This window comes from Schistocerca piceifrons, chromosome X (assembly GCF_021461385.2).
Source record: "Schistocerca piceifrons isolate TAMUIC-IGC-003096 chromosome X, iqSchPice1.1, whole genome shotgun sequence".
Classification (NCBI taxonomy): Eukaryota; Metazoa; Arthropoda; class Insecta; order Orthoptera; family Acrididae; genus Schistocerca; species Schistocerca piceifrons.
This window is the reverse complement of record NC_060149.1, coordinates 762,341,156-762,413,244: the sequence shown is the minus strand read 5'-3', so window position 1 is coordinate 762,413,244 and position 72,089 is coordinate 762,341,156.

Sequence of the window (72,089 nt, the reverse complement as noted above, 5' to 3'; positions counted from 1 at the left end):
TGAATAGTTATTGGCGAACAGTTGTCCATTCAGCATGAGCATGAACTGAGTTGTTTCTTTAGTTAAGAAGCTATTATCTTAAGGTTTAGCATTTGGTGGAGACAAAAAGGTGTTTGGTTCTATGAAAAATGGAAATTTCGTGATGTGCCAGGAATAAATTGCGAAGTATGGTTCTATTTGGCTGACCATATAGCAAGGTTTGGTAACCCTGGAAAAGGATTTACTTCATACTTGTCACCAGCGACTTATGAAGATTTAATACGTCTTATGGGGAAGTCAGTAACCCAAAAAATATGTTATGAAGTTATTTCCTCCAAATATTTATCAGTCTTACACCAGATATATCCCATAAAGACTACTTAAGTGTAATAATTAGATACGTAAATGAATGCGGGCTCTCAGTTGAAAGATTCCTGTATTTTATAAAAAATGTAGGTCACATTGGAGAGAAGTTTTAACTCTTCAGAAGTACATGGACCGAAATTTGACAATTGTAGCTCTCAATCATATGAGAACGCAGTCATGTCTGTTGCATATTCAAGCTTGAAAAGCTTGAAGCAAGACTCAGGAACGGAAATTCTTTAATTTTTTTCATTCCATGTTCGGATCACTCGCTGAATCTAGTTGGCTCACGACTACACAGCTGCAATACGGTTTCTTGAGTTAATTCATGGTTTATACAGTTTCTTTGCAGATTCTACAGGCAGATGGAACATTTTGTGATTCTGCAAGTATGACTCTGAAGTCATTGTCAACAAGACGATGGTGTGCGCGTGAGCGTGCTTGTAGGAGTTTGAATGTACATTGGAAACTTGAGTTTTCTGCATTAAGAATAATTTCAGAAAATGAGAGTGGTAAATGTGAAGGTGTAGGTCTTCTTAGAAAATACAGTACTACTGAGGTAACTTTCATGACATCAGTGTGGGATTGTATTCTGCAACAGTTTAAAGAAAAAATGAAAACATTGCAAGCCGAGGATATACATATTTCTACTTCTGTTGAAATGTATGACTCTTTTTCAATGTTTTTAAGTGAGCTTTAGGCAGCTTTTGAAATTCCCGAGAATTCAGCTGAAAAGAAACTTAAGGAGATCAGGTATTCGGAATCAGTTCCATCTCCTCCTGCTGCTGAGAATCAAGAAAGGAAACGTCAAGTTAAATGCAAGAAATTCTTTGATGAATCATCTGACTCACAAGGCGAACACAAATATCCTGAAGAACAAACACGATCAGATTGTTCTGAAATCTGGAGAAGAATGAAAATGTCATGTTCTAAGAGTGTAAAAACTCTTCAGAATGAGTTACAGAAGAAAGCTAATATCGAAAAAGAATATAACTTAAGAGTTTCCATTCTCCAAATATCGCGAACTACAAGCTGTTCAGGTTTATGATGCTGCAGAGGAACTTAGAGCCATCTATAGTTCTGATATAGAGAACAAAATTGGTGAGGAATGTACACATTTTAAAAGCTATCTACTGTCTATGAAGAAAGAAGATGGTCACAAGATGTCATCTCTTCCATTTCTCTGTAGAATGATGGTTTCAAAAAGATAAAGAAATAAATAAAAATTGGTGATATCTGTCCAAATGTGTACCGAGCACTCAAGAATTACAGCTGTACACGAGCAACAAACTGTTCAGCTGAAAGATTCAGCCCTGTTCTAGAACGGTTTAAGAACTTGCTATGGACAAAATAGAACATAAAATAAAGAACGACTCATAAATCTTGGAATACTAGCCATAGAATCAGGCATGACAGTCCAGATTTTCAGAAAGTGATAAATTCGCAATTACAGAAGTGGGAGGGAAGTCATTTAAGTTCGATACATTTTGGAAAAGGACAATTAAATGGTATTGTCTCATGAATTTTGGACTGATTAAATTTCACATTTAAGTGAAATAATTTTGATATGGGGTATTAATCTATAATGGTTTTCTTTGTACTTTTACCATACGTTGTGTCCAAGTTTGATGTTCCGACGGTAATTTTTCAGTAAAATGGGCTATTGAACTGTAGTAGTTATGTTCTTATTTTTAAATTTTTAATTTGTACACATGCTTTGTGTTATATATTACTGAAGACTTCAGCAAATTTAGAACTGAAGTTAAAAATTACACACAGTTGTTGATAGTCTGTAAATGAATAGCAATGCTGAACTTTAGGAAGAGGGGGCAGGGTAAATAAATAAGTGCATAGGTGCGTCATACACCGTAGATACGTCCATACGTACCTTATTCGTATGACTAATATCGTCCTATGTACCATATTCATCTGACTATAACACTGGCTGAGAGAAAGTAGCATGTTTGGAGCTAGTAGAGTTGACTGTGGTGCTCCACAGACAAGCCGCACTCTTTGACTTGGCAGAGGATGTAAGTAGTGAGGCAAAATAATTTCTGGCATAAATAATTTATTCAAAGTGGCACTGTGTTTCCTCCACTCCCTAAAATGTCACACACCTGTCTATCCTGTGGAAATGGTGGGAACTATTCTTGTGGAAGATAGATCAATTGGGCTACCTCCACTAAACTAACTCCTTACGTGTGGTATCAACGTTCGATACCACACTTGTCAGGGGTTGCAGATATCGACCGCGGTCCGTAATAGATATCGCTGGACTCGCGAGTCGCGACCAGCGCCGCTCCGCGGCTTGTGACAAGGATCTAGCGAGCTCTCGTCCACTCGCGCTCGGGACGTCAACTAGGAATGTAGCATAGCCTTCAGCTGATAGGAATCCAGCTCTAACAATGCGCTTAGTGAAGTATGACATAAGTAATGCCTCTCTAGATACATTTGTAATTATATGTATGCAGCATATGAAGAAGCATGTAACACAAGTGAAGTACAATATATACTTTTTTTTACCGACGACTGCTAAGTATTTCAGTGGTTGCAGGTACAGACTATACAGCCAGGGCCGCGCGGGATTAGCCGAGCGGTCTGAGGCGCTGCAGTCATGGACTGTGCGGCTCGTCCCGGCGGAGGTTCGAGTCCTCCCTCGGACATGGGTGTGTGTGTGTGTGTGTGTGTGTGTGTGTGTGTGTGTGTGTGTGTGTGTGTTTGTTCTTAGGATAATTTAGGTTACGTAGTGTGTAAGCTTAGGGACTGATGACCTTAGCAGTTAAGTCCCATAAAATTTCACACACATTTTAACATTTTTGCAACCTTACTGACTTCACTGCCAAACCTGAAATATATGTTTTTGTTTAGCATTGGCCACCTGTCATTGTAACAACCGACGACGAGAATCATAACACTACGCTCCTCCCTCCACTCCTACGACGCCAGCCACCACCCTCCACCCCTCCCACACCTGTAAATTGGCGGTAAAGACCTTAGTCTGATCTGCAACAGAGGAGAGGTGTAAGTTATTTAGTTTGGTAGGAAATGTGTTCTTGGAGTGTTATTCTACTGGTGGATTGTCCTCCACAGTCCTCCATCCCCTCCCCCCCCCCCCCCCCCATCCTTTGCCACCACTTTTTCTGATCATGCGTGTGTATGTTTGCCTTTAAGTTTTAAGATGGACTGCCCTCGTCACCAATATTACCACCAGAGGATGCACAAAACTGTCTTACAACCACCCTCACTTTCCACCACCCACTACCCACCATTCCACATCCCAGAAATTGGCAGTAAACATTCAGTGCATGTTGAGCTGTTGGTGTGTAATGAGATCTGTTGTGATCTAGTTCATGATACAATCACCAGATGGCGCTCGCAAAAGCTCGGTCTCAGTGGAAGTAGTAGTGTGTGTGTGTGTGTGTGTGTGTGTGTGTGTGTGTGTGTGTGTGTGTAATTGTTCAATAGATGGGACGTTGGTGCTGAATAAAAATGAGTTTAATAACTATTTTACCCGTAAGTATGCAGCCGATGACTGTGTCCTTGCTTCCTACATGAGGTTTCGAAAGCACCGATAATGAAGGAGCATAAGAAGAAGAATACTTTTCAGCAAACAATGGTGATGTAGTGGGATAGGTTGGAGTTGCATTTCACAACTCATGCAGATACATGTTAATGCAGGAACTGTCTAGCAGTGTGTTCATTTGATGAGATGCTGGTGCTGAACAGGGAGGTGTTTAATAACTGTATTACCAGTAAACATGCATCTGAGGACTGTGTCCATAGCAAAGAGGTCATCCCCAGTTTGAAGAGAATCAAGATATACCTGTGGAATTAAACAGGACACATATGTTTTGAAATTTACTGTCTCAAATTAAGTCATATAGCAATTAGTAATTATCACTTATTATTATTCATAAGCTTTAAAAATAAATAATGTATGCTGATGTTGAATTAAGTTGATAATTGTACTTAAGAATCATGAAAGAGGGTTGTATTTATGGAAGAAGCCTCGATATACTAGAAGGTAACAGACAGAATATATAATGGTGAGACAGAGATTTAGGAACCACGTTTTAAATTGTAAGACATTTCAAGGGACAGATGTGGACTCTGACCACAATCTATTGGTTATGAAATGTAGATTAAAACTGAAGAAACTGAAAAAGGTGGGAATTTGATGAGATGGGACCTGGATAAACTGACTAAACCAGAGGTTGTACAGAAGTTCAGGGAGAGCACATGGGAACAATTGACAGGAATGGGGGAAAGAAATATAGTAAAAGAAGAATGGGTAGCTTTGAGGGATGAAGTAGTGAAGGCAGCAGAGGATCAAGTAGATAAAAAGACGAGGGCTAGTAGAAATCCTTGGGTAACAGAAGAAATATTGAATTTAATTGATGAAAGGAGAAAATATAAAAATGCAGTAAATGAAGCAGGCCATAAGGAATACAAACGTCTCAAAAATGAGATCGACAGGAAATGCAAAATGGCTGAGCAGGCATGGCTAGAGGACAGATGTAAGGATGTAGAGGCTTATCTCACTGGGGGTAAGACAGATCCTGCCTACAGGAAAATTAAAAAGACCTTTGGAGAAAAGACAACCACTTGTATGAGTATGAAGAGCTCGGATGGAAATGCAGTTCTAAGCAAAGAAGGGAAAGCAGGAAGGTGGAAGGAGCGTATAGAGGGTCTGATCAAGGGCGATGTGCTTCAGGACAATATTATGGAAATGGAAGAGGATGTATGGAGATGAAATAGGAGATATGATACTGCGTGAAGAGTTTGACAGAGCACTGAAGGACCTGAGTTGAAACAAGGCCCCGGGAGTAGGCAACATTCCATTAGAACTACTGACAGCCTTGGGAGATCAATTCCTGACAAAACTCTACCATATGGTGAGCGAGATGTATGAGACAGGCAAAATACCCGCAGACTTCAAGAAGAATATAATAATTCCAATTCCAAAGAAAGCAGGTGTTGACAGATGTGAAAATTACCGAACTATCAGTGTGATAAGTCAATGGTTCAAATGGCTCTGAGCACTATGGTACTTCTGAGGTCATCAGTCCCCTAGAACGTAGAACTACTTAAACCTAACTAACCTAAGGACATCACACACATCCATTCCCGAGGCAGGATTCGAACCTGCGACCGTAGCGGTCGTGCGGTTCCAGACTGTAGCGCCTTTAACCGCTCGGCCACTCCGGCCGGCGATAAGTCACGGCTGCAAAATACTAACGAGAAGTCTCTACAGACGAATGGAAAAACTGGTAAAAGCTGACCTCGGGGAAGATCAGTTTGGATTCCGAAGAAGTATTGGAATACGTGAGGCAATACTAACCCTACGACTAATCTCAGAAGGTAGATTAAGGAAGGCTAACCTACTTTTCTAGCATTTGTAGACTTAGAGAAAGCTTTTGACAATGTTGACTGGAATACTCTCTTTCAAATTCTGAAGGTGGCAAGAGTAAAATACAGGTAGCGAAAGGCTATTTACAATTTGTACAGAAACCAGATGGTAGTTATAAGAGTCGAGGGGCATGAAAGGGAGGCAGTGATTGGGAAGGGAGTGAGACAGGGTTGTAGCCTATCCCCGATGTTATTCAATATGTATATTGAGCAAGAAGTAAAGGAAACGAAAGAAAAATTCGGCATAGGTATTAAAATCCATGGAGAAGAAATAAAAACTTTGAGGTTCGCCGATGACATTGTGATTCTGTCAAAGATAGCAAAGGACTTGGAAGAGCAGTTGAACGGAATGGACAGTGTCTTGAAAGGATGATATAAGATGAACATCAACAAAAGCAAAACAATGATAATGGAATGTAGTTGAGTTAAGTCGGGTGATGCTGAGGGAATTAGATTAGGAAATGAGATACTTACAGTAGTAAAGGAGTTTTACTCTTTTGGGAGCAAAATAACTGATGATGGTCGAAGTAGAGAGGATATAAAATGTAGACTGGCAATGGCAAGAAAAGCGTTTCTGAAGAAGAGAAATTTGTTAACATCGAGTATAGATTTAAGTGTCAAGAAGTCGTTGCTGAAAGTATTTGTATGGAGTGTAGCCATGTATGGAAGTGAAACATGGACGATAAATACTGTGTACAAGAAGAGAATAGAAGCTTTCGAAATGTGGTGCTACAGAAGAATGCTGAAGATTAGATGGGTAGATCATGTAACTAATGAGGTGGCCTTGAATAGATTTGGGGAGGAGTTTGAGGTACAACTTGATTAGAAGAAGGGATCGGTTGGTAGTGCATGTTCTTAGGCAACAAGGGATCACCAATTTAGTATAGTAGGGCAGGGTGGAGGGTAAAAATTGTAGAGAGGGACCAAGAGATGAATACACTAAGTAGATTCAGAAGGATGTAGGTTGCAGTAGGTACTGGGAGATTATGAAGCTTGCACAGGATAGAGTAGCATGGAGAGCAGCATCAAACCAGTCTTAGGACTGAAGACCACAACAACAACATTGTATTCTATCCTTTCAGGTAAGACTAAATTGATTAGCCCGAAAAAGTACAGTACCGCCCGACATTGAAAATAGGGACAACATTCTTCGTTATTCTTGTCAGAACAACATATTTTTTGTAATAATAACTCAATTTCGCTTAACACAGCAGAGCCGGATACCAGTGTAAGAAAGAAAGACAGTTTATTTATTTAATGGATCACATGTGCACTCCCACAAAATAAATCCCTACATCCAATTTCGTGAGATCTGAGAAATGAATGAATGTATGGTCGTCTGCTAGCCACAGACAGTGAATGTGCAATATATGATCATCTTTGAGACGGGCCTTTTGTCACCTTTGGTGGAACCAAAGAGATGAAATTTACCTGAGCTTTGAGCGCCTGATATGTGGCTGACCAATACAGTAGCATGGTGCTCCCCCACCTCGGCGTAGGTGCGAGATGACCTGAAGAACGGCCATGTTTCAGCACTCGGGCGCTGGATCTTGTGTTGGTAAGACCTGTCTTGAGTGTGCCCCGTAAAGACAAAAGAGTGGAGACAATGGTATGCATGTGAAATACTTAAGAGTAGTTTGGAATATTTCTCTATTTCAGGAACTTTTGGGGGGAGAATAAAATGTCAGGCAGGTAATATTAAGGGGATCGTAGTAATCTTCGGAAGTGACCAACGGTCACAATGAAACCACGTGTAGCAATAAGTTGAAATACTTGCGAGTGCTAGTACTAAGTTGAAATACTTCCGAGTGCTAAAGTTAAGCTGAATTACTGGCGTGTGTACTGTGAGTTGGAAATAATTAAGAAATGGCGTGAGCAGGACTTGAAATCAGAGACGAGTACTTCCACGTGGTGAGTACTGTGAGAGTCTCAATCTGTGTATGAGACAAAGGATAAAGAGAAGTACTCGTCCAAGGTATCAGCTGAGGACTCGCGTGTGTGATGAATATGATCTTAATATTACTTTGCGTGTTATGTTTCCGTGTGACGCTAGATTCAAACTCTAATACTCAGAGAGAAGCAAGGTGAGTCAGCCGTCTATCCAGCAACGCCACTTGGCTTGCATTGCAGAGGAAGACGTGCATATATCCTCCAGAGTTCGTAGCAGGAAAGAAAAGTTACGAAGTGGGGCAGTGTCGTGTGGAACTGGGATGAATACTAATTGAAGTGGGAAAGCTAAAAGTGAAGTGATTCTAACGTTGTGACTATTCTTTGTGATTGTATTCTATGTTGCCAGTGTGATGTATTTCACGTAATTTAATTATGTGTGGTTTGCATGAGAGAATAGCAAGACAGGTTCAGAGGCAGTGGGTTATGCATGTTCCTTTTTGTACGGTTCGGTCTGGAGGAAATTTTCGTGAAGATGAGTGCGAGAGTCGAAGTGTGAGATATAGCAAAGGATCCACCATCCTATCCAGAAAGTGCACTGTAGCGTTAGATAATTACGAGACCATAAGATAGAGAATCACCAATGTAACGCCATGCCCACTGGGTGGAGTTTCTCATGTGTAACTGTATAAAATGTGATGGTGTGTTTAGGTTATCTTTGAATCATAATAGAATTTATCGGAATGAAAAAGATAGTGAAAAGAAAAAGATTGGGGGCCTCGTTCTTCGAATGTGTGTAGTCATGATATCAAGAATTTATAATGTGTGCGCCATTCATATTCAGTGCGATGGCCACGTGTTGATCAAAGCCGTTGGGTAAGAAAGAAAATGTGGTATTGCCAGTGTGTAGTGAATAATCAGAGTTGTGTAAATTACTAATAGTCAGATGAGCGTTATCCGTTTCCGTTTCGTGATTTTCAAACAGGAGAATAATTTGTAGCCTAATTGTGAGTACTAGAGCTCATAATCAGTCATTGATAATACTCGATAAATATGAATAAATCCACTCGCTTGGCAGACCACTCATCTTGCAGGCCTGACTGCTTGATACCACAGTATGAGCAAGGCATGTGGGTGCCTCTCAAGCCATGTTGTCCATTCATCGTTAAGTTCCTATTATACAACTGGAGGTGGTAGACAAGTCGCAAAGAGAAAGAAGGAACTGAATATGTCATTACAGGGACGTTGTTTATTATTTGCTGTTACCTTTTTTACTTTCGATTATTTTAAGTTGTAATTCATCTGTAGAATTACACGTTTGGTATGGATGTCATCGATACTTTGCACAATGTTTCTTATATTTAGTCCTAAAACATTATTCAGAATCACCAGTCGCCAGGCTGACTACTGATTTATCACTTTATTCAAGGCGTGCCATGTTTTTTAAAGTGCTTCCTTTCCTGATCAGCTGTGCTGAGGAGGACATTAGTGTCTAAAGTTCTGTCAACAAAGAGGTCATTAGAGATGGAGCAGAAGCTTGGATAAGGGAAGGACGGAGAAGGAAATCGGCGATGCAATTTCGGTGGAACCAAACGTTTGCCTTGAGCGATTTAGAGAAAACCTAATTCTGGATGGCTAGACAAGGGTTTGAACCGTTGTCCTGCTGAATGCAAGTCCAGTGTCCTGTGCTGAAGAAGAAAGCATTTGAAATGAACTTGTTATGGCGTAAAGTCAAGCGTCGGAGCGACAGTCTGAAACGACAAAGCAGGGAAAGCTGTGAGATGCGATTAGGCAATCGTATGCTGACCGACCTCCTTTCCAGGAGGACAACGCGACAGCAGCGGCCCTATGTGAAGAGGACATAAGCGCCACGATCGACTGGTAACGGCCCACTTCGTTAGCGACTTGGATAGCAGCGTCAACGTTACGCACTTCAATATCAACTTCAAGATTAGGGACTTGGATAGCAGAATCAACGTTGGGCACTTCAATAGCAGTTCAGGAATGACTTGTCAGAGATCAGCAGGCACTGCAAAAACTGATTATTTCGTATGCCGCCCTTTGCTTGCGACACATCTGTGTAATTGCCAAAGTTAAGTATCTCTAATTGTCTTTTTGTAATAAGACTCATTAATACGACTTGTTTGATAGTTTGTCTAGCGAACCCAGTTGGCGGTATTCCTAGACACAACAGGAATGTTGCACAAGATGCGACAGTCCGGCTTCACGTCAACATCTAACAAGCTTCAGAATTTTTCTACTGCAATGTTTTCATCTACATTCATTTGTAGCTGTGACCGTTCAATTACGTCACGTCATCGAGCCGTATTGAACGCCCACCGAACTGCTCTGGTGCGTCCTGTGCCCGCCGCTCTGTCGAGCGATCAACGAGGAAACACCGTCCATCATCACACCAGCGGCCTTAGGGTTCCGTATGCTGTGTGGCTTGTTACATTTCAATTCTGACAGCAGGAAACCTTGCATTTTCGTGGGGGGTCAGTTTTCTGTTATGTAAAGTAGAAGTTAAGTAAATATCTACCTCAAAATCCCAGCTTTCATAAACAACTGCTACCGAGTTTTTTAAAGGTTCAGAGTTACTATAATTTAATAAAACTACGTAATTGTGAGACTCGCAGCTCAAAAACTATTCACAGTAAAATTCTCAAATTTAAAAAGTCAGGTAATATGGAATTCAAATTTATGCCTGAAATTCATCTTAACTGTAATAGTTATAAATGTAGTACCGAAAATACTTTCGGTATTAAATCTACACCTACGACCGAACCTGAATTTCAGAACTAAATGTCAATATTTAGAACTGTAGATCCTCATCAAATGTAAATATACAGGGTCATTCACTAACTATTGGGTATCGGTCTGATCGGTGTGAGGTGTAGTTTTTCAATGAGAAATTTAATTTTTGAAAGTAATCAGGGTAACTAAGAGAAACGAAATTAGTGATATGGGGAAAATTATACGATGTATTTGTATTAGAGCTTCTTTAGACACACAAGCAGTGAGAAATGGAGAAATAACCAGAATGAGGTTTAGTTTTGCAATAAATAAATAAACAATTAAAAAGAAAAGTAAAAACTTGTTCCTCAACTTTAAGATTATCTGAGACTAATTTCGCTATAGCTTATGACTACGAACTTTAAAACGCATTAACTCTTAACTAGCTATTATCTCCCACAACGCATACTACAAGGCACGAAAATTGGCTTGTCATATAGCAAGATAGGTCTCCCTAGAACGTAATAGAAATTTGTTTCACGACCTATGGAGAAACAGTGACATGTGATTTCTTGTACATTGTAAGTTTGATATTTTCTTAATTTCATGTGTGATGAGTAGCAAAGGTAAGTTAGTGGATAACCCCATACAGACATAGGGGTCACGTATGAAGATCGCTAATTGGTCGTATTAGGAAACGGCTGTGGAATTTTACATTAAAACTTCGAGAAACATAAAAAAAATTTACAAAAGAAGCTATAGCTTTTACTGTGAGAATTAATTTATTACAGAAAATAAATCATGAATGAAATACGAAAGTTCAGTTCTGTGAACTGCTAAGTGATCTTGAAGACTTCAGTCCAGTGTTAAGGAAAAAATGAAACATCGTTTTCATACTGAAAGTGATCACATGCACTAATTCCCACGTTAATTCTCAGTGAACATACATCGGAAATGGCCTGTGTCACATTCCTAGAAGATACTATAACTTCCCGGCCACAAAACACCAGCCGGCTATTGTGGCCGTTCGGTTCTAAGAGCTGCAGTCCGTAACCGCGCTGCTGCTGTCGCAGGTTCGAATCGTGCCTAGGGCGTGGATGTGTGTGATGTCCTTAGGTTACTTAGGTTTAAATAGTTCTAAGTCTAGGGGACTGATGCCGTCGGATTTTAAGTCCCATAGTGCTTAAAGCCATTTGAAGCTTTTGAATTTCTGAAAAAAAAAAACCGCTAGAATAAGAGACACTAAAAATGGCTGACATCGAAATAAGTGTCCAAGGAGTAGAAAAGCAGCTGAAATGACTCAACAGAGGAAAGTACACTGGACTTGACGGGATACCAATTCGATTCTACACAGAGTACGCGGAAGAACTTGCCCCCCTTCTAACAGCAGTGTACCGCAATCTCTAGACGAACGGAAGGTTCCAAATGATTGGAAAAGAGCACAGGTAGTTCCAGTAATCAAGAAGTGTCGTCGAGCAAATGCGCAAAACTATAGGCCTATATCTCTGACATCGATCTGTTGTAGAATTTTAGAACATGTTTTTTGCTCGTGTATCATTCATTCCTGGAAACCTAGAATCTACTCTGTAGGAATCAACATGGATTCCGGAAACAGCGATCGTGAGAGACCCAACTCGCTTTATTTGTTCACGAGACCAAGAAAATATTAGATACAGGCTCCTTTATTGTATGATTATATGATAGCAGAACAAACATTGGTAGCAGTTACTTCTGTAAAATATCTGGGAGTCTGCGTACGGGACGATTTGAAGTGGAATTATCATATAAAATTAATTGTCGGTGAGGCGGGTGCCAGGTTGAGATTCATTGGGAGAGTCCTTAGAAAATCTAGTACATCAACAAAGGAGGTGGCTTACAAAACACACGTTCGACCTATACTTGAGTATTGCTCATTAGTGTGGGATCCGTACCAGGTCGGGTTGACAGAGGAGATGGAGAAAATCCAAAGAAGGGCGGAGCGTTTCGTCACAGGGTTATTTGGTAAGCGTGGTAGCGTTACGGAGATGTTTAGCAAACTCAAGTGGCAGACTCTGCAAGAGAGGCGCTCTGCATCGCGGTGTAGCTTGCTGTCCATGTTTCGAGAGGGTGCGTTTCTGGATGAGGTATCGAATATATTGCTTCCCCCTACTTATACCTCCCGAGGAGATCACGAATGTAAAATTAGAGAGATTGGAGCGCGCACGGAGTCTTTCCGGCAGTCGTTCTTCCCGCGAACCATACGCGACTGGAACAGGAGAGGGAGGTAATGACAGTGGCACGTAAAGTGCCCTCCGCCACACACCGTTGGGTGGCTTGCGGAGTATAAATGTAAATGTACCTACTTAATTTCAGTTCATTCCCCTTACGGGATCTTACGTTGGCTTTCTGAAATATTATCTTCACTTCGGACTTGTATTACACAAACAGAAGTGACTCCCGGTTTGCCCAACGCACCCAAAGTCTCATCCCTCCAGTGCCTCCATAACTGTCCCATTCGTTCCACAGACATGTCTTAGAGTTTTCGATCCTTTAATTCTCCCATATTTGCCGTAGTCCTGTACCGTTGTGTCTGACGTTTCCACTCAGTCACCCGATCTAAATATCATACAAAATGGAACAGCAGGTGAAATGAATTAATCAGCGTTCCTTCAATCTGGTAGCTCTATGGAATCTAATCAACGAACGGCTCAGCTGGATATGGCATATGTGAAGAAGTTTGAGGATTCTCTTATTCGCTGAATCGAAGACATTATCAGTGCTAGATGGTGTTACATGCTACGAGGGATGTTCATAAGTATTGCTACACATTTTTTTTTTCTTAAGGCAGGTACGTTTTATTCACGATTCCAGTATACTATATGATTCCCCACTCTTCCGGCTACAGAACCCCACTTTAAATACAATCTCCATCCAATGTGACGACCTTACGCCGCCTTAAAATGGCTCTGAGCACTATGGGACTCAACTGCTGAGGTCATTAGTCCCCTATAACTTAGAACTAGTTAAACCTAACTAACCGAAGGACATCACAAACATCCATGCCCGAGCCAGGATTCGAACCTGCGACAGTAGCGGTCTTGCGGTTCCAGACTGCAGCGCCTTTAAACGCACGGCCACTTCGGCCGTACGCCGCCTTACTGAGAGGCCCTGTATGCCCGCATGGTAACACACTACTGGCCGACGCCGAAGCCAACGTCTTGCTGAATCAATAAACTCCCTATCATCCACGTATTGCTTTTCACAGAGTACATCCTTCATTGGGCCAGACAGATTTAACTCCGAGGCGGCGAGATCCGGACTGTAGGGTGGATGAGGAAGGTTTTCAATCATGACAAATGCCTCGCTCAACGACTCACCGTGCTTTTGTTCACTGCGAGCGCTCCGTAGACGTTCTGCAAGTGCCCACGAATATCTGCGATGCACTGGTTTTCCGCCAAAAGAAACTCAACGGCAGCTCTCTGCTTGGAACGCACTTCCGCTACAGACACCGTTTAGAATGCTACGTATAGCGCCGCCACGTATCGGAACTTTGTGAAACTATAGGGGCTGAAGCGAGAGTATTCCACAATGTCCCACAGAAAATTCCGCATTTTTTCCACCTAAACTAGCTGAGAAAGAAAATTCCTTGACCGACTTTTTGAACGTCCCTCGTATTAACGTGATGGCTATCGGGGTGACATTTGTCCGGTGTGTTGCTACCTTCCTTGGCCTCAACTTTATTATATTTACCTTCTTCGTTTCGATCTTTGAACGGACACCAGAGATGAATCGTAAAGCGTTTCAGAAGACAAAGTGAGAGTCGAAAGACGCTCAGACGCAGTCTCAGCAGGCGGATTGCCTTTGTATTGATCGTCCACGCGGCATGCCATGTGTATCGCGATTTCTGACTCGCACACCTGTCGCTTGGCACGGCACATACTTTATAAACTTATAAAATAGTTTTTAAAACTTCAGTCACTTTTTACTAAAATCTCTTAGCACAACACATTTCAGCAGCATGCTGCTATCGTCAGGTGCATTACAGTCAAAAATATGTTTGTAGTAGTATAGTAGGATCTTCCCTCACTTGCTATGCTAAACTTAGACGCTTTATAATCTTGCTTAAATCGACGGCTTATGTTCGCTATGAAGTATTTCCTGCAGACTAATTAGTAACACATTCTGAGGATTCAGAGAGGACGAGGAGTCAAAAGAAGGAATGATGGTGTTTAGTGTTTCTTCGAAAGCAAGCAAGGTCATTACGGCAACTACATGTACTCAGTTGGAGAAGTATGTGGGAAGTAATTGCGTTCAGTCCCACCAAAGTAAAGTCTTATGTTAACCACAGAAAATTAAAGCGCCGAGAAGGGGATGGAAGGAATGCAATTTCTCCACAATGAGGGTCCAGTGCTTTAATCAGCGAGGCACCTCGCTGTGTAACGCTTGGAAGTAGTTGGAGTTTCACGTCTCGTCGCCACACACACACACACACACACACACACACACTCACACATAAATACAAGTAAGCACAGAAGAAAACTTGGCTCAATCCACCAAGCGTTCGGAATAGAATCGGTCCTGGCTCCGTAAAACGTGTGATGGAATTTTCCCTAAATGACTGATGGAAAATGCAAAAAATAATGTCCGGAAAACGGTTCAAACTGTTCCTTTCAGAACAAGAGTCCAGTGTCGCAACAACAGCGAAAAACTCTTTGGTCAAGGGGTGTGGGAGAAAGCTTTCGCCTGTGGCACGCTTCTCAACTGTCGCTCTGTTTATGTCGCGGTTGCAGTGTTGCCAGTAAAGGCTGATCGCCCTATGCAGAGGCCCATCTTGTACACCTGTGGCCGGCCGCTGTGGCCGAGCGGTTCTAGGCGCTTCAGTCCGGAACAGAAGTGCTGCTACAGTCGCAGGTTCGAATCCTGCTTTGAGCATGGATGTGTAATGTCATTAGGTTAGTTAGGTGTAAGTAGTTCTAAGTCCAGGGGACTGATGACCTCTGATGTTACGTCCTATAGTGCTTAGAGCAATATGAACCATTTGTACACCTGTGGTATCCGGAAAGAGGGCGCCGGATTTTTTTTGGAGCACTGGCACACATCTGACACTTGTCATATGACAGTTCTGATAGTTTTTTGGAAGGACCACGTAGTCTCCAAAAGATAAATTGTAAAATCCCGTTAAAATTCAGTTTTATGCATACTGCATTCATAAGATGAGTCAGCAGTTCCTTAAGCCAGTAAAATGTTTTAAAAAAGGCCATTCTTTCATTAAGTCAAACTGCGTTACTTCAAGAAATTTAGCAACCAGAAATTACTTTTTGTATTCATTTGATTCAGCCAAGACACCTCAGGTTTTCCGCTATCTATTATTGGCTTGTACATTTGCTACAGTGTAAGATGTTTGTAACTGTAATTCCTAGGTATTTAGTTGAATAATTACGCTCAATTAATGATTAGATGCACTTAACATTTTTTGTAATAAGGAGTCATTTTCTTTCAATTTGTGTGCAAAATACATAGACTTTTAGATTCACTGATGGTGTGCAGTGTTCACCATGTAGGCAACTTAAGAGTTAGTCTATATTGGAAATTACATCTACACTCAAGTTACAACAATCGTATGCATTCTGGAATTACTTTTGAAGTCAGGTGTGCTTATCGAATTAATACTGCCGACCTTAAAGCTTCATACATGCCTCTGAATGGCTAAAAAACCACGGAATAATGTAGACAGAGAGGTAAAAATTGACACACATGCTTGAAATGACATGGGGATTCATTAGAACAAAAAACAAGACAAAGTATTGCTAGTCGCGTGAACGACCTCCTGCGCGCGTCGTTTTGTGATGATCGTGTGCTCAGCCGCCACTTTCGTCATGCTTGGCCTCCCAGGTCCCCAGACCTCAGTCAGTGCGATAATTGGCTTTGGACATCTCTAGGGATGCTGAAAGACAACATCCGACGCCAATGTCTCACCATAACTCCGGACATGATTGACAGTGCTGTTCACAACATTATTCCTCGACTACAGCTATTGTTGAGGAATGATGGTGGACATACTGAGCATTTCCTGTAAAGATCATCATATTTGCTTTGTCTTACTTTGTTATGCTAATTATTGCTATTCTGATCAGATGAAGCGCCATCTGTCGGACATTTTCCGAACGGTTGTATTTTTTTGGTTCTAATAAAATCCCATGTCATTCCAAGCATGTGTGTCAATTTGTACCTCCCTATCTACATTATTCCGTGATTTATTCAGTTTTCAAATTTATACTGACTTTTTGATTACCCGGTGTAATGTATATACTGAATGGAGTAGTACTGTGTTATTTACAGCTAGTTTTTAATTTTTTCACTTGAATTAAGTACAATGACTATACTAGCATTTGACATGAACGGTTACCTAAGTAGCGTAGTAGAGGATTACTGTCATTAAGAAAATGATGCCGCGCGGAGTGGCCGTGCGGTTAGAGGCGTCATGTCACTAATCGTGTGGCCCCTCCCGCCGGAGGTTCGATTTTTTTTTTTTTGTGGTTTTAGGGCGCACAACTTCAATGGTCATTAGCGCCCTGACTACGTTAAGAATGCACCGCGAGGCACAAGTTTAAAACAACAACTAAAAGGGAAAACACGATAAAAGACAGACTGACAGGCATAGGATTAAAAAACAGCATCATCAAATGTCCTTAGAGAGGTTTGTCAAATTGATAAAACGAAGAACACGAGCAGCCGCTCGTGGGTCATCCGCTAAAATGGCATCTAGAGTACATGGCAAGTTAAGATCTAGACGCAGTGTGTTAAAATCCGGACAGGACATTAAAATGTGGCGGACCGTCAGCAATTGCCCACATGGGCAGAACGGCGCCGGCGCAGCCGTCAGCAGATGGCGATGGCTGAACCGGCAGTGTCCAATGCGTAACCGGGCCAAAACGACCTCCTCCCGCCGAGAAGGGCGTGAGGAGGACGTCCAAGCCACAGGAAGAGGTTTTAAGGCCCGAAGCTTGTTGTCTGTAAGTGCAGCCCAATCGGCATGCCACAGCGATAAAATGCGCCGACAAACGACCCTGCTAAAATCGGACGAAGGGACACAACAAGAAGCTGTCCGAGGCTGGAGGACCGCAGCCTTGGCCGCGGCATCTGCAGCTTCGTTCCCAGGGATACCGACATGGCCAGGAACCCACATAAAGCTAACCGGAGAACCGACGTCCACCAGCTGCTGAAGAGAGCGTTGGATCCGGTGCACGAAAGGGTGAACCGGATACGGATCACTGAGGCTCTGGATGGCGCTCAGGGAATCGGAGCAGATGACATAAGCAGAATGTCGGTGGCGGCAGATGTAAAGAACAGCCTGGTAGAGGGCAAAGAGCTCAGCTGTGAAGACTGAACAATGGCCATGGAGCCGGTATTTGAAACTTTGTGCCCCGACAATAAAGGAACACCCGACCCCGTCATTGGTCTTAGAGCCATCTGTATAAATGAAAGTCATGTCGATGAACTTCGAACGAAGTTCCAAAAAACGGGAGTGGTAGACCGAACCGGGGGTAACCTCTTTTGGGAGCGAGCTGAGGTCAAGGTGAACGCGGACCTGAGCCTGGAGCCAAGGTGGCGTGTGCTATCGCCCACTCGAAAGGTTGCAGGGAGTGAAAAATTAAGGTGTTGAAGGAGGCGACGAAAGCGAACTCCAGGGGGTAGGAGGGCAGAGACATACAACCCGTATTGAAGGTCAAGAGAGTCGTCAAAAAAGGAACGATAAGACGGATGGTCGGGCATTGACAGTAGCCGACAGGCATACCGACAAAGCAGTATATCGCGCCGGTAGGTGAGTGGCAATTCGCCAGCGTCAGCATGAAGACTCTCTACGGGACTAGTATAAAATGCTCCGATCGCAAGTCGTAAACCCCGATGTTGTATGGAGTTGAGGCGGCGTAAGATGGATGGCCGTGCAGAGGAGTATACGAAGCTCCCATAATCCAGCTTGGAGCGGACGATCGACCGATATAGACGAAGTAGGACGGTTCGATCAGCTCCCCACGACATGCCACTGAGAACACGGAGGACATTTAAAGAACGGGTACAACGGGCGGCCAAATATGACACATGTGGAGACCAGCTAAGTTTCCTGTCAAATGTAAGGCCTAAAAATTTTGTTGTCTCCACGATTGGGAGAGCAACGGGACCGTGTCGTAAGGACGGTGGGAGAAATTCTTTGTAGCACCAGAAGTTAATACAGACCGTCTTCTCGGCAGAAAAACGGAAGCCATTGGCGACACTCCAGAAGTAAAGGCGGTCAAGAGAACGCTGAAGACAGCGCTCCAGGACACGTGGACACTGCGCGCTGCAATAGACGGTAAAATCGTCCACGAAAAGGGAGCCTGATACATCAGCTGGGAGGAAATCCATTATTGGATTGATCGCGATGGCGAAGAGAGCGACGCTCAAAACTGAGCCCTGTGGCACCCCATTCTCCTGGCGAAAGGTGTCGGACAGGACAGAACCCACACGTACCCTGAACTGTCGATCCATTAAAAAGGAACGAATAAATAGAGGGAGGCGTCCGCGAAGGCCCCATGTATGCATGGTGCGGAGAATGCCCGCCCTCCAACAGGTGTCGTAAGCCTTCTCCAAATCAAAGAACACAGCCGCGGTCGGGCGCTTCCGCAAGAAGTTATTCATAATGAAGGTCGACAAGGTAACCAGATGGTCAACAGCAGAGCGGCGCCTACGAAATCCACATTGTACATTGGTAAGTAGGCGTCGAGACTCGAGCAGCCAAACCAATCGAGAGTTAACCATTCGCTCCATCACTTTACAGACACAGCTGGTAAGCGAGATAGGTCGATAACTGGAAGGCAAGTGCTTGTCCTTCCCCGGCTTAGGAATCGGGACAACAATAGACTCGCGCCAGCATGCGGGAACATGTCCCTCAATCCAGATGCGATTGTATGTACGAAGAAGAAAACCTTTACCCGCAGGAGAAAGGTTCTTCAGCATCTGAATATGAATAGAATCAGGCCCTGGAGCGGAAGACCGTGATCGGCCAAGTGCGTTTTCGAGTTCCCGCATGGTGAATGGGGCATTATAACTTTCACAATTCGAGGAGCGGAAGTTAGGTGGCCTAGCCTCCTCTGCCTGTTTGCGGGGGAGGAAGGCAGGGTGGTAATGAGCGGAACTCGAAACCTCTGCGAAAAAGCGGCCGAAGGCATTGGAGACAGCCTCAGGGGCCACAAGGACGTCATTCGCGACCGTCAAGCCAGAAACTGGTGAGTGGACCTTAGTGCCAGATAGCCGGCGCAGGCTACCCCAGACAACGGAAGGAGTAAAACTGTTGAAGGTGCTTGTGAAAGCAGCCCAGCTGGCTTTCTTGCTTTCTTTGATAATACGACGACACTGAGCACGTAATCGTTTATAATTGATACAATTCGCCACTGTAGGGTGGCGTTTAAATATGCGTAAAGCACGTCGACGAGCACGTAAAGCGTCTCTACATGCTGCGGTCCACCAGGGGACCGGTACGCGACGTGGAGAAGAAGTAGTGTGAGGGATGGAATATTCAGCAGCAGCGAGAATGACTTCCGTGAAGTGTGCGACCTGACGATCGCAGCTTGTGAAGGTTTGGTCCTGAAAGGTCGCCCTGGAAGAGAAGAGCCCCCAGTCTGCCTTGGAGATGGTCCAACTAGAGGAGTACGGAGAGGGGGTATGCTGCAGCAGATGGATAACACATGGGAAGTGGTCGCTCGAATATGTATCAGAAAGTGCATTCCACTCAAACCGGCGTGCAAGTTGGGGAGTACATATAGAGAGGTCTAAATGGGAATACGTGTGAGATGTGTCCGAAAGAAAAGAAGGGGCGCCAGTATTGAGGCAGACAAGATTGAGCTGGTTGAAAAGGTCTGCTAACAAGGAGCCCCTCGGGCAGGATGCTGGAGAGCCCCAAAGGGGATGGTGGGCATTGAAGTCTCCAGTTAACAAAAATGGTGCAGGTAGCTGAGAAATAAGTTGTATCATGTCTGCCCTGGTAACGGCAGATGACGATGGAGTGTAAACGGTACAAATGGAAAATGTAAAAGTGGGGAGAGTAATGCGGATGGCAACTGCCTGCAGGCCGGTGTGCAACGTGATGGGATCGTAGTAAATATCATCCCGGACCAGCAACATAACCCCTCCATGAGCTGGGATACCTACCACAGGGGGTAGGTCAAAACGCACAGAGGTGTAGTGTGCCAAGGCAATTTGATCACATGGGCGTAGCTTCGTTTCCTGGAGGGCTACGACGAGCGGACGGTGCAAGCGGAGCAGCAACTTCAAGTCCTCTCGGTTGGAGCGAATGCTGCGAATATTCCAGTGAATAAGTGCCATCGTAAGAAAAGGAAGATGAAAGAAGGGGTCACCTCGAAGGCCGCTTAGGGCCTGGCTTCGAGCGAGCACTGCCGCCGCTATCAATAGGCGGACAGTCATCGTCCATTGGGTCTATAGGTTCATCGGCCATCTCGGGAGGATGGCCGGGAGGGTAAGCTTCCTCCGCCGGTGAACGGCCAGATGTACGGCTACCAGCGGTGCGGCCAGGCGAAACGGATGACGGCCTGGGGCGGCAACCGCTGGGTGGCGCAGGAGAAGAAAGGCGCCGCGGCGGAGAAGGAGAACTGTGCTTCCTATGCGCCTTTTTAGAAGGACGTTTGGTGGAAGTACCGGTCGAAGGCTGGGAGGTCGAGGTACGTAGGAAGTCTGCACGGGATGGTTCCTTCTTGAAGGCCCGTGCATCTGACTTCGGGGTCTTCGTCTTAGCAGAAGCTGATGAAGGGGCTGGTGTCTGTGGGGTGATGGGAGGAAGAGGAGACGTCGACCGCGCGATCTTAGCACTGGCCGAACGGACGACCGTGGTGCTGAAGGTCAGATCGCATGTCTGGGTTGCTACCTCCCTGGTAGTCCGAGAAGAGGCGAGGACAGTACTGTATTTCCCCGCTGGGAACAGCGTGGGCTCCCTGCTAGCCAATAGCTTGCGAGCAGCCGAGGTGGACACTTTCTCTTTGACCCGAATTTCTTGGATACAGCGTTCTTCCTTATAGACAGGACAGTCGCGGGAGGATGCGGCATGGTCACCCTGACAGTTCACACAACGAGGAGAAGGAGGTGGACAGTCACCCTCATGGGCATCCCTGCCACAAGTGACACATTTAGCCGCATTGGAACAAGACTGTCGAGTGTGATTGAAACGCTGACACTGGTAGCAGCGCGTAGGTGTCGGGACATAGGGGCGAACAGAAATAACCTCGTACCCCGCCTTGATGCGCGATGGCAGCTTAACACTATCTAAGGTCAAGAAAAGTGTCCGGGTCGGTACAAGGTCATTGTTGACCTTTTTCATGACCCTATGGACAGCCGTCACGCCCTGCTCAGCGAGGAATGATTGAATCTCCTCGTCAGACAATCCGTCGAGGGAGCTAGTATAGACCACACCACGAGACGAATTCAAAGTTCGGTGAGCCTCCACCAGCACAGGGAACGTGTACAGGAGTATGGCCCGAAGCAGTTTTTGCGCCTGAAAGGCGCTCTCAGTTTCTAGTAATAAGGTACCGTTACGCAACCTGGTACAAGATTTGACAGATCCGGCTATGGCATCTACACCCTTCTGGATAACGAAAGGGTTGACAGAGGAAAAATCCTTTCCGTCCTCAGATCGAGAAACGACGAGGAACTGTGGGGCAGGCGGTAGTACTTGTGTCACTGGTGGCTGGTCACGTTTCCGTTTTTGGGCAGAAGTCGAGACAGATGGAGTGAAATCCACTGCGGAGGAATCCCCCATGATTGCCAGCGTCTCCGATGGCGCGCTCCTTCCTTGTGGGGACCCTCTCAGAGGGCACTCCCGCCTTAGGTGAATGTTTACACCTCAGGTCACACCTCCCGAGAAACAGACGGAGGGACCAATCGGCATGGTCAGAAGGTATCAGCTCAGGCAATCACCCCTCCCCGGGCCTGGCCTTTACCAGGGGGTACGCGCGTGCCTTACATGTCTACCCAGGGCGGGGAATTACGCGTTACCCCGTCACCGGCTACGCGTGCGAACGCGTGGGTCGGCCTTCAGGCACGCACAGGGAGGAAGGAAGAAGAGGAAAAAGAAGAGAGAGGGAGAGAGAGGACAGACTGTCTCAAACGCCGAGGCGGAGACCAGAGAAGGCAAGGAGAAGAAGGTAATGAGAAGGCAAGGAGAAGAAGGTAATGAGAAGGTAAGGAGAAGAAGGTAATGAGAAGGCAAGGAGAAGAAGGTAATGAGAAGGCAAGGAGAAGAAGGCAATGAGAAGGCAAGGAGAAGAAGGCAATGAGAAGGCAAGGAGAAGAAGGCAATGAGAAGGCAAGGAGAAGAAGGCAATGAGAAGAAGGCAATGAGAAGGCGGCAATGAGAAGAAGGCAATGAGAAGGCAAGGAGAAGAAGGCAATGAGAAGGCAAGGAGAAGAAGGCAATGAGAAGGCAAGGAGAAGAAGGCAATGAGAAGGCAAGGAGAAGAAGGCAATGAGAAGGCAAGGAGAAGAAGGCAATGAGAAGGCGGCGGCAATGAGAAGGCGGCGGCAATGAGAAGGCAAGGAGAAGAAGACAAGGGAAAAAGTAAGGAAGACAGTGAGGTGGAAAAGAGCAAAGAAAGGAACCAACCAAAGGAAGGAAGAAACGAGAAGTGAAAAAGCAAAATGACCGCAAATAGAGGTCGTGGAACCGTCCTTCTCCGGACGCAGGCGCTAACGACCCTCTTGAGGGGGTGGGACTCCTTTTAGTCGCCTCTTACGACAGGCAGGAATACCTCGGGCCTATTCTAATCCCCGGACCCGCAGGGGGGGCCGGAGGTTCGAGTCCTCCCTCGGGCATGGGTGTGAGTGTTAACTTAGTTTAAGTAGTGTGTAAGTCTAGGGACCGATGACTTCAGCAGTTTGGTCCCTTAGGAATTTACACACATTTGAACAAAATGACAAATTTAACGGAACGTTTCGAAAGTGACATGGAAATTTTACACAATTGACATCACATACTTTGCATGCAGATAATAGACTGACATATTGCAAAAACAATGGTCCGCAATCCCTCCACAGACATTCTGTCACCTCGTTGAGAGTATCCCCAACAGAGTTGAAGCCGTCATAAAGTCGAAGGTTAGTCACACCACATATTAATGCCCGGGTACTTTTGATTAGATGGTATACAGGGAAAGAAAAATTTGTATTCGCGTACGATTCCATTATTGCACATGGATAAGCATTCAGCTGTAAGGACCCAATCAAGTGCATTTTCTCAAGGGCAGTCTTTTCCCAATTTTAACCACACCTGTAATTCCCGTAACAGCAAGGAAATAAGCTCTACGCCATAGACAGAGAGACCTGGGGCAATGGTTAAGTCGCCGGACACACATTCGGGAAGACAAGGATTTGGATCTCACTCCGGCCATCTAGATTTAGGTTTTACCTAAATCAGATTAAGGCAGGTACTTGAATGATTTCTGTAGAAAGCCCACGATCGATTTCCTCCCGTATGACTGACCAATCCGAGCTTCCTTCCGGCCGTAATTGTGTCGTCATCCATACGTTGTCGAACCCGAATTTTCTTTCCTTCTTTCTGGCAGAAAACAGTGGTAACTATGGTAACATAGGTATTAATAATATCAAACGTGGTAGTTACATTGTAATAGTGTTTGTACAAACATTTTGGATTTTATAGCAGAACAGGGCCATCCCCATTAATTCATGTGCGACGTAATCATATGGAAGCTGCATTCAACTGATGTGTTTTTGTTTGACTTGCCGGTTTCGTTCTAATAGTTGCTGATTTACTACATTTGCTTTCCCGTTATTCAGACAAGATAATTTGTAAGACCAGAATCTCTTAATAACGTTTTCGTTAAATACGTTAGCCTCAGATAAATACATAATCACGTATTTGTTAGCCATTTGTCCCAGCTTTACGCTATGAGTGTGGACTATATTGCTTATCATAACAACTAACAAATGAATCAATGGATCTACATGTTTGTTGTGTGTGTCAGTCTTTTCAGATCAAAAGGTGCTACATATAGGACAATATTCCCAAAATCTTGGATGTGATATAATTTGCGAGGAAAACATGGACGATCAACACTCATCAATCGATACGTCGGAAAAAAAATCGAGACCTCGAAAAAATAAAACACCTCGAAAAAATATAGATACCTCGAAAAATCGATATCTCGAAAAAATCGCTGCATTGCAGTAGATGTATGACCGACCCCGCGAAAACCACCGATCCCGCGAAAACCACCGACCCCGCGAAAACCACCGACCCCGCGAAAACCACCGACCCCGCGAAAACCACCGACCCCGCGAAAACCACCGACCCCGCGAAAACCACCAATTGCGGCGTGGTGGGGTCGGTCGTATTTGCTTTTGTTAACACTGTCGTTCTTTCCACCTACCTCAATAGGATCTTGATAATGTCCTTTCACTCTGTGGTTGTAGATACGTGCCAGCAGTGTAAAGCAGCGTTGATGCGTAACTCTTGTTGAAAGTCACTTCCTGAAAGTATCTGATTCAAAAGTCGCGTGTTATGGGTCTTCAGTCTCTGCTTTTTATACCGAAATTAGCTTACTAGTTCCTCATCTTACAGAACATTTTTAAGGAGTGATGTGACATGTTATCCATAGACCTGCTAGCAAGCGACTCTTCTCGAGATACTCTCCTATATGCCCACTCCACTTTTCGCACGGGAACAGCTTAATTCTGATTGGCTGTTGATATAAACGACCAACCAGAAAGTTTTTCCAGATCATTCTTGCGGCAAATCTTGCCTTATCCAATCACTAATATCAGCAAAACTTCAATTTCTTGTATTTTGTTTAATAAAAAAACGAAGTGCGAAATATTCATCAAATTGATGAACTTATTCCGCCTCTCACTTCCATTCTGGCCACTTTTATACACAAGCAAGCACACACCGACATACGTCACCTGAATCCTGGTTGCAACATAACTTCCCCACAGTTCATTTGTACACAATGTTTTACGTAATATGATAATGAAAGTCAATCGGTTATTGTTCCAAACTTGGTTTTTAAAAAACAAGCGTATGATTTGGGGGTTTTAGGTAATTCTGTTTACCTAAAGAACCGTAGTAAACAAAAATCTGAAATTTTGACAGCATAATTCGATTAATAACAAAAGGCTGTGAACCAAATTTGAACAAAATCGGATAATAACTAATATGGATTTAGATTCGTAGAGGGGATGAATCTTCGTATCGACTGGATCTTACGATAAGCAGTTCTCACAGCAGGCAGCGTCAACTGTGCTCTGAACAGAGCGAAGAAAAGTAGCTATCCTGCTGCCACCGTACTAGAAGGCTGCGTGCCTTACTGCAACGAATGTCATCTCGTAATAACTTGTTGCGTTTCAGTACTTCAAAATCTAATTCAAGGGCAAGCCTTATCTGGTGCGAGGTGTCTATTATGGAATCAGTCGAAATGATAATATGAAAAGTATATAGACGGCTACAATAAAATTAAAAATAAGAATGGGTCGTAGTACTGCGTATGTGGATAGGGCAAATCCATGCCCTGCGTCAAAGGTTACAGTAAACAGGGGCAGTAGCAAAGACGAAAATAAAGTAAATGTGCTGAGTACGAGGTCCATATTTAGTATAATGGCTAAGGGATGAGACGGAATACATCTGCAACTCCTGAGGGTGTACACTGACCAAGCTTCAAATTAATGCACGAGACGAATAAATACTAAATGACTGCCATATGAGATACCCGCTAAGTGCTGGATCAAACATACAGCGTGAAGATTGCCTGTGGGACAGGTTACGTATGAGATTTGGGAGTAATGCCATGGTACATTCAGACTGTTTTACTATAAGCGCCTGCATATCCGTTAACACGCACTTTAGTCATAAACCGGCCAATTTTGTAACAGTCTCTTCTACTACCTTACCTAAACATAATATACGATCAAAAATGCTAAAAAAATTATGGTCAGCTGACTAACTGGTCGTTAAGAAAGTTATCTGGATGTCTCTCTCTGTCTATCTTTCCTTTAAGTCGTCTGGCCGTATATACTTAATGCTAACCATGAGCAGCCGGCCGGTTCGTCAGTTACATAACATATAAATATTCATCCTGCGTATGTTTGTCCTCGCAAAACTCGAAAATTTTGATACAAAGTTGCATTCGAAGAAGAGCTTGTTTTCATGTACCTATTTTTTAAATATATACTATATATAGAAAACACCTAATACATAAAATTGAAACGTCGTAACCAAAAATCTCAAATTCCTTGACCGATTTACTTCAACCAATTTTTACACGATATTCTAATGAACCTTCAGACGGGCACAGGCTAATATTTTATATATAAAATAAAGGGGAAACACTGTTCAAAAAATCTCAAAACGTTCTCGATAGCCGGCCACCGTGGCCGAGCGTTTCTAGTTCTAGGCGCTTCAGTCTGGAACCACGCGACTGCTACGGTCGCAGGTTCGAATCCTGCCTCGGGCATGGATGTGTTTGATGTCCTTCGGTTAGTTAGATTTCTTACTGCTGTTAACGTCAAACCTTGCAATATCCTTTACATAGAGCTATTTTTAAAAAGGGTTTTTTACTGTTGTCTTTATAGGTGTGTGTGTGTGTGTGTGTGTGTGTGTGTGTGTGTGTGTGTGTGTTTTAAGTTGAAATCTCATTATTGGCAAGTTGCTAATATCATACCTGGTAATCTTTTCATAATGAAAACTGTCAAGCTATTTGAAATTATTTTTTTTAAACAAGTGCCAGACTTAAAATTTTATTATTGAGAAAGTTTAAAATGAAGAGGTATCTTTAGCAGTGTGTGTTATTTCACCAGCACCTCCTGGCCCCTACTTCCACGATAACGTTTTGGAATAAAATGTGTACTCTAGTTTCTGAACCGCCCTAATTGACGGTTCATTACTGGTAGCAGAGCGTGGTTGTACGTTCGCTACCTGATCCTCTTTACTTGCTGGTGGATGTTTTTTAGTTAGTATTTATTAATATTTTGTTTTATTTGTTCACATTTACTTAAAGTGTATATTCCAGGGTGTGATGGCGGCGAGGGAGTGCCCGGGCTTAGGATTGCTCCGGCGCGAGCAGCTTTTGTACGAAATTGAAATTCGTGGGATTGACAAGGAGGGCACGGTTCCAGAGCTGACCGCATGTTTACGAGATTCCTTGCAGCGGCCTGTTGTTACTAAGGAAGTCACTGGTCTGCCGGCCGGCGTAGCCGCGGCCGTTGAGGCGATGGGTGAATTGGAAAAGTCTCTTAGTTGGTTTTCAGTAGATCAGCCTAGCCGGAAACTTACTAGATAACGTGCACATTTGGTGCATAATTCTAACTGGATTTCTGACTTGGAGCAAATAGTTTCGAGTGACGCTGATCGTAACATCGTTTCAGAGTTGCAGCAGAAGGTGGCTGCGTTGCAGCTAAGTTTAGCTTATTTAGAGTTTGATTCTGAGGAATTCAGTGGGCAGGTCTAACCGGGTCGGGCCCAGGCGGGGGTCTTGCCTAATGTTCAAAACCAGAAGATGGAAGGTAGTTTGGAACCTTCTGCTAAATTACCTAACCCGATTGGACTTCTTTTGAAGGATATAGGAGAGTTAACTGTCGATTCTTTGACTAAGATCGAGGAGGTACTTTGGTTGCTGGTTCACTTTGAACAGCACGCCCACTCCTTTGGGGTAGCGCACTCCACCCTTCTAGCTTTACTCTACCCTTTAGCCAAAGGGGGTCTTAGAGATCTTGTCTCCACAGCTCTCGCTGAACAGATGTCCTTGCTTCAGCTTAGGCAGAAGATTATTACTGAGAGACTTACTGCGGGCTTAGGAAGCATTTAGTATCACTACATTTGGAGGGTACAGGGGGAGTGCGAGAGCCTACAGCAGTATGTGGAGAGGGTGAAAGTTGCCAACAAGCGATGCCTGCTGAAGATGAATTGCATTTTATCTTCAAATGCCCTCCGGTTACATGGGAGGATTTGCGTGGAGAAATAGTCACGGCGTCTGCGTTAAAGTTGCTAGAGGAAACAGGGAGCGCTAGGGTTTCTAGGCCCGTAAAAGAACTTGTGGTGGCCGAGGAGAGCGGTCGGGGTAGAACCACTGGGGTTGAGACAAGGCGATGTTTTCGTTGTGGTGAGGGTGGTCATTTAGTTCGGGATTGTCCTGTTCCCCGTTGTAGTAGGAGTAACAAATGACATAAGGGAAAGCGACGCACCTTGTTTGGTAAATTTACAGCTTGTTGTGGGCGTGCCGTCATAGCCGAGTCCAGATCGCGTCTTCCCTATATTTGTGTTCAACTTAACCACGAACCCATTTGCGCCTTGTTGGCTTCTGGTAGCACGTACTCCTTACTTAGTGAGGCTTGGTTTTTGGAGTTCGGCCACCTTACTAAACTTAAACCCGAGAACATCCCGCTTCGGAGATGTCGTGTCGCTAATGGTCATGTGTTGACTCTAGTGGGGTGGGTTAAGGGTAGTGTTTCGGTAGGGCAGTTTTCTTGGCCAATCACCTTCGCCCTCGTGACGCTTTTGCAAGTGAACCTGGTACTTGGCTGTCACTTTAGTTCTAAAATGCAGCTGGTGTTGGGTTATTTTGGTGGGCTTTTCATCTGTAAGTTTGCTCCTCTGCAGAAGTTTGGTCTCTGTGAATGTTGGGAGGCGTTGTCGTCGGTGGTCTCTGTGGCACTATCCCCCTATTTCGTGATAATACAAAACAAGCTGCCCTTCTTTGAACTTTTTCAACGTTATCCGTCAGTAGCACCTGATGCGGACCCCACACCGCACAGCAGTACGCCAGAATAGGGCGGACAAGCGTGGTGTAAGCAGTCTCTTCAGTAGACCTGTTGCACCTTCTAAGTGTTCTGCCAATTAATCGCAGTCTTTGGTTTGCTCTACCCACATCATTATCTATGTGATAATTACAATTTAAGTTATATACAATTGCAGTCCCTAAGTATTTAGTTGAATTTACAGCCTTCATATTTGTGTGACTTATAGCGTAATCGAAATTTAGCGGATTTCTTTTAGTACTCATGTGAATAACTTCAAATTTTTCTTTATTCAGGATCAATTTCCACTTTTCGCACCATACAGATATCGTACTTAAATCATTTTGCAATTTGTTTTGGTCATTTGATAATTTTACAAGACGGTAAATGACAGCATCATCAGCAACAATCTACTACGGCTACTCAGATTGTCTCCTATGTCGTTAATATAGATCAGAACATTAGAGGGCCTATAGCACTTCCTTGGGGAACGCCGGATATTACATCTGTTTTACTCGATGACTTTCCGTCTATTACTACGAACTGTGACCTTTCTGACAGGAAATCACGAATCCAGTCGCACAACTGAGGCGATGTTACATAGGCACGCAGTTTGGTTAGAAGACGCTTGTGAGGAACGGTATCGTAAGCCTCCTGGAAATCTGAAAATATGGAATCAATTTGACATCCCCTGCAAATAGCACTCATTACTTCATGAGTATAAAGAGCTAGTTGTGTTTCAGAAGAACGATATTTTCTGAATCCGTGTTGACTATGTGTCAATAAATAGTTTTCTTCGAGGTTCAGATGGTTCAAATGGCTCTGAGCACTATGGGACTTAACTTCTGAGGTCATCAGGCCCCTATAACTTAGAACTACTTAAACCTAACTAACCTAAGGACATCACACACATCCATGCCCGAGGCAGGATTCGAACCTGCGACCGTGGCGGTCGCGCGGTTCCAGCCTGTAGCGCCTAGACCCGCTCGGCCACCCCGACCGGCTTTCTTCAAGGTACTTCATGGTCTTCGATCACAGTATGTGTTCCAAAATCCTACAGCAAATCGACAAATTCCCATTTATGTACTATCGCTAAGCCACCACACCATTACCAGTGTGTGACGCCGTACTATCCGAAACGAACACACTGACAAAAATGGTACGTAGTGTCGATGACATCACAGAGAATTGTTTAAGCACTACCGATTCTAACCAGAGATATTGTATATGAAATGTCAGACTTCATTACTAGATTGTCTAACGTCATAGTAAAATTCTGATACCTCCAGTCAAAGATACTGAATTTTCAGCACTGTGCTACAAAATGCACCTCTAGAGAGTTGTTCAGTACCCGTAACAACTCCAACGAAAATCATGTCGTCTGCAGTGTAGCCCTCCTCTTATACTCCGCCGGCCGCGGTGGTCTAGCGGTTCTAGGCGCTCAGTCCGGAGCCGCGAGACTGCTACGGTCGCAGGTTCGAATCCTGCCTCGGGCATGGATGTGTGTGATGTCCTTAGGTTAGTTAGGTTTAAGTAGTTTTAAGTTCTAGGGGACTGATGACCGTAGATGTTAAGTCCCATAGTGCTCAGAGCCATTTTCTTATACCCCGAAGTGTGGGTGTGTAGACACGTACGCCATTGCTTGCGGTCACAGAGTCCGGCAACGTTGCGATGTAAGCCCACTGGTCTAGCGCCTGACATTGCTGCAGTTCCGAATGAGGGATCGCCGGGCTTCGGTAATATCGGCAAACAGGTCCAAAGCTGTAGGTGGAAATTTCATAGGCTGGTGCAACACAAACCGTTCTCCCCCCGCTACTCGCTGGATAACGCGGGTCCGATATGGAACTCCTCGTACAATCGTGATCACCAGATCGCGAACTGGAGTGTCCCACAACTCCCCAGGAGTCGTAGAGAAATTTGCACAGTGTATCTGTAATCACCTCGATATGGTAGCTGGCACAAATGACACTCAGTCATTCTAGGCAGAAGATACCCCACCACAGCAAAACCTGTCGTAACTCACCGACGCCTTTGTGGATAATCGCTGCTTACAATTTAAGCGCCAAGTATATCCCTCACCACCAACTTTTCTTCCTGGCCCAATCAGTACTATAATCCCACTAATACCCCCAACCGTTCTGCTTTTAAAATTAACGAGGGTACTCCTTTTTCAGCCAGATAGAACATTCGTATTTTGATAAAATAATATCCATACTCTAGACTTAAGTCCGTAGTACAACGCTTATGCGATCTCTGCAGTAGTAGTAAACGACTCAAAAGAAGGATATTAGTGTTTAGCGTCCCGTCGGCAACGAGGTGATTAGAGACGGAGCACAAGCAAGGATTAGGGAAGGATGGAGAAGGCAAGCGACTGTGCCCTTTCGAAGGAACTACCCCGGCATTTGCCTTAAGTGATTTTGGGAAACCACGGAAAACCTAAATCAGGATGGCTGGACGCAGGTTTCAACTGTCATCCTACCCATGCGAGTCCAGTGTGCTAACTAGTAAACGGCTCAAAATAAAATTTTTTTTCCGAGCTCGCATTAACGGCATGAATTTGCGTAATAGGGTTCCAAATTAATTTTGTAGACAGATAGTTATATTTTGCACACGTCAAACACAGTTAGACGATTATCTTTATTGATATCGAAAACATATGAGTAAAGAGTCCAGATGACCGTGCTTTCAGTGATAACCTGTAAGTGTGGTTGTAATTACACTCTTTTTATGTGAATACTCGAAGGCCAAGGGTAGGTTGGATGCGACTTCATTCTCTGTATACATGACGGCATATTAATGGAGGTACTTCATTTTAATGATACCCTGCCCACTTTACAGCAACGAAGTAGTTGTTTATTTAAATTATAATAACGCTGGAGCTCACAAGCAGACAGATGTAGCTATCGTGACAACCCTGACGATTAAGTTTACACTCTCTCACCACACAGCGCTATAGCGCTGGGATCCTAAGCAATATCCACGCCGACGGCGCTTTAGACCATCCTTACCAAACACGCTTTCACTCACCATGAAAACACGCCATTATATATGTTTCGAAAGAACAACTGAACCAGCCGGAGAGAACTTTCAACAAAAAGAGAAAATGTATGATAAATGGGGTTAAAAAATAGCAAACGTCAAGCAGTTGTATTCGGAGCTAATCTGAGTCATGTAGATAAAACTTGTGCTACCCACGTTGCCTATAGAGACCTTTTTTATACTTTATCAGCAAACTTCTCATGATTCGCCTATAGTAGTACCAATATGCAATCAATGTGTTTCGATTCTAAAATGATACAATTTTACACTGCATCTATTTTTTACGATTCCAAGATTTTTAGCTTGCAACTAAAATGAATTAGGTTGAAAACTGCCATAGCATTCAGAATAAAATAATAATACCGTTCTCTCTCACACACTCACATGGAACTAATGGGAGTATGATAATTTGCCGGCCTTGTGGCCGAGTGGTTCTAGGCGCTACAGTCTGGAACCGCGCGACTGCTACGGTCGCAGGTTCGAATCCTGCCTCGGGCATGGATGTGTGTGATATCCTTAGATTAGTTAGGTTTAAGTAGTTCTAAGTTCTACGGGACTGATTACCTCAGATGTTAAGTCCCATAGTGCTCAGAGCCATTTGAACCAAAGTATGGTAATTTCATCCTGTCTCTTCAGAACGCACCATCGTTCCACTAGTTATGCAAAGGTACTATCATTAGCCCTCTTATGTTTACTCTTCGCAACTCCCCTCGACCTTTTACATCATCTGCATAACGATTTTTGTTTCCTACGTATATCTGTAACGCCATGTCTCTCCATCCCTCTGTATACACTCCTGGAAATTGAAATAAGAACACCGTGAATTCATTGTCCCAGGAAGGGGAAACTTTATTGACACATTCCTGGGGTCAGATACATCACATGATCACACTGACAGAACCACAGGCACATAGACACAGGCAACAGAGCATGCACAATGTCGCCACTAGTACAGTGTATATCCACCTTTCGCAGCAATGCAGGCTGCTATTCTCCCATGGAGACGATCGTAGAGATGCTGGATGTAGTCCTGTGGAACGGCTTGCCATGCCATTTCTACCTGGCGCCTCAATTGGACCAGCGTTCGTGCTGGACGTGCAGACCGCGTGAGACGACGCTTCATCCAGTCCCAAACATGCTCAATGGGGGACAGATCCGGAGGTCTTGCTGACCAGGGTAGTTGACTTACACCTTCTAGAGCACGTTGGGTGGCACGGGATACATGCGGACGTGCATTGTCCTGTTGGAACAGCAAGTTCCCTTGTCGGTCTAGGAATGGTAGAACGATGGGTTCGATGACGGTTTGGATGTACCGTGCACTATTCAGTGTCCCCTCGACGATCACCAGTGGTGTACGGCCAGTGTAGGAGATCGCTCCCCACACCATGATGCCGGGTGTTGGCCCTGTGTGCCTCGGTCGTATGCAGTCCTGATTGTGGCGCTCACCTGCACGGCGCCAAACACGCATACGACCATCATTGGCACCAAGGCAGAAGCGACTCTCATCGCTGAAGACGACACGTCTCCATTCGTCCCTCCATTCACGCCTGTCACGACACCACTGGAGGTGGGCTGCACGATGTTGGGGCGTGAGCGGAAGACGGCCTAACGCTGTGCGGGACCGTAGCCCAGCTTCATGGAGACGGTTGCGAATGGTCCTCGCCGATACCCCAGGAGCAACAGTGTCCCTAATTTGCTGGGAAGTGGCGGTGCGGTCCCCTACGGCACTGCGTAGGATCCTACGGTCTTGGCGTGCATCCGTGCGTCGCTGCGGTCCGGTCCCAGGTCGACGGGCACGTGCACCTTCCGCCGACCACTGGCGACAACATCGATGTACTGTGGAGACCTCACGCCCCACGTGTTGAGCAATTCGGCGGTACGTCCACCCGGCCTCCCGCATGCCCACTATTCGCCCTCGCTCAAAGTCCGTCAACTGCACATACGGTTCACGTCCACGCTGTCGCGGCATGCTACCAGTGTTAAAGACTGCGATGGAGCTCTGTATGCCACGGCAAACTGGCTGACATTGACGGCGGCGGTGCACAAATGCTGCGCAGCTAGCGCCATTCGACGGCCAACACCGCGGTTCCTGGTGTGTCCGCTGTGCCGTGCGTGTGATCATTGCTTGTACAGCCCTCTCGCAGTGTCCGGAGCAAGTATGGTGGGTCTGACACACCGGTGTCAATGTGTTCTTTTTTCCATTTCCAGGAGTGTATATACACTGGTGTCCAAAATTAAAGCAACAAACGGAAAGTTTGCAAGCTTGCTTTTATTTCGCCACGTAACAGTATAACAGGTGACAGTAAAAAAAAAAAAAAAAAAAAAAAAAAAAAAAAAAAAAAAAAAAAAAAAAAAAAAAACGCAAATAATTCAGTACGTAAACAACTGCAACATGCATAACGGTAGACAAAACTGTTCTTCGTGTTTTCCAACTTAACGTATTTGCACACACATTTAGACGACTAGTTAATGTGAGCCTGACAACGAAAGGGTATGCTGTGGATGCTGCCATCAGTCTCATGTTGAGGCAATAACGCCCATTCTTCCTGCAGAGCTGCTCACAGTCTTGGTGAGTGGTCGGTGGATGCTGGCGTGATACTAGCCGTCTCCCCAGTACATCCCAGATATGCTCTGTTGGATTCAAATCGGGAGAGCGAGCAGGCCGAGCCATGCGTGCAATATCTTCCGTTTCCAAGAAAACATCAACCACCCGCCCTCTGTAAGGTCGAGCATTAGGGTCTGTCGATAGGAAGTCTGGGCCAACAGTACCTCGCGTCAACAGCAAATGAGGTCCCAAGATCACGTCACGATACCTGACAGCAGTTAAAGCTTGCCGATTCACCCGTACAATTTCATGAATAGGGGTTCGAGTGGTAAACATAATCCCTGCCAACACCATTAGGGATCCTCTTCGAAATCGGTCTCTTTCCACATTGTCTGGGTCCCGAAACTGTGTTTCACGTTCCCTCAAGATGCAAAGCCATCGAGGACCAGTCACCAGGCTAAATTGAGACATATCTGTGAGAACAACATTGGGCCATTCTTCGACCGCCCAGTTGGCGTGTTAGTTACTCCACCCTAGACTTTATCTTCTGTGAAGACGCGTCAGAGGTAGACATCAGCAGGTCTCTGACAATAAAGGCCACTCTGCCGAAGCCTTCTGCACGCCGTTTGACTCCATACAGTACCTCCAGCGCATGCTGCGAGCTCACATGCCAGTCACTATGCAGTACCAAGGCGGTACTGTCGTGCCCTTAAAGCCAAATGACGGTCCTCTCTTCTGAAGTCATACGTGGTCAGCCCTGCCCTGGTCTTCGGGATACAGTTTCGGTCTCTATAAATTGTCAGCACGTCCACGAAACAACAGAACGATTCACACATCATTTTGCGACTGTCCTGCTTCCGTCCTTTCTACGGACGTCCACCGCAGACAATCTGGTAAGCATATTCTGTGTGCCATACTGCACCGTCTGTGACTGTGTACGCAGCGATTGTGGATGTGGGACTACCCGGCAAACATCACCTCGTTTCCTAGATGGCGTTACGTCATCTTTTGCACGATTGTCCGTTGACCAGGATGCCATCTTCCGTGGAGAACAGGATTGTACGGACATATGGTTGACATTTTGTACGTTTATATCGTGAAAAAGACACAGGACGGGGAAATAACGGTATGTTGCTTTAATTTATTTCAACTGATCTATAATGAGTTCACTTTCTCTCAACCTTGAGCACAGATCTCAGCCAATTTGGAGACAGATTGTGTAGTGGTTGTAATAGACCACTCATCCAGAGCTTTCTAGCTAAGCATCCAAGACATATCTCCAGACGCTCTGATCTGCTGCTTACGTCAGTACACAGTCACAGACGGTGTAGTATGGCACAGAGAAGATGCCTACCAGTCTCCCTGCGGTGGATGGCCATAGAAAGAACGGAAGCAGGACAGTCTCAAACTAATGTGGCCCGATGGCCTAGTGTGAATCGTTCTGTTGTTTCTCGGACGCGTAAATGCAGATATCTCCTGTATGAGCATTTAATATCCAGATTATTTACCGAATTGTTGACCCTTTCTATATTTTTGACATTTATCTACTTTTCCATGTGTAAGTGTGCAAATATAAATATGTTATTATTGCTTACATGAGCAGATATGGTCCCCTCTCCCAAATCAACCAACCAAGACCAGCATCCACCTTCGTTACAGAGCCTCAACCCAACCAGGGTATATACTTAGTCTTCCAAAGTCCTCCAAATGGTAACTCTAAGTGCCATTACCAACGGTAGAAAAACACACACACACACACACACACACACACACACATACGTTAATGTATTTCTTTTGCAGGTACTGTGTTGACGTTATTCTGCTGTATACACACAGTAATGCCAGTTTGCGTATTGGTTTCCAGCAGGAATCACCACTCCTTCCCTCCACCGACGTCCAAGGCATCTAGAGAGGCAAGATGAAATTGTCATACTACCATAGTTCTGCTAGTGTGTGAGGGAAAGGTAGTGTTACTTTATTCTGAACGCTGTGGCATTCTCCAAGCCAGTACATACTAGTTGCACGTTATATGCTTTTGTAATCGAAAAAATAGTTGGATGCAGTGTAAACTGGTATCATTTCAGAATCGAAACACACTGATTGAGTGTTGACGTTACTATAGGCGAATCATGAGAAGTTTGCTGGCAAACGACGATACAAAGGGATTCTGTGCGCAACATGTATAGCATTAGTTTGATATATAATACATGACTTAGCTCCTAATATTACTGTCCGCAGCTCGTGGTCGTGCGGTAGCGTTCTCGCTTCCCGCGCCCGGGTTCGATTCCCGGCGGGGTCAGGGATTTTCTCTGCCTCGTGATGACTGGGTGTTGTGTGATGTCCTTAGGTTAGTTAGGTTTAAGTAGTTCTAAGTTCTAGGGGACTGATGACCATAGATGTTAAGTCCCATAGTGCTCAGAGCCATTTGAACTATTTGAACCTAATATTACTGCTTGGCGTTTGTGTATTTATTAAACCCATTTATCGTACGTTTAGCCTTTTCATACAGTGTTCTCTCCGGCTGTATCAACTGTGTCAAATTTACTGATTTCGAGAGATATACAAAGTAGTGTCTTGGTGGAGAGCGAAAGTGTGTCGGCGAAGGATAATTTGAGGCGCCGTCGGCGTCGATACTCCTTCGTGTCTCATTGCTTTAACGCTATGTTGCTGGATAGTCTGAACTTAATCGTTCGGGTCATCTCGATTGCTATATCTGACTGCTTGTGACCTCCCGTATCTACTCTGTCTCACGTTTTACCGTCATGTGTTATTATAATTAAAATAAACAATTACTCTCTTGCTATGAAGTGGGTAAGGTGTCTTTAAAGTGAATTTCCTCCTCTAGTATACCGCTATGCGCACTGAAAATAAACTCGCATCCACCCTACCTTTAGCCGTGGTGTATTCTCGTAAAAGTACTGTCATCTGGAGTCTCTACTAACACGTTTTTGTTATAAGTATGGATAATCAACTAACCGGGTTTGACGTGTACAAGATATTATCTACCTGTCTATAATTTTAATTTGGAAATCGATTACGCAATCTCGTGCTGGTGGTGCAAGCACGTATAAAAATGTATTCCGAGCCATTTAAGACTGCTACAGTGGTTGCGTAAATATTGGACTAAGGAGTTAACCCTCGCAGTGGCAGGGGGGTGGGGATGGTTACTTTTTGCTTACCTCTTGAAAATATTGTAATCTAATCAGATATTTTACATTCTAAAGTTTGAAAAAATGTTTTTAAGGGTTCTGCTACCATATTCCATACATATTTTGTGGTGTCACCGCCAGACACCACACTTGCTAGGTGGTAGCCTTTAAATCGGCCGCGGTCCATTAGTATACGTCGGACCCGCGTGTCGCCACTGTCAGTGATAGCAGACCGAGCGCCACCACACGCCAGGTCTAGAGAGACGTCCTGGCACTCGCCCCAGTTGTACAGCCGACGTTGCTAGGAATGGTCCACTGACAATTACGCTCTCATTTGCCGAGACCATAGTTAGCATAGCCTTCAGCTACATCATTTGCTACGACCTAGCAAGGCGGCATATTCAGTTACTATGTCTTCTGACCAGATAATATTGTGACTCATGTACCGTCAAGAGCGACGTTCATCATTAATGGATTAAAGTTAAGCATCCAACTAATTACGTCCGCTTTCTGAATTCTAATTCCTTGTCATGTTCCAGACCTCACGTCAGTATTGTTCTTCCCTCCTCACGCCAGCCTGCGTGAGCTAAAACGCGTGCATTTCGGCCTCCTCTAGTAACACGGTGTTGGCTCTTTTGCCAACACAACATATTTTATATTTTTCTGTTAAAGTTAATACAAAAATTTAATTCTCAATAGCAGATCTCAGTTTCACCAACGAATGTTGTATTGAATATTTCCTGGTTCAGGGCGTTACTTGCACATCAATTTCTCTTTAAAAAGTACGTTTAGAGTAAAAAGTTACCAAGAATGAACTAAATCTGAATTTCTTAATTCTTTTTGTGGTGATCACGATGATGGAACTGCTCATTGTTGAACTTGCACTGATATTGCTAAGAGTATTCTGAAAGGTGTTCTCAGGTGCTGGACCCTGCATTCAGATCAGTAACTCTTTAAAATAACATGTTGCCAATAAAAGTCAAGAATTAACGAATTTTGTTTTTGTTTTAATTTTATTCGGGTGAGCATAAAGTACCTCCTATCCCACTTGGTAATGCGCGTTATCAAAACATCTTCATATTGATAGGATTAAGTCTAGATTATACGTAGTATTTCATCAAAATACACGTCTTAGTTCCACTTAAAACTCTATCAAAGTCATCCATATACTACTGTCCTAGGACAGCGTTATCAGGTTGTTCTGTACGATTGTCGGGCTTGGGAGCTGTATTTCACATTTGTATAGACACGTGAGCTGGTTCTTTAATAAGTACAGACCGATAACTATCCATATTTGGTGTGCCGAGGAGCATTATGCATGTTCCTCGTCATTGCTGGACTCCACGCCCCTATCCCACGATTCTTTGGTGTCCACGTCACAGCACACGCAATATAGTGTGAATTCAATCACATGTAGAAGATCATGTAACTGGAAGTCTCGCCATCATGACCTATACCTGATGGTTTTTCGCTACTACAGTGAATAATCATCGTTAGTAAAAAGCATTTGCTGTTGGTGGTCATATTGTCATGTTATCACGCAATTCACTGTTTGTGTACCACTTTTACGATACTAACGCAGACTGCCAGAGCAATGCATACTCAGCAACGTGTTTCCACACCCGCCATAAGTTTGGTGAGATATTTTGTGGTAAAGGATTCCATTCCTCCACGAGGGCGGTACAACTGATGGATGGTTGTTGGCGCATGTGGATGTGCTGCAAAACGAGTATTTTTCCCCAGCGCATATCACACTTGCTCGATGGGATTTAAGTTGGGCGAACGGGCAATCCAGTGCAGGATCCAATACCACATCTCGATACTAAAAAGAAGCTAGGTGCTGTATGCCTATAGTTTTAACGTGGAAATCTATTTTGGAAAGGTTCAATTTCCACATGACAGTCTTCTCCTCCAGAACCAAGACTCCGAACTAGCTTTACATGCTCTCGCAGCTATAGCTCGCGAAAGCGTCGGCTTTTCAGATGTCATGGTCCCACTACACAGTGCTAAAGTCAGTATGCTGTTACTTACGATCAGTCTTCAATTGTTATTTATCGCATACGTGACATGTTTAGGATTGCCGTGGTGTGTTACGTCAAACTACGAGATTTTATAGCCTAAGACCCTTACCATATTGGTTTAACGGTTGTGGGCTATACGTACCGCAAGACAAGTTCCACAAAAGCCTATTTTACTGTCTGTCCAGTGCTTACGTATGTATGATTCCGAACAAAATCTCTCTCTCTCTCTCTCTCTCTCTCTCACTCGCACACACACACACACACACACACACACACACACACACACACACACACACACTATAGGAGCCTCTCACAGAAAAAACGGTGCTAGAGACAGGATCGCTCTATTTTCTTTTATCTTACGTTGATTCTGAATGTCGGTTCTCAGTTGTGTTTTCGAGCATGTTGATTGACGGTATTAGTAACAAGTCCAGCATTATGTTACTGGTTTTATGGAGAATTCACCCGCTTAATACGTGATCTGGTGATCGCGAACGTACGATGAGTTGCATACCGTACTGGCATTATCCAGCGAATATAGGGGTGGGGGGGGGGGGGGAGGAGAGAGCGGTAGCCGGGGTTCTAGCCGCTTCAGTCCGGAACCGCGCTGCTGCTACAGTAGCATGTTCGAATCCTGCCCCGGGCATGGATGTGTGTGATATCCTTAGGTTAGTTACGTTTAAGTACTTCGAAGTCTAAGGGGCTGATGATTTTACATGTTAAGTCCCATAGTACTTAGAGCCATTTGAACTAGAACCATTTTTGGGAGAGCGATGTGTATTTGCACCAGATTTTGATATTTTCACCGACATCTTGATATGTTTGCCGTCATTAACAAGGGCGGGAGATCCATAATCCAGAACTGATGCAGCAGCAGTGTTAGGCACCAGACAGCTGTGCATTATATCGCAAATTTATCGACCATTGCTTGACACTGTGTCCACAAGCTTCGACGTTCGCGAATACACAGCCGCACGTCGCAGTCTGAGGGGACGGGCTACTCTGCAGACGATGTGATTTCCACTAGGGTTGTTACGTATTTTGCAGTGCTGTGCTACAAATACAGCAGGCCTTTCTTTGGTTGGCGACATCAGAATATTTCTATGACGTCACACAAACCTGTTATGTAGTGTGGTATCTCTTAAACTGTCTTTGTTAAGAAATCGGTAGTAGTTATAGAACTCTCTATGACGTCATCGACATGACGTCTATTTCTGCCAATGTGTTCGTTTATAACACCATGACGTCAGACACTAGTAATGGAGTGGTGGCTTGGCAATGAACATGAACGTGGAGAATGCTGAGAGCATCATCACATGTATGTGACACGATGGACGTCATGATGCTACGTGGAGATGGGACGTCGTGACACAATGTTGACACACACAACTCGGGTAATATGGTAAAATTGTGGAAATACGAGAATAATTATATATCTGCCTGGGTGTGCTGTCTGCTGGAGTCTCAAAATAATAATTTGTTATTAACAAATATACCTCTAGTGACCTAATTTGTTATTAACAAAACACACATCCTACAACCTGTGGTATGCACTCAGGTGCCCCAGTTATAAAAGATGAAGGTGGGGAACGTGTCTCAATATCGCTAGCATCTAATTCAGGAACTTACAGCGTTGAGATTGTCTGGGAGCATCATGAGGTCAGGAACAGACGGTGCATCTTGCCTAACTAGAAAAAATACAAAATGGGCAAAATGTGTAAAACGTGTAAAATGCGCTAAAATGTGGAATTACGAGAGTACTTACATATCTGCCTGGATGTGGTCTCTGCCGGTGTGACGTAATATTGTTATTAATAAATAAACACATCCTCTTCATATGTTGTCCAGCTACAGAATAGCTCGTCTCACACAAGTGTCCCAGTTATCATTGGTCCAGAGGGAAGGGAAGGGAAGGGAAGGCCAGGGTAGGGGAGGGGAGGAGAGGGGAAGGAAAGGGTGTTCCGCCGTTTTTATAACACGTGACTATTATATAATTACGTCATGACCTTGAATAAAGTTGCACAACGGCCTGAGTGATTCCCCAGGGTGACCTTGATCAATTTCTAGTGGTTCCCCAAGGGAGGAGGAGTGGGCGTACCAAGTAGCGAAAGTGTGTGACCTGCCACCGGATGTGGTACATGACACTGAATGTGGTAAGATCGTTATCTCGGCTTGCACCGGGCGTGCTATCCTAACGTACCTCCCGTTTAGAGCAGAAAATACTGTTATATGTGGAACTCACAAGACTGTTTGGCTAACGTACTCTTTACCATAATGACGACGGTAGTCGTAAAAATTGCTTTCATCACTTTCCTATGAAGTTACCATTTACTAAAATATGACTGAATTAAGTTGCGGCAAAACTATTAGATCGTGTGCCTTTGATGTGAAATAGCTGCGGTATTGCTTAATGTAAAATAAAGAGCATATATTTGCTAACGTTAATTACGACGGCGTGCTGAAAAGTAATGCATTCGAATATTTCATGTGATAAATCTTAATGCTTTTTAAATAAAACAAACGTTGTTAACATTCTGCATCTTTATTCTTCACATCTACGTATTTATTTCTCAACATAGTCACCCTGGCGACGAACACATTTCTCCCAACGAGAGACCAGTTTGTTAATACCGTCACTAAAAAAAGGTTTGACTTTGTTATCAGGGCCACAGTCACCTTTGCTTGCACCGATTCATCACTGTCAAAGTAAAGGCCTCGAAGGTGTTCTTTAAGTTTCGGAAACACATGAAAATCGGATGGGGCCAAATCGTTACTTTATGGTGGATGATCGGTGACAGTGAACCCAAAGCGTCGGTGTTGCAGATGTCGAAACGCTCGTGCGTGGTCTGGTATTATCATCCTTGAGGGAGAGGGTGCTCCGTGTGTGGACGAACTCTTCGAATTCGTACTTTCGATTACAACACGCTGTTTCTCACGCACCCACATACACAGAGGTGACAAAAGTCATGGAGTACCTCCTAATATCGTGTCGGACATGCTTATTGCCGGCAAAGAAATCGACGTGGCATGCACTGAAGAAGACGTTAGAAGTCCCCTGCAGAAATATTGAGGCATGATGCCTTTATAGTCGCCCATGATTGCGAAAGTGTTGCCCATTCAGGATTATGTGCACCAACTGATCTCTCAATTGTGTCCCATAAATGTTAGATAGGATACATGTCAGGTGATCAGGGAGGCCAAAGCATTCACTCGGATTGTCAAGAACGTTCTCAAATAAATCGCGAACAATTGTGGCCCGGTGGCATGGCACACGGTCACCAAAAAAATTCGATCTTTGTTTGGGAATATGACGTTCGTGAATGGCTGTAAATTGTGTACAAGTAGCTGAACATCCAGAGGACCCAGTCCATCCTAGAAAAACACAGCCCACACCATTATGGGACCACCACCAGCTCTAACAGTGCCTTGTTCACAAATTGGGTTCATGGCTTTGTGGGGTCTGTGCCGCACTTGGGCTCTATCATCAGCTCATACCAACTGAAATTGGGACTGATGTGACTAGGCCACGGTTTTCCAGGCTATCGTCCAACCGATATGGTCAAGAGCCCAGGAGAGGCGCTGCTGTTAGTAAAAGCACTCGTGTTTGTTGTCTGCTGCCGCAGCCCATTAACGCCAGATTTCGCCGCCTTGTCCTAACTGATAAGTTCATCACAAACCTTTTCACATCAGTCACCTGAGAACAAATGACAGCTCAGCCAGTGCACTGCCCTTTTATACCTTGTGTTCCGGTGCGTGATTCTACCGCCATCGGTATATCTGCATATCAGTATCCCATTACTTTAGTCACCTGTAGGTACGTTACAACCGCCATGTTACACGCTACAATTCGGAGTCGTCTAGCGGCAGGTTACATCTTGCGTTAAGGAGCGGAAAAGTTGTCGGAGTAATACACATGACATGTAATACGTATACCGATATTGAGAACAGAATAATAAAATTCAGTGATATATTTTTCAGCACGCCCTCGTATTTTTCACAGATTTACATAGTAATCTGTAACAAACCAGCCTTTACTGGCACATCTAAAAGTGAAGTGCTTCTGTAGCTTGTAACCCGATTCCAGCTACATTTTCGTGCCGTGCAAACGTTCCGTGAAACATGTAACTAACTAACCGTCAAACGCAAGATAAAGTAAGTGATCATCAGTAGAAGTGATCTCATACCACAAGGGGACAAGCTGCAGTAGAAGGTCGAGCGACGCACCATTTTTATGATATCGTAGAAAGGGGCGCTCAATGTAATTACAGGTAGAGTAGTAGACAGAAAAAATAGCAGTTAAAGGGGTATTGGTGGAAGTATATCTCTGACTAAGCTTTGTAAAGGTGGTCCGCGATCAGCCTGCAGAGGAAGATGAGGAAGAGGAGAGGACCAGCAATGTTAAAGATCAGCACAAGACGGAAATCTTGAGATTTTGGCGATGAGTATTTAAGGCTGCAGAGTTTACACAGCGCCTACACCAGTTAGGCGGGCCACCTTTGGCTCCCGTCCTCCCCTTCCTATGGAACGTCCCAGATTATCGACAAACCCAGAAACTGCGCAGCAGCCGCCGAGCATCTGTACATCTCCGACTGTCTTCTTCCTCTCGCTTTCCTGCCTCTCCTGTCCCCGTCCTATGCATTCGTTCTCAGTTACATTCTTTTCATAAACCCTTTTTTCTTTTTTAAATTTGCTTTTTTATAAATTTCGGAATGCGTGTAAGTTTGAATGTTATACAGCTAGATTATAATATGATGGTATACTGCTGACCATCAACATCGCAACAACAGAAATGATATCAAATAACGAAATGTTATTCATCCTGCGTGTACAGTAGAGCAGGAAGAATAAATCATTCAAATTGGTGATGATTTGGTGCCACACACGTTGCGAAATGTAGTTCAGAGCAGACACCTCTCACGGCAACAACGGCTCCAACTCTAACTGAGCTTCGATGACAGATACAGGTACATCATTCCATGCCATTTCAACTGTGTGCCACGGTTCATCAGTCGTAGTGGCTGGTGAGTGATGGTGTGCCAGTCTTTGAGCAACCCATGACCAGATACCTTCGGTGGGTCACAGCTGTGGAGAACGTGCTAGCCAAGCCAACAGTTTTACACCATCTGCATCTAACAAGGGAACCTTCCCATCGCACCCCCCTCAGATTTAGTTATAAGTTGGCACAGTGGATAGGCCTTGAAAAACGGAACACAGATCAATCGAGAAAACAGGAAGGCGTTGAGTGGAACTACGAAAAAATAAACAAAATATACAAACTGAGTATTCCATGCGCAAGATATGCAACATCAAAGACAGTGTAAGCTAAGGAGCGCCGTGGTCTCGTGGTTAGCGTGAGCGACTGCGGTACGAGAGGTCCTTGGTTCAAGTCCTCCCTCGAGTGAAAAGTTTAACTTTTTATTTTCAGACAATTATCTGTCCGTCCGCTATGTTTGGATCACTTTTTTGGGAGTGATTATCACATCCACAAGAAAACCTAAATCGAGCAAGGTAGAAGAATCTTTTTACCCATTCGCCAAGTGTAAAAGTTAGGTGGGTCAACAACATATTCCTGTCATGTGACGCACAAGCCGTCACCAGTGTCGTATAGAATATATCAGACGTGTTTTCATGTGGGGGAATAGGTTGACCTATGACCTTGCGATCAAATGTTTTCTGTTCCCATTGGAGAGGCACGTCCTTTCGTCTACTAATCGCACGGTTTTGCGGTGCGGTCGCAAAACACAGACACTAAACTTATTACAGTGAATAGAGACGTCAATGAACGAACGGACAGATCATAACTTTGCGAAGGTAAAAAAGGAAACTTCTCACTCGAGGGAGGACTTGAACCAAGGACCTCTCGTTCCGCAGTCGCTCACGCTATCCACGGGACCACGGCGCTCCTTAGCTTACACTGTCCTTGATGTTGCCTATCTTGCACATGGACTACTCAGTTTGTATATTTTGCTTGTTTTTACATAGTTCCACACAACTTCTTCCCGTTTTCTCGATTGATCTGTGTTCCGTTTTTCAAGACCTATCCACTATGCCAACTTACAACTAAATCTGAGGGGGGGTGCGATGGGGAGGTTCCCCTGTAAGTAGTGCGACGGGCGGTTCTTTTCATCCATTTACCTGCACCTCGTTGCAGCAAATCGCCGGTAGGAAAGCCGAGCGGAAACCTATCGAACTGCAACTCGCACCAGGTTGCATACAACGTAACTGTTCAATAAATCGGGAAAAGATCTTAATTTTGAATGAGAGATGGAAATACTGTAGCCTAGCTGTTCTAGGCGCTTCAGTCTGGAACCGCGCGACCGCCACGGTCGCAGGTTCGAAGCCTGGCTCGGGCATGGATGTATGTGATGTCCTTAGGTTAATTAGGTTTCAGTAGTTCTAAGTTCTAGGGGACTAATGACCTCAGATGTTAAGTCCCATAGTGCTCAAAGCCATTTGAACCATTTTTGGAAATACTGGCAAAACTTCGGTATATTCTGAAGTCGAGAAAAAAAAAAGTTCACTGCCAAGCCCGTGCTAATCCTAACAGTCATCCACAAACCCTTTCATTCACGTTATTAAGTTTATGGTAACGTATTTCCCGAAATCTGAGCAGCTACTAAGCACGGATTGTTCTTAAATGGCAATGCTCGTTTTTCGGTGTCTAATGCACTCAAGTTGTTAGTCACCAAACTGCTCAATATGCGACGCGGAATTACTGTCTTCTCTCATACACAAAATTACTTTTAAAATCCGTACTTTCTAAAAAAACACACTGGAATAAATATGCCTGCAGTTAAAAGCACTTTTGACGCATGTAGCACAACTAAAATCGGCAAACTGTGACTTCCATCGGAGCTCATACTTCACACGACCGTACCATTGAAAGGCAGGGCTACGACTACTTTAGACTGCTATAATCGTTCTATATCTCCAATAGAACAGACGCGCGAAGAATACTCCGTTCTGATTGGTCAGTTTTCTTTAAGGCCAATAGAAAAACATACTCCCGCGTTAGTCCGCACTTTTCATGACTAACCAATCTACAAATAAACCATTTTCGAACTGTACTTTTCCCGAAATAAATATTAAAATTCTGATATTTTGTTTATATTTTACGTTATTAACTATTTTCGTTTGCACTCGAAATAGCTTTCCTTTAACGATAAACTCACTTAACATGTTATGATAGAAAATTCCCTGACGTCTGCATTCACACTGCCTTAAAAGTTTCTCATACTACAGCGTTCATTAGTAGAACAATGACCTACATATTTACTTTAGACCACACAAATGGTTCAAATGGCTCTGAGCACTATGGGACTTAACTTATGAGGTCATCAGTCCCCTAGAACTCAGAACTACTTAAACCTAACTAACCTAAGGACATCACACACATCCATGCCCGAGGCAGGATTCGAACCTGCGACCGTAGCGCTCGCGCAGTTCCAGACTGTAGCCCCTAGAACCGCTCGGCCACCCCGGCCGTCCTTTAGACCTCATTCACTCATCATTCACACTACTAAAAGTATATACAAAACTGTACAAACATAAATAAACAAAAAAACTTCAAGAAATAAACAGAACAACTCGCAAAAACATTATCCTGACCTATTTCTTGAATGTCTCTGTCCGCTACTGTACTCTGGTGGATGAAAATAAGAACTACATACTCGACAGAACCCGCTTCAGACCATCTGTCATTGTGCACACATGAATCATTCTTACGATACACAGGCTCTAAACAGGAGCGATATAAGTAGGTCAGTAAACCATGGCAACATAAGGCAAAGCCACTGGCGTCAAAACATCACAAATACAGCGCCCACTGAACCACATTACAAACTATGCAAGCCACAGTAAATCATGTAGTGTATCCAGTGTTACTCCATACCACCACTCTGGGTATTAGGCGCATATGACGATAACGAATGCAATATGGCAAAGTTCGTTCTAATCGGAGCTTTCCACAAGCACACGTCTACCGTGATGTACGCAGAACCGAGACTCATCTAAAATGACGACATTGTGCCTCGCCTGCGTCCAGTTTTTCCTCTGGCCGCACCATGTGAACGTGCCTCTCTCTTCAACCACATCAAGGGAAGCTGCAACAATGTTGGCTGTGCTGACAGTCCGTGCTGCTCCAGATATCGTGGAGATGTCGGTGCTGATACTTGTGTTGTTGCTAACAAGCCCACTGCCTGACTCAAAGCATGTCACAAGGCAGTACGATCCTGCACGGGCGATAGAAAAATAGTTGTCCTCTCGGGCACTAGTTATTTGGGGCCGTTGGCATCCTGAATGGCTTTCAGTATCTATTTCGAAAAAAGCATATAAAAATTCGTTTGACGCCCTCGTAAGGGACAGTCTTCACTCCTTACAAGCCAATTACGTATGTGTAAACTAGACGTGTCTTGTATTCAAAGAAGTAGTATTGACAGCAACTGAGAGATTTCTACAAAATAATTTTATAAACGACGGACTGATCCCGCATGGTACACAAAACTGGTGAGAAGACTCCTGCAGAAGCAACGAAAACCGGTAGGCAGATTTAAAAGGAGGCAAAATCTCCAAGACTGGTGATTTTTCACAGAACCTCGAACTCTAGTGCTGACCTCAATGTAAGATGCTTTTAATAGTTTCCACCACGAATCTGTCTCGAGATCTGACAGAAAATCGAAAGAGATTTTAATGTAAAGTGTACCAGCGCCAAGGCAAGATCAGTACCATTACTGCGCATTAACAATGGTATTGGGACCGGTGACTGCAACTAAGGAGGAGTTACTGGGCACGGTTTTCTGAAATTCCTTCACCAAAGAAGGAGAAATAAATATTCCGGCATTCTAGTGAAGTGCATTTGCAAAAATTAGAAGTCGATATCCTCGATGTAGCAAAGTACCTGAAATCACATAATGGAGGCAAGTCTGCCGGCCAAGTCTGTATAACAGTTATGTTCCTTTCAGAGTATACTGATATTACATACATAGCAGTCATATATAACTGCTTACTTGACGATAGGTTCGTACCTAAAGAGTGGAAACTTACGCCGGTCAAGCCAATACTCAAAAAAGGAAAATATGTTTAATCAGCTGAATTACAGACTCGTATCACTGACGTCAATTTGCAGTAGGATTTTGGAACATGAACTGCGTTCGAATATTATGAATTACCTCGAAGAAATCTATCGAAACATGTCACAGATTCAGAAAATACCGTTCTTGTGAAACACAACTGGCGCTTTATTCACACGAAGCAATGAATGAGTGCTATTGACATGGGCTCTCAAATACATTACATATTACTAGATTTCCAGAAGGCTTTTGGCACCATCCATCAATTAAACCACTTGCACGTAGAGTATCACCTCCGTTTTGCGAGTGATTTCGTGATTTCAGCCAGAAAGGTCATCGTATTCAAAAATTGACGGAAAGTCGTCTAGTAAAATGGAAATGATATCTGGCTTTCCCCGAGGCAATCTTATAGGCCCTCTTCCCTTTCTAATCTATGCAAACGATTTAGAAGACTATTTGAGCACCACACTTATATTGTTTGCTGATGACGCAGTTGTTACCGTGTAGTAAAATGGTTCAAATGGCTCTCAGCACTATGGGACTTAACTTCTGAGGTCATCAGTCCCCTAGAACTTAGAACTACTTGAACCTAACTAACCTAAGGACATCACACACACCCATGTCCGAGGCAGGATTCGAACCTGCGACCGTAACGGTCGCGCAGCTCCAGACTGTAGCGCCTAGAACCGCTCGGACACTCTGGCCAGCCGTGTAGTAAAGTCATCAGAAGATCAAAATCAATTGAAATATGATTTAGAGAAGATATCCGTATGGAGAGAAAAGTGACAGCTGACGAAAAGTGTGAGTCATCCACATGAGTGCTGAAAGTAATTCGTTAAATTTCGGTTACACGGTGAATTACACTAATGTAAGGCCTCTCAGTTCAACTGAATACCTAGGGACCATAATTGCGAACAACTTAAATTAAAAAGTCAGGCACTTGGGTATTAATTGAGAGTAGTCAAGCAGGCGTACATAGAAAGTACGGCATGGCCCTTATAAAACTATCGAATCCATATTCGCAAGACGTGTAAGTAAGCTGTTTAGGTTTTTATGTTAGAAACGCCACGTAGCGGTCTGTATGAAAATCACTGGCTGTGCTGTGTGCAGTCTGTGGCTGGTTTGCATTGTTGGAACATTTGCTATTGTAGTGTTGGGCAGTTGGATGTGAACAGCGCGTAGCGTTGCGCAGTTGGAGGTGAGCCGCCAGCAGTGGTGGATGTGGGAAGAGAGATGAAGTTTTGAGAGCGGATGATCTGGACGTGTGTCTATCAGAAAGAGTAAATTTGTGAGACTGGATGTCATGAACTGATATATATATTATGACTTTTGAACACTATTAAGGTAAATACATTGTTTGTTCTCTATCAACATCTTTCATTTGCTAGATATGCCTATCAGTAGTTAGAGCCCGCAGTAGTTAGAATCTTTTATTTAGCTGGTATTTTTGGCGCTCGCTGTATTGCAGTAGTTCGAGTAACGAAGATTTTTGTGAGGTAAGTGATTCACGAAAGATAAAGGGATTATTGAAAGTCAGATTGCGTTGCGCTAAAAATATTGTGTGTCAGTTTAGTGATGATCAGAATAAGTAAAGAGAGAAATGTCTGAGTACGTTCAGTTTTGCTCAGATGTTGAAAATCAAATAACGTAAGAGGGTTACCAGCACAGTACTTCATTAATTTTCCAAAGGGGACGTTTCATACGGTCACTGTATACTGATCAACATGAGTAGCATAATGGTGGGACAATAAACTACAGTGTTGATGGGCCATGATCCTCGTGCTGTCGAATTTCGACTCAATCTGATAGACGTTTCTCGTTAACACATGAAGCATAACGCGATCTTCTTGCAAGCCATCAGTATTCAAATGCTGTACATCAACGAAAATGCCGCTGCGTAGTCTTTCCTATTATAGAGATCGTACATGGTGTTACACCAATATAATTTGTGGGGTGTCTCTGAAATGCAACACATTTGCATATCCGAGCATGTGGTATAATCTGTTCCGGCGTAACGAAAGATGCCGGCACGAAGATTAAGAAGGCAAGAGCAGATAAGGTTGTGAGGCCACGTCGGCCAGTAACTCGCTTACTAGGACCGCACCACGACAGGAGCGGCCTCTAGCCGAAGAGAACAGAAGCGCCGCTCCTGCCAGACTCGGCCGGACAGTTGAAGACGGACACTAGTAGAGATGTCACTTGTGATCCATATCCATTACTTGCACGGACATTGTATATAGCAAAGGACACTGACTGTTTGCAGGTCGCCAATTGCTTGCGACGCGTTCTTGTAAATCAAAGTTAAGTATTGTCAATCTACTTTATGGTAATAAAAACTATTAATGTGATTTTCTTGAGTTGTTGTATAGCTGTACGAGAAAGCATCATCCTTTAGGCACCGTATAAGAGATGAATGGGCAGGATCCCACATAATCCACACCAGTTTGAAGTTCACTGCGTGCCGCCTTCGTGGTGTTAGGATTGCAATGTCCAGAACTGTAATTGCTTGCGGAAAGCAGATAAATGAAGCGCGGTATGTATGGTGGTGTGATTCGTAACGTGACAAAATAACGTGCACTTTCAGTTTTTCCACATCTTATGCCAACCCTGCATTACGTCACACTGTCAATCATACTTAAATATATATAACAGGAAATACAGAGCTGAAACAACAACTCTCATGAACATTGTTTCGTCGTAGTCGAATGAACATATACAGGGTGGTCCATTGATCGTGACCGACCAAAATATCTCACGAAATAAGCGTCAAACGAAAAAACTACACAGAACGAAACTTGTCTAGCTTAAAGAGGGAAACCAGATGGCGCTATGGTTGGCCCGCTAGATGGCGCTGCCATAGGTCAAACGGATATCAACTTAGTTTTTTAAAATAGGAACCCCCATTTTTATTACATATTCGTGTAGTACGTAAAGAAATATGAATGTTTTAGTTGGACCACTGTTTTCGCTTTGTGGTAGATGGCGCTGTAATAGTCACAAACATATGGCTCACAATTTTAGACGAACAGTTGGTAACAGGTAGGTTTTTTAAATTGAAATACAGAACGTAGGTACGTTAGAACATTTTATTTCGGTTGTTCCAATGTGATACATACGCCTTTGTCAACTTATCATTTATGACGACGCATGCTGTTACAGCGTGATTACCTGTAAATACCATATTAATGCAATAAATTCTCAAAATGATGTTCGTCAACCTCAAAGCATTTGGCAGTACGTGTAACGACATTCCTCTCAACAGCGAGTAGTTCGCCTTCCGTAATGTTCGCACATGCATTGAAAATGCGCTGACGAATGTTGTCAGACGTTTTCGGTGGATCACGATAGCAAAATATCTTTCAAATTTCCCCACAGAAAGAAATCCGGGGACGTGCGGGCCATGGTATGGTGCTTCGACGACCAATCCACCTGTCATGAAATATGCTATTCAATACCGCGTCAATAGCACGTGAGCTATGTGGAGGACATCCATCATGTTGGAAGTACATCGCCAGTCTGTCATGCAGTGAAACATCTTGTAGTAACATCGGTAGAACATTACGTAGCAAATCAGTATACATTGCACCATTTAGATTGCCATCGATAAAATGGGGCCAATTATCCTTCCTCCCATAATGCCGCACCATACATTAACCCGCCAAGGTCGCTGATGTTCCACTTGTCGCAGCCATCGTGGATATTCCATTGCCCAAATGTGCATATTATGCCGGTTTACGTTACCGCTGTTGGTGAATAACGCTTCGTCGCTAAATAGAACGCGTGCAAAAAATCTGTCATCGTCCCGTAATTTCTCTTGTGCCCAGTGGCAGAACTGTACACGACGTTCAAAGTCATCGCCATGCAATTCCTGGTGCATAGAAATATGGTACGGGTGCAATCGATGTTGATGTAGCGTTCTCAACACCGATGGTTTTGAGATTCCCGATTCTCGCGCAATTTGTCTGCTACTGATGGGCGAATTAGCCGCGACAGCAGCTAAAACACCTACTTGGGCATCATCATTTGTTGCAGGTCGTTGTTTACGTTTCACATGTGGCTGAACACTTCCTGTTTCCTTAAATAACTTAACTGTCCGGCGAACGGTTCGGACACTTGGATGTCGTCCAGGATACCGAGCAACACACATAGCTCACGTCCGTTGGGCATTTTGATCACAATAGCCATATATAAACACGATATCGACCTTTTCCGCAATTGGTAAACGGTCCATTTTAACACGGGTAATGTATCACGAAGCAAATACCGTCCGCACTGGCGGAATGTTACGTACTTATACGTTTGTGACTATTACAGCGCCAGCTATCGCAAAGCGAAAAAAGTGGTCCAACTAAAACATTCATATTTCTATACGTACTACAGGAATATGTAAAAAAATGGGGGTTCCTATTTTTAAAAATACGCAGTTGATATCCGTTTGGCCTATGGCAGCGCCATCTAGCGGGCCAACCATAGCGTCATCTGGTTTCCCCCTTCAAGCTAGGCAAGTTTTGTTCTTTGTAGTTTTTTCGTTTGACGCTTATTTCGTGACATATTTGGCCCGGTCACTTTCAATGGACCACCCTGTATACTTATTATTCTGATGAAAATAGCATAATGAAACAATATACTATTCCATGCCGTAAATGCTGCTAGCATTTGTTAATATAGCAGTCTATAGTGTGACACCAAAAGGCGTGCGTAAAGGGGATAAGCAAATTAATGTGAACAGTGGTTGTAATGGGATGGTTGTGTTTGACGGTCAACAACGCAGGTAAGGCACGTGTCGCGCCGGACTTCGAGTGTTCAGTACGGACTAGGACTCAGTGCAGGTAGTTGACGAATAGTGCATACTTCGTATTTGCATTCAGAGGCAGAAGACGACGTGCAATGATAGACGTAACAGAGCTCCATAGCTGGTAGGCTGTGGGGGCCAGATTAGCTGGAGCATCAGTAACAAAGACAGCCAACTTATTGAATGTTTTAAGAGCAACTGTTTCAACAGTCATGACAGCCTAAATAAAACACTTAAAGACATTACCGTGTAAACGTAATAGTGGGCGCAATCCAAAACTAAATGATAGAGATTGTCATACGCTAACACGAATTGTGTCAAAACAACACAAAACTACGACGGCTAAAATGACTTCAGAGCTCAATAGCCATCTGTCAGACCCCGTATTTATCAACATTGTCCGCCGAAAACTCCATAAAGCGAACATTCACGGACGGGCTGTTACATCGAACCGATTAGTGACGACAACCAACGCAAAGAAGCATAAAATATAGTATCACTAGTATAAATTCTGGACGGCTGATCAATGGAAACACGTCATACACTCCGACGAGTCAACGTTTTCGTTATTTCCAACACCGGGCCGGGTTTACGTCTCGAGAACGCCAAAAGAAGCGCTACGATCGTGATTGCATGAGTTCGGTGGTTAAGCATCGAGGTGGAAGTGTGGTGGTGTGGGCAGCCATATCATGGTATTCTGCAGGTCCCATCATTACTCTCAAAGGCATATTGTGTATCACTAGTATGGCTGTATGGGTGATGGGGATCAACGGCTAGAAGCCGACTGTGGTGTATCACTAGTCTATTTCACGTCACTACTGCAGTGGAAACACCTCGGCAAATACTTTCAGAAGTTACTTCCAAATTTATAGGCGCCTTACCACTGACCATTGGCTTGTCAATACGTCTCTGGCACTACCGTCTCCTACAAGGTGATGCGCTGCTGGTGGCCGCCGCTATAGTCAGATTTAAACTAGTTGGCGTTTGGTGGCTATGGAGCAGGGCTCTTCCCACCACGAGTACACCAATGGGGGTGTGGCACTGCCGTCTACCACTGTGCTGCCGCTGAGCAAACTATCGAGTTCTCAGTCAATCATTGCGGCAGGAGATTCGTGTAACGTTCAGTTTTGCGTGCCCTGCAGTGTGCGATGAAGGTAGTCGAAAGACAGGCATAGGGAGAAACTACATAAATCTACACTCTATGTGAAATACTATTTTTTATGCTATTTTTGCATTAGATAGCGGCCTTAAAGCGATTTTCTACCGTGGAGCACTGTGGCGACTGCTGCAGACAGTGCTTGTCTCGAAGACGTTGGGGGGCTGAACTGCACAATAACCCCAGAGCGCGCACCAAGCCATGAACACTGGTAGTCGTCTCGAACTCTGTTGTCCAGGTTCCTGGTACATCCTGCGTACATCATACGCCCCACATCAAGCGTTGACGTGAGTCGATATTACTCTCTACATTGTTTTCTCTAATGCTGAGTCTACAGGGTGCGTCACTAACTATTGCCACCTAGAATAACTCCGAAAGTATGATAGATGCTGAAAAGTTTGTGGGACAAAAGTAGCATGGGACAATGGGGGCCATAATACAACGTTGGTTTTTTGTTGCTGGTTGGTGTAGCTTCAGAGATATGAAGACCAACTTTGTTTTTCAAATGAGATGCTATAATTTGGTACCTATTTTCTGATAGCGGCTATTGAGACGAATCCAATCATGTGTGACAGTAAGGTCTTTGAAGGTCAACGAAGGTCAAAAAGGTGGCATGGACGTCCATTTACAGAAGGTGTTCGAAGTGATGACCATTGGTATCAGTGCAGTGCTGCTATCTTCTTATCATGGATTGAGTGGTATTCCTTATCACATCGGCACTTATCAAAGCTCATGCTCTGACAGTTCTCTCTCGCATATCTTCAGGTGTAGTTGGAACGTCTTTATAAACAACGTCTTTTACGAATTCCCACAAGAAAAAATCCAGAGGCGTCAAGTCTGGCGAGCGAGCCGGCCACGACTCACCTCCTCCGCGTCCAATCCAACGATTTGGGAATTGTCTCTGCAACTCATTTCTAGCCGTTAGCGAGAAATGTGCCTGACACCCATCGTGTTGTTACCACATTCTGTTCCTTGGTCCTAAAGGTATATCTTCCAATAACAGACCTAATGTCTCTTGCAGGAATGTGGTGTACTTCCTACCATTAAGACTTCCTTCGATGAAATGGGGGCCTATAAATCTGTCCTCCGCAATCCCACACCATACATTCACCGACCATGGTCTTTGGTGTGACACTTTCCGCAGCCAACATGGATTTCAGTTGCCCAATAATGCGTGTTATGCAAATTAACAACTCCGTGGTTCATCGATGTAGCCTCGTCAGTAAATAAAATCAAATTAATAAATTTGTCATCCCTCTGAATCTGAAGTTAAGCCCATCGGCAGAATTCAATGCGACACATACAATCCGTACCATTTAATTCTTGGTGGAGACTGATGTGGTAAGGATGATATTTGTGGCGATGCAGAACACTAACAACTCTACTCTGGCTCATGCCAGATCTCCTTGCGATTTGACGCGAACTAACACAAGGACCTCGAACCACAGCGGCAAGAGAACCAATTTGTTTCCTCGTTAGTAACTTTCCTTGGCCCGATATATTTCCGATGCGTTAAAGATCCAGTTGTTCTCAATTTATCGTCCACATATTTAAATTTACCACGTGTAGCGTGAGTACGTTGAGGATATTTTTCAGCGTATAGGTCTCTACCTCTCACTGAATTTCGTCGGTACTCTCCGTAAATGCGAAGCAAATCGACTTGTTCTTCAAAGGAATACATCATTCACAGTCGCTTGATTCGACGATACCAGTCTTACCGTTCCTATTAGTGTTCCATTGCGAAACCGTCGAATGATGTTTACATGTCAGTGGCACGTTAGATTGATACTCCGTATTCGGCGAATATTTACAATATGCACGATATACGACAGAGAATTCTCAGAGCATGTGCTTTGATAAGTGCCAAAGTGATTAGGAATACGACTCAGTCCATGATAAGAAGATTGCAGCACTGCATTGATACCAATGTTCATCACTTCTGGCACCTTCTGTAAATGGACGTCCATGCCACTTTTTTGACCTTAGACGTCGCTGTTACACATCATTAGATTCGTCTCGATAGCCGCTGTCAGAAAAAAAAAACTTACCAAACTATTGCATCCCACTAAAAAACAAAGTTGACCTTCATATCTCTGACGCGACCCCACCTAGCAACAAAAAACCAACGTCATATTGTGGCACCCGTTGTCCCATCCAAAATTTGTCCCACAAACTTTTCAGCCACTATCATACTTTCGGAGTTATTCTAGGTGGCAATAGTTAGTGACTCACCGTGTATAGTGATGCAGTGCTGGTAGTCGTTAACAAGCTTCATGTTCTCTTCGTCTGACTATTAAGATATATTTATAGCTCTACATGAAATATGTGGCATAGTCTGACCAGGACAGCACATGCTTTTCTGCTAGGCACATTATACGAACAAGGATCTCTTCAGCTCTGAAACAGCAGAGCTGGAGAGGGAGCCGTTTCACGTCGGCATTTGCAGGATCACGCAAGGCAGGAAACATTAGTCACAGCAAGGTGTCCTCGGCACTGGTTGTCTCAGACCTGTTGCTGTACGCAACAGGTTAGTCAGAGATGGAGGTGGTGGGGTCGCTCACACACTTGTGTGAATCGATTTCCCGACGGTGCACTGACCTACATCAGCCAGGTGGGGTTTATCGCTCTCTCGGGGTGAATCGGGAAGCTCGATGAATGGAAAAATCCGGCAGCAGAGTCGTCATTTTTGTTGAGCAGTGGCAGTGTGGCTGGCAGCAAGAGTCTAATGAAAAGCAACATCCTGATGTGTCTTTCTTTCAGGCCCTGTAATACTACAACATGTCCTCTGTGAGATGCCCAAAATCTAATATTGTGACCCTCCATTACATTAAAATAAACGGAGACCAGAGACCAACAGAGGTGTCGCAGCGCTTAACCCCCAAGACTCATACTCCACAGGGGTACACAGGAGTAGCATTCCGATCCCAGAACATCTAAACTGACACCATGCAACTAGAACTTGTAACCCAGCTCTACAACACTACTTTTGTCACAATGGAAACAAACACTCCTAATCCTGATCGTGTCGTGAGTAAACGTCACCTCTACCAACCAATATAATTTGTTTATCAAATTTTGACCGTGATAGTGTTAAGTAATCTGTAAATGAGATGGAACTTCTTACCAGAATGATATTAGTAAGTACCAACACGATTCTCTCCAGAAATGCGGAACATATAAGATTTTCAATAACCTTAAAAACAAGGTCTTAGAGTCACTAATACTCCCCATTGTGTGTATTGAACCTGGGACCTAGAAACGACGGAGAGGCTTCGTCCCGGCGTAGCCCTCAGAGGTTCAAAACCCCACAACAGGACTCTCACCTCACCGCCGCCCCCCGCCCCACACCGAACCCAGGGTTATTCCAGACGAGTGTAACTCCAATGTTTTCGTGGTAGAGCAATTATGGTGTATGCGTACGTGGGGACAGTGTTTGCGCAGCAATCGCCGACATAGTGTAAGTGAGGTGGAATAAGGAGAACCAGCCCACATTCGCCGAGACAGACGAAAAACCGTCTTAAAAACCATCCACAGGCTGGCCGGCACAACGGACCTCGACACTAATCCGCCAGGTGGACTCGTGCCGGGGACTGGTACGCCTTACGGCACGGGAAGCAGCGCGATAGACCGCGCTGCTAGCCGGGCGAGCTATACTCCCCATACTTAACTATGGTGTTGCTATTCTCCAAGAACGTACGTACGAAACCGCACGCAGGCTAGAACTGGCGATGAATGGTTGTGACGTACGCCATTTCTATCATCCCGCTCACGTCTATGAACAGTTATCATGGCTGCGTGCCGATAAGTGTTACTATATCCGCCGTTCGCGGATAGGAAAATCTCAGTATGAGTTATAGCGTTTTTATTTAAACTTAAGTCTTTCTTCAAAATTTACAAAACAATATTCGTGAGGTAGGACTGATCCTCCAAGCCTACCAATAACTAAATCAGAGATTCCTCCACACACAAACTGTCTGTAGTAACCATACAACTTCACCAAACCAAGCCCCACGCGTCTCGTGAAGAGCGGCGTGGAGTCCACGTTGCGGTCACCGGAGTTCGAGGACAAGTAGAGGCCCTGCGAGGATGGCGGTGGACGATGACGCGGCGGTGGACGAGGACGCGGTGGACGAAGACGCGGCGGCTACGATGACACCAGTGGGCTTGCTCGGCGGGAACTGCCTCTCCAGGCTCCTGCGCCAGCCTAAATACTGCTTGGCGCATGGATATGGCTGACTCTATTTGCAATCACGTGTCGAGCGGAAGGAAAGAGGTCTGCGGCTGTAGCGACCTCTTGCGGCGCCGCGGACGCCTCCTGGTGGTCTCTGGGAAGCGTCTGTGTTTCCGGGATGACCGGCCAGGCTGACCCTTACTCGGTCCGGGGCCCGCTGTACCGGTCTGCTTCGCGGGAAGCGGGAGTCGCAGGCGCTTAGTCTGGACACAGTAGTTATGTTGTATGTTTGCTCTATCGTCTTCTCGATCACTGCACTCCCCCTTATACAACTCCAACTCTAAAACTGCTACCCGAAAAAAACAGCAGAAATATTGGTTCTCAACGAATTAAAATAATCTCTGTACCATCATGTAACTCTCCCATGTTCTCTAACTCATTTTTTGTATTAGGAAGCTTTCTTCCGGAAAATCTTCATCAAAATTTCAAGAAATTAAATTTCTTCCAAACTTCAAAATACAGTTATTGGCCCCTCCTTATATCACAATAGATATCTCTTCCATATACTAGCCTACAACTTACTCTCGTCAAACCTTTTCCCTCCCCGATGTCAGCAGAGTTCTTTATTTGAATTCGGTTCTTCCTAACAGTCACTCTCTCTGCCATTTCCATCTTCTCCTCTTTCTTTATCCCATCCGCTTCTATAATACTAAACATGGGATCAAATGTACTAAACTAATCTGTATAATTTTTAAGGACCTTTAGTATTTTTATCATTAGTATTATTAGTGTCAGTTATTACCTGGTCAGATGTAAGAGAAGGCCGTAAGGTTCTAATCTGGCCAGGCTAAATAAATAACATATAAAGAAATAGATAAATAAATACATAAAAGAGTTCTTTAACAGAGTAGTACAATCATGAATCTGAGAATTTTCTTAGATGTTTCAAAAACTCATGGTGAAGCCTTAGCGACCATTTCCTCCAGCCCTTACAACGGGAATTATTCAGCTGACATAAAAGCCAATCAAGATTCGCGCAGAAGGGGATATTATGAAATCATTGACTACGATCACGCTTCGATAGCGTGCATAATAAATGAGTTGGAAAACTTAATAAGGAAATTTCTTCTAGGACATCAATTTTGCTACGGATTCCGGACCGGCCGATGTGTTGTTGAAGCATAGGATCATCAAATAAGGTTCCAATAATTTTGATACCCACTAAACATATAATGAGAGATAAAGTCCCAAGATGGCGTGAACCATCGAAGAAAAATAACCTTTTTGCTTCACATTGGCTTTGTGACCACACTGGCACGAAGTAAGACCTCTTTTCTCGGTGTGCTCGAGTGGCACCATTTCAGAATGGACAACCTAAGAGCCGCGGAGTTGCCCCCGCCCCCCCCCCCCCGCCCCCCTGCCCCCCACCTCACGGCATAAAAAGCAGTAGAAAGGTTAGTGCGGGGTTGGAATTTGTACGAAGTGACACTTGTATAGAGTGACAGTCCTACGTAACCTGGAGTTCTTGCTGGAATAAGCGGTTTTCCACCGGAGAGAGAATGAATGGATGCCGTTACTTGTCATTTCCCTGTGTTTCCTCGGCAACGATTTTGTGTTCGGTGTCCACTCAAACAGATTTTTATTCATAGAATCTCTCAAGGGGAATGCCGAAATGATTTCCTACAAGAGGCATGGCCTTTAAGATGCTCTTTTCGGTCTTCATTTGCGAGTATTTTACAAATTGCAACAGACATTTTGCCGCATTTCTGTCGTTTCCAAGGGAAACTACAAGTAGGTAGTCTCATTTCGCCCCTTATTAAACTTATTTACAAGATAGCCAAAGAGTATGACGCGAATTAAACTACTTTTCAGTATTTATATAATTTCCAGTGCTTGTGACGTTTCCTTCTTCACTGTAATTTATGTGCACAAGTCACACAAGTCAGAAATGATTTTAGTTTACTCATATAACTAACAATTTGAAAGTTTTTACAACACAACTTTTATTTACGTGAGTCTACATGGAAATGACTGAATAACAACGAAAAGTCACAATCACAAAGCCAGTAAGAATTTCCTACTAGAGGCAACAAAAGGTAACTTCTAAGTTTCCCACATGAGTCCGAGGTAACACACATACACTTAATTCCAAGTCCTATTTCGATGGCGGAAACGTAGTCTTCTGTGGAGACGCCCTTGAGGTCGGTATCCGGCGTGAACTGACGTCCCGTACTGGTTCTGGCCTTTAAATAGTATTGGCCTGTCAATCAGATGTTGGTGTAGTAATACTTTCTGCTGGTCATCTCGAACTCCCTCTGCAGGAAGTAGTACGCGGAATGTCTGTTTCCAAAACACCAAAACAGTCGATGTTTACCAGTGCTTACACCTTGGGCATAGGCAACCTCGGTCCTTTGTGGTGTTAGATGTGTTGCCGGCCCTCAGGGTCTACCTTGGCGGCGGCGTAACACCCCTACCCCCCTTGGAAGAGCTGGAGCGGAACGGGCGTCCGCGGGGGAGAGAGCATCAATGTAGCCTGGTGCCGTAGGCCGATCGGCAACTAAGTCGTCCTGAAGGAGGCGGTGGAAACCGGTCGCCGGTGAGTAGGACGCCGTCTTCCGCATGAAGCGGTTGCAAGGCGACGGTGAGCTGGGCAAGCGGGATGGGAATGTTCGCGTCGTCCAACCGGGGCGCCGCCGAAGAGGGTCCGGGAAATGGATCTCGGGGAAGATCCCGGGGTTGCCCCAGGTCCGGAGGAGGCGGCGGTGGCGCGGAGCTAGCAGCCGGCGGCCGTTGGCCATTTCCTGGAAGATACCCCACTAACTGAGGAGAAGGCAGCAAGAGAGGCCTCATGGAAGGGACCGGCACCGGGAGAGAGAGAGAAGCCGGCGTTAGGGCCTGCAGCTGACGAAACGGGAACGAAGTTGGTTGCGGTGACGCGAAACCATCCTGTCGTCCAGGCGGATGTCGAACAGTTGTCGACCACGGGGCCGGAGAACGACCCCCGGCAGCCACCGGGGCCGGTACCCAAAACCGCGCGCCCACACTGTGGAGCCGGATGAATATCTGGAATCACCGGGCCAGGCGCGAGGTGCCACCCACGGCAGGAGGAGATGGAGTAGAATCCGAGGCTGACGACCATGTAGCAGTTCGGCTGCACTCTTGTCACCCTCTGGCGTGGACCTGTAGGAACTGAGAAATAACATAAGAGCGTCTTCCGGAGAACGGTCCTCCGTGTACTTCAGCATCTGAGTTTTAAATGTACGAACAAGGCTCTCCGCCCCGCCATTGTGTTGTGGATGAAAAGGCGGGGTAAACACAAGGTGGATACCATTATCGTGGCAGAATTTGGCGAACTCTTGACTGTGAAGTTGTGGACCGTTATCAGCAACCAAGGTGGCGGGAAGGCCTTCAATGGAAAGTATTTTTGATAGTGCCATGATAGTAGTCTCCGTGGTGATAGAGAAGAATCAGACAATGAAAGGGAAGTGGAAGCAGTCATCTGTGACGTACAACCAGTAACCGCCAAGGAAGGGTCCCCCAAAATCCATATGGATGCGTTCCCAGTGGAGGGAAGCGGCCGGCCAGGGTTGGAAGGACCGGCGTGGAGCAGGAAGGGCCTGGGTACACATCTGACAACCCCGGACCATGCGCTTCACGTCCGCCGTCATGCCTACCCAGAAGACATTGCGACATGCAAGGGTTTTCACCCGGGCAATACCCCAGTGACCTTGATGTAAGACGCTGAGAAGCCAGGACTGCAGGGAATTTGGTACGATGACTCGTGGATTGGCATCATGTTCCACATGGAGGACCACCCCGTCAGTGGCCACCAGTTGATGGCAGATGGAGAAAAAGAATCGGAGGTCAGCCTGGGCACGAGGCGGAGGAACCGTCGGCCAGCCGTGGAGAACATAGCGGTGCACCAGTTGCAGGAGCGGATCCGCAGCTGTCGTGGCGGCCACCCGCGCAGCTGTGACAGAGAATGCCACTAACGCCTCCTGTATGTCTTCATCGACCTGAAAAATTAGGATGTCCGATGAGTCGAATGCCGAATCCTGGCCGGAGGGGAGCCAAGACAAGGCATCGGCATTGACGTGCTGGGCAGTGGGCCGGAAATGGATGGTGTACCTAAAACGTGAAAGGAATAGGGCCCATCGCTGCAGACGGTGGGAAGTCTTCGTGGGTAACTGGGCTGCTGGTGAAAATAAGGCCACAAGGGGCTTATGGTCAGTGATTAAACGAAAAGACGTACCATAATGGCATGGGAGGTATTTGGTACAGGCAAATATGATGACGAGGGCCTCCTTCTCAATTTGGGAATATTTGCATTGGGCCTCTGTAAGGGATTTAGATATGTACACTACAGGGCATTCCAATCCATCTGGTAGACAGTGCAAAAAGACAGCCCCAACACCATAGTCTGAGGCATCCATAGACAAGAGAAGAGGAAGAGAGGGGGTATACGGCATGAGACACTCGCCGAGTGCAACCCCCACTTTAAGGTTTGGAAAGCTGATTCACAGGCCAGGGACCAATGAAATGGCATGGTCTTTCGGCATAGGCGAAGGAAGGGCGCTGCAACGTGAGTGACGGAGGGCATGAACTTTCGATAGTACGCAATTTTACCCATGAAAGACCGCAACTGGTGGACGTCGCTCGGACGAGAAAGGGCCTCTATAGCGGCGACGTAGGAGGAGGTAGGAGATACACCATTTCGGGAAATGTGACCCAGATAGGAGATAGCAGGTTGAAAACAGGAGCATTTAGCAAGGTCGCATTTTAGGCCCGCAGTCCACAAACACAGGAACAATTGTCGCAGATGACTGAGATGTTCATCCACGGTACAGCCGGTGACGACAATGTCGTCGAGGTAGTTTATACATCTGAGCACATCCCACAAGAGCTGTTCCAAGTAACGCTGAAAGATGGCCGGTGCACTACTGATGCCATACATGAGGCGGTTCAACTGGAACAGCCAAAAATTGTGTTGATGACGGCCAAGTGAGTAGAAGGCTCATCAGAAGGTATTTGGAGGTAGGCCTCGGCGAGATCGATCTTCGAAAAAAATTGTCCCACAGCGAGGTTGGAGAGCAGGTCCTCAGGACAGGGAAGGGGATAGTCTTCAACCTGTAGCTGAGGGTTTAGTGTAGCCTTGAATTTGCCACAAACCCAAAGACCCCCATCTGGTCTCTTGAGGACGACCAGGGGTGTCGCCCAGTTACTGTAACGAACCAGTGTGATGACTCCCTCCGTGATGAGACAGTCCAGTTCCTGTTTAAGAGGATGCTAGAAGGCGAGGGGAACCTGCCAAGTGTGGAAGTACTTCGGGTGGGCAGAAGCTTTCAGCTGGAGCGACAGCTGAAAATCTTGAGCACAGCCGACGCCCGGAGAGAGGAGGTCCTGGAATTCCGTGCACAAAGCATCGACTACGGTACAGAACCTGGGAAGACACCACATGAACATTGTCGTCGATGGCAAAGCCAGAGGCACGGAAGGCATCCAACTCAAAGAGGTCCGCAGTGGCTGCATTGTTGACCACAAGGAAGACAACTTCCCGTCAAACCGATTTATACAGGATGGAAGCCGTGCACTGACCCAAGAGAGCGATCGCTTGCTTATTATATGTAAGGAGGCGCCAAAGTGTGAGCTCCAGGGGGGGGGGGGGCGCCCCAATCTTCGCATAAGAGGAATAGTTGCTCAGTGAGACCGCTGCTCTGGTATCCACCTGCATCTGGGGCGGCCGACCGTTGACCTGAACATCGATCATCAGCTTGGAAGATCCCGAAGATTGCGCATGGTTGATGTCGATGGGTAGCAGCCCCCCGACGATCATTGGCTGGAGGAGGAGGAGGAGGAGGAGGCTGCCGAGAGGGGCAGACCGAACTGACGTCTCTGTTATGGGTGCACACTGTACAATATGACCACCTGTCAGAGCAGTCTTCTCGTGCATGATCCTGAAAGCATCATGGTCAGGACAGCAGCTGGAGGGACTGGTGGCACTGACGAGGGCGCGGGGCCCTCTGTGCACTGACGGTCTGCACCAGACCTGCTGAGCCAGAGGAGGGTGCGAAGTCCTGGACAGGGCGGCTGCCCTGCCAACGCTGTGCTGAACCTAGCGGCCGGCGTCAGTCATCAGAACAGACAGATGCAACGTCTTCGACCTCTGCCAGTGAGGCAACAGGCTCCGAGGCGTCGTGGTCTCAGAGGGACGCCCTTGCCCAGGATTCCAAACGCTTGACGGCCGCTGTAGAGACTTCGTACTTGAATGCCAGATCAATGATCTGGTCCAGAGTAGGATCGTATAGTCTGAGGGCGTGGCGTTGGGTAGTCGCGTCATGGGTGGCCTGGATGAGGTGGTCGCGGACCATCTCGTCCATGTAGGATTCTTTGGAGACCCATATGGTGAAGTGACACTTCTGGTTGAGACGTTGCAGTTCCGCTGCCCACTGGCGATAGGAGTGGCATGCCTTTTTGCGACACTGGTAGAATTCGACCCGGGCAGCCAACATGTGGAACCGTCGTTGGTATTAAGCTTTGAGAACCACACAAATCTGGGAAAAAGTCAAGAAATCCGGAGGTCGAGGTTGTAGTTTCGTCAAGAGAACATACACTGTGGAATGGTTCCAAGACAAAAAGTAGGAACGACGAGCAGCCTCTTGGATAACCTGGTGGATGTGAAAATGCTGCAGGAGCCACTTCGCGTATGTTTCCCAGTCTTCAGTATCCTCGTTGAAAACGGGAAACGGCTGGGGCGGCGGAACCGGTTGGTTTTTCAAGAGTTCCGTAATGAAACTTTCCTGTGTACCCTGAGATTTCTGGCAAAACTGTTGAAGACCTTGTAGTAAATCGTGCACAGTTTGGATCAGCTGCTGGAGCACTATTTCCGCCATGATGAAGACACGCAGGCACAAATTCGTCACCACTTGTGTTGTAACTGACAATTTGAAAGTTATTACAACACTACTTTTATTTACGTGAGTCCTCATGGAAATGACTGAATATCAACGAAAAGTCACAATTACCAAGCCAGTAAGAGTTTCCTACTAGAGGCAACAAAAGATAACTTCTAAGTTTCCCACAATAGCGTAAGGTAACACACATACACTTAATTCCAAGTCCTGTTCCGATGGCGAAGACGTAGTCTTCCGTGGAGACGTCCTTGAGGTCAGTATTCGGCGTGAACTGACGTCCAGTGCTGGTTCTAGCCTTTAAGTAGCATTGGTCACCCAATCAGATGTTGGTGTAGTAACACTTTCTGCAGGCCATCTCCATCTCCCTCTGTAGGAAGTAGTACGCGAAATGTCTGTTTCCAAAACAGCCAATTTTTACCATTGCTTACACCTTGGGCACAGACAACCTCGGTCCTGTGTGGTGTTAGACGTGTTGCCGGCCCGCAGGGGCTACGTTGGCGATGGCGTAACAGTTACCGTCAATGCGGAGCCTTTTAAAGCATTTGCAGTAATTTCGTCAGTCTTAATTGCTGACTTCCCCTCCCCCCCCCCCCCCCCAGCCCAACGGCCTTGTCGCAGTGGTAACACCAGTTTCCGTCAGTTCAACGAAGTTAAGCGCTGTTGGGCACGGCTAGCACTTGGATGGGTGACCATCCGGTCTGCTCAGCGCTGTTGTCAAGTGGGGTGCACTCAGCCCTTGTGAGGCAAACACGTAAACTGACATATGGCCCGGAGAGCGGTGTGCTGACCACATGCCACTTCATATCCGCATCCAGTGACGCCTATGGGCTGAGGATGACACGGTGGCCGGTGGTACCGTTGGGCTTCCATGGCCTGTTCCGACGGAGTTTAGTAGAGTTTAGTATAGTTTCTTTTTTTCTTTTCCCATCGAGATCTGACATTAATCAGCCAAACAAGTCATCTCGAAGATTTTTATTATTGAGCAAACATTTGGACGAATTTCTGACAATAATATATTCATCCCTCGGTTTCATTCTTCAGAGACGTTGTTAGTGTGATGGGGTGTACCACTGCAGTTATGGAATAGGCATGTTATCGAACCACTGGTCCAGAAATAATCGTGTGAGTCCTGAAACTTTTGGTTTTCAGATGTGCTCTCCTAACTAGACAGCCAAACATCACCCAACATTTCCGGGGGAAGATCTATGAGTGCTAGAGCTGAACACTTTCTCATGTAACAGTGTATTTCTTCGCTTTCCTTGTAGGCAGGAAACGGCCGCAACAGTGAATTTCTCTCCACAGATAGTGATTAAATTGGAAATTGCAACCGACAATATCTGTTGAGGAAACAAACTTCTAGCTGATTGGACTGTAGCAGTTTCATTGTCCATAATGAGAGAAGCAAGGGCCCATTCAAGGTTTTAAGAGTTAAATAAAAATATAATATTTTTCACTTTTTCTGTCGCAGAAAAAGATAGACAACTGGAATAGTGTTCGTTTCCTTCCAAGAACTTGCACTATAAGGTGTAAAGCATATACAATCCTCCAAACAATTTGTTCGAACTATTGAACGTTCCATCCACAAAGAATTTTTCACAACCTGAGAAACAGACACCAATATTCTCTCTCGGTCCCCTGTTATCAACTGCAAATAAAAATCTGGTGCCGTCATTCAACAATAAATTATTTTCTAGAAACAATACTCCTGCAGAATCGGTATGAGTCTGCGTAGATCCTATGTACTCGTATTTTCTCCTAATGCGGTGCAGTTACTGCTCCGCACTTCTGTGGGATGGTGTCGATGTTACTAAGTTGTAGCCTTGACTGAAGCCCTATTTCTTCGACATAAGCTGATGAAACTGTAGTCTCTGTTTCTTTTGGCCGCTTTTCTGCACTTACAAATCGTTTTCGCACTTCATTTGCTGTTCCGACTTGAATACAAACATGGCTACCTCTGGTTATACACTGAAGTGCCAAAGAAACTAGCATAGCCATAATACGGCGCTGCAGTCGGCAACGCCTATATAAGACAACAAGTGACTGGCGCAGTTGTTAGATCGGTTGCTGCTGCTACAATGTCAGGTTATCGAGATTAATTGAATTTGAACCTCGGCTCATGAGCGATATGACAAAGCATCTCCGAGGTAGCAATGAAGTGGGGATTTTCCCTTACGACCATTTCATGAGTGTACCGTGAATATCAGGAATCTGGTAAAACATCAAATCTCCAACATCGCTGCGGCCGGAGAAAGATCCTGCAAGAACAGGACCAACGACGACTGAAGAGAATCGTTCAACGTGACAGAAGTGCAGCCCTTCCGCAAATTGTTGCAGATTTCAATGCTGGGCCATAAACAAGGGTCAGGGTGCGAATCATTCAATAGATCATCATAGATATGTTCTTGCGGAACTGAGGGCCTACTCGTGTACCCTTGACGACTGCACAACACAAAGCCTTACGCCTCTTCTGGGCCATCAACACCGGCATTGGACTGTTTTTGACTGGAAACGTATTGCCTGGTTATTCGAGTCACGTTTAAAATTGTATCGAGCAGATGGAGACAACCCCATGAATCCATGACTCTGCATGTCAGCATGGGACTGTTCAAGCTGGTGGAGACTCGATAGTGGTGTAGGGTGTGTGCGGCTGGAGTGGTATGGGACCCCTGATACGTCTAGATACGGCTCTGACAGGTGACACATACGTAAGCATCCTGTCTGCTCACCTACATCCGTTCGTGTCCATTGTGCATTCCGACGTACTTGGGTAATTCCAGCAGGACAATGCGACACCCCACACGTCTAGAATTGCTACAGGGTGGCTCCAGGAACACTCTTCTGAGTTCAGTCACTTTCACTGGCCACCAAAGTCCCCAGACATGAACATTATTGAGCATATGTGGGATGCCTTGCAACGTGTAGTTTAGAAGAGATCTCTACACCTTTGTACTTTTACGGATTTATGGACAGCCCTGCAGGATCCATGGTTTCAGTTTGCTCCAGCACTACTTCAGACGTTAGTCGAGTCCATGTCCCGTTGTGTTGTAGCATTTCCGCTTTCGCGCGGGTGCCAGTACGTCACATGTTCTTTCTTGATATACGAGGGTAATTGGGAAAGTAAGGAACGTTCGGTTCCAAAATGGAAACCACAGTGAAAATCCGATGAAGTTTTGCACAGGTGTGTTGGGCAGTGTGTCCAGTATGCCCATCGATCGCATTACGTCGTTCTTTTTAGTTGTGAACACACAGGGAGCACATAAGATACCTAGAACAACAGTCTCTCCCGCCAAGTAAGAGGGCCTGGTGAGAAATTTCGCCTGAAGGTATGCAGCCAACATTACATAACTGTTGTGCGTTTTCTTCTTCAAGACAATTCTCAGCCGCATTCTGCAGGGGCAATGAAGGTGCTCCTGCATCGTTTTCAATTGGAAATGTTTTATTACCCACAATACAGCCCGTAATTGTCTCCCTCTGAGTTTCAACTGTCACAAGCGTCCTATAAGCAATCTATTTTACGGAAGAATCACAGTTTCCTAAAATTTTCCCATTACACCGAACTCGACCAATCACCTTCCCAATCACAATCCTCACGTGGTTGTTCCATTTCATATCGCTTTGCAACGTTACGTCCACATATTTAAACGATGCGATGGTGTCAAGCAGGACACTACTAATGCTGTATCCGAACATTACGGATTTGTTTTTCCTACCCATCCGCATAAATGTACATTTTTCTACATTTAGATCTAGCTGCCATTCTTCACACCAACTAAAAATTTTGCGTAAATCATCTTGTATCCTCCTACAGTTAGCCATCTTCAACACCTTCCAGTACACCACAGTATCATCACCGCAGATTGCTGCCCACCCAATCCACCAAATCATTTACGTATACAGAAAATAACAGAGATTCTGTCACATTTTCCTTGAACAGTGTTGATTCGTGGACATAACCTTTTCGGTCTCTGGGAAACTGATTATATTCGACCTCAGAATGTTCTATAAATCTACAGCAAACCGATGTTAAGGATATGGGTCTGTAATTTTTCAGTTTCTTTCTTTTACCCTTCTTATAAACAGGAGTCACCTGTGCTTTTTTCCAGTCACTTGGGACTTTGCGACGGGCGAGAGATTAGCGATAAATGCAAACTAGTAAGTGGCAAATGTAGCAGAATACTCTTTGTAAAACGGAACTGGGTCTCCATCCGGATCTGCCGACTTATTTGTTTTCAACTTTTCCAGTTGTTTCTCTACTCCAGGGATGCTTATTACTATGTCATCCGTACGGCATTCTTTGCAGATAAAAAAAAAAGGAGATGGTAAAATACTACAACCAGCACAAAACTGGACTGGAAGATGTTGATAAGATGTGCTCATCCCACAACGTTCAAAGAGGAACGAGGAGAGGTAGTATGGTTGTATTTTATTCAGTTCTCAATATTATTGTGATCCGTTCTCAAACAATTAATTTATCGAATGGGAATGAAAAAATACGACGTCGACTTATTCACAATTACGATATATGATCAAAAGTATCCGGACTCCTGGCTGAAAATGACTTACAAATTCGTGGCGTCCTCCATCCGTAATGCTCTAATATAGTAGGGCGTTGGGCACCCTTAGCCTTGATGACAGCTTCCAGTCTCGCAGGTATACGTTCAATCAGATGCTGGAAGGTACCTTAGGGAATGACAGCCTGATCTTCACGTAGTGCTGCACTGAGGAAAGGTATCTATGTCGGTCGGTGAGGCCTGGCACGAAGTCGGCGTTCCAAAATATCCAAAAGGTGTTCTATAGGATTCAGGTCAGGACTGTGTGCAGGCCAGTCCATTAAATGGATGTTATTATCGTGTAATCACTCCGCCACAGGCCGTGCATTATGAGCAGGTGCTCGATCGTGTTGAAACATGCAATGCCCATCCCAGAATTGCTCTTCAACAGTGGGAAGCAAGAAGGTGCTTAAAACGTCAATGTAGGCCTGTGCTGTGATAGTGCACGCAAAACAACAAGGGATGAAAGTTCCCTCCATGAAAAACACGACCACACCATAACCCCACCCCCTCCGAATTTTACTGTTGGCACTACACAAGCTGGCAGATGACGTTCACCGGGCATTCGCCATACACACACCCTGCCATCGGATCGCCACCTTGTGTACAGTGATTCGTCACTCCACACAACGTTTTTCCACTGTTCAATCTTCGGATGTTTACGTTCCTTACCCCAAGCGAGACGTCGTTTGGCATTTACCGGCGTGATGTGTGGCTTATGAGCAGCCGCTCGACCATGAAATCCAAGTTTCCTCACATCCTAGCTAACTGTCATAGTACTTCCAGTGGATCGTGATGCAGTTTGGAATTTCTGTGTGATGGTCTGGACAGATGTCTGCCTATTACACATTACGACCGTCTTCAACTGTCGGCAGTCTCCGTCAGTCAACAGACGAGGTGGGCCTGTACGCTTTTGTGCTGTACGTGTCCCTTCACATTCCCACTTCAATATCACATCTGAAACAGTGGACCTAGGGATGTTTAGGACTGTGGAAATCTCGCTTACAGACGTATGACACATGTGACACCCAATCACCTGACCACGTTCGAAGTCAGTGAGTTTCACGGAGTTCCCCATTCTGCTCACGCATGATGTCTAATGACTACTGAGGTCGCTGACATGGAGTACCCGGCAGTAGTTGGCAGTACAATGCGCCCAACATGAAAAATGTATCTTTTTGGGAGTGTCCGGATACTTTTGATCACATTGTGAAGCTTGGGAAGCACAGTTGGTGAGGCGACAGTTGGCCTCCAATTCGTCATAGTCCATTTGTATAAGAACTGCAGAAACCCTACCCAGAGTTGCTGATCCCTCTTCGACTTGCACTTCTGCTGAACCCAACTCTTCTGAAGTGAGTGCCCGGAACTGCTGCCGCATCTCTCTCAGAACTAAGAAAAGATGACTGACGAAGTACACATGAAAACAGTGTGGTTTATGCTCGCGCCTTCGCCACTGTGCCTTTGTGTTTACTGATGATTGTGAAAAAGAAAAGAAACTGTTGGGACGACGACTGAGTGATATTTTATATGTAAACTGAAGGCGGAGGGGGG